The sequence below is a fragment of the Equus quagga genome, chromosome 13 (assembly GCF_021613505.1).
Source record: "Equus quagga isolate Etosha38 chromosome 13, UCLA_HA_Equagga_1.0, whole genome shotgun sequence".
NCBI classification, from domain to species: domain Eukaryota; kingdom Metazoa; phylum Chordata; class Mammalia; order Perissodactyla; family Equidae; genus Equus; species Equus quagga.
In genome coordinates, this window is record NC_060279.1 from 90,634,333 (window position 1) to 90,699,872 (window position 65,540).

The 65,540-nt window shown below is 53.2% G+C and overlaps 3 protein-coding genes and 1 non-coding gene across 4 annotated transcripts; all 4 read right to left on the reverse strand.

The window, feature by feature from the left end:
* Positions 1-21,795: 21,795 nt before the first annotated feature.
* SELENOW (selenoprotein W) lies at positions 21,796-26,859 on the reverse strand. The gene is made up of 6 exons (XM_046684146.1): positions 26,624-26,859; positions 25,108-25,132; positions 24,958-25,011; positions 24,707-24,781; positions 24,501-24,599; positions 21,796-22,205 (listed from the first exon to the last, which is right to left on the reverse strand). The coding sequence occupies exons 1-5, from the start codon at positions 26,842-26,844 to the stop codon at positions 24,519-24,521; spliced, it is 456 nt and encodes a 151-aa protein (XP_046540102.1). The 5' UTR covers positions 26,845-26,859; the 3' UTR covers positions 21,796-22,205; positions 24,501-24,518.
* An 18,432-nt stretch (positions 26,860-45,291) lies between these two features.
* NOP53 (NOP53 ribosome biogenesis factor) lies at positions 45,292-53,447 on the reverse strand. The gene is made up of 12 exons (XM_046682742.1): positions 53,155-53,447; positions 52,664-52,728; positions 51,092-51,200; positions 50,231-50,430; positions 49,751-49,821; positions 48,776-48,871; positions 47,958-48,062; positions 47,680-47,883; positions 47,121-47,296; positions 46,951-47,017; positions 46,246-46,322; positions 45,292-46,149 (listed from the first exon to the last, which is right to left on the reverse strand). The coding sequence occupies exons 1-12, from the start codon at positions 53,442-53,444 to the stop codon at positions 46,089-46,091; spliced, it is 1,521 nt and encodes a 506-aa protein (XP_046538698.1). The 5' UTR covers positions 53,445-53,447; the 3' UTR covers positions 45,292-46,088.
* LOC124251586 (small nucleolar RNA SNORD23) lies at positions 46,797-46,905 on the reverse strand. Its single transcript, XR_006891780.1, has one exon. It is a non-coding gene; the product is annotated as a small nucleolar RNA SNORD23 (small nucleolar RNA).
* Positions 53,448-54,941: 1,494 nt separating the features above from the next.
* On the reverse strand, positions 54,942-59,621 carry EHD2 (EH domain containing 2). The gene is made up of 2 exons (XM_046682156.1): positions 59,418-59,621; positions 54,942-56,741 (listed from the first exon to the last, which is right to left on the reverse strand). Exons 1-2 carry the CDS (start codon positions 59,619-59,621, stop codon positions 56,190-56,192), a joined length of 756 nt encoding a protein of 251 aa, XP_046538112.1. The 3' UTR covers positions 54,942-56,189.
* Between the last annotated feature and the right edge of the window lie 5,919 nt (positions 59,622-65,540).

Here is a 65,540-nt window from a genome sequence, read left to right on the forward strand (position 1 = left end):
TATTAGGGTTTTTTTTTTTTAAACTGTTTAACTCTGTCCGTCTTTAACATTATCTGTTGTCACCTTGGTAAAATGGATAACTAAACATTATTTCCTATTTGACCAAGTGTTTTAAAACCTTTTGATATTTTGAAAAACCTTTCCCAGGGTTCAAATTCTTGGTAAAATCTTTTGACTTAAAAAGAACTTTGGGATTTCCAGTGGGCTCTGGGACTTCTCAAAGAGTTTTTTCTCTTTTTCTATGAAGAGGGAGATAGTAAATGAATTAAACTTACTTGGTATGTTAAATTACATTATGTTATGTCATAAATATATGTTATAAGAGTTCCAGAGGAGCCAGCCCCGTGACCGAGTGGTTAAGTTCACATGCTCCGCTTCAGCAGCCCAGAGTTTCACTGGTTCAGATCCTGGGCGCGGACATGGTACCACTCAATAGGCCATGCTGAGGCAGTGTTCCACATGCCACAACTAGAAGGACCCACAACTAAAAAACATATATAACTATGTACTGGTGGGATTTGGGGAGAAAAAGCAGAAAAAAAAAGAAGATTGGCAACAGTTGCTAGCTCAGGTGCCAACCTAAAAAAAGAAAAGAGTTCCAGAAATTATGTGAAATTCCTGGAACTCTAATATGTCCTTGCATAAAATGTTGTCTGTATCAAAATTGAGGCTCACACTGAATATCAGGAAAGCTCCTTATCTGACTTTCATGCAAAGGCAGCAACAACAAAATCTATAAAGGTTATGAGACATGTGGATGAAATCCATTCTGCTTCTCCTGCAAAAAAAAAAAAAAAAATGACCCCTCATTGCCAGACTTTTGCCATCCTGATGTCCTTGTAACACGGCAACAGTCTGCTCCTGGATCAGAGAAATTAAGATGAGTAAACAGTGGCTGTAAATTAAACAAATAGTCAAGGCTATGGGAAACCCAAGATAGCTGCTTGGTTCTTGCCCGCTCCCTGGCAAACCCCATGTTTTCATTTTTACGTTCTTCACCCACCATAGTGCATTAAGAAAAACTATTTCTGGGGCTGGCCCAGTGGCGCAGCGGTTAAGTTCGCCTTCCACTTCTCAGCGGCCCAGGGTTCACCGGTTCGGATCCCGGGTGCGGACATGGCACCGCTTGGCAAGCCATGCTGTGGTAGGCGTCCCACATATAAAATAGAGGAAGATGGGCACAGATGTTAGCTCAGGGCCAGTCTTCCTCAGCAAACAGAGGAGGACTGGCATTAGTTAGCTCAGGGCTAATCTTCCTCAAAAAAAAAAACTATTTCTGTCCTCAGAGGCCTCAGAACTCCTCCCTCTGGGTCCTTGGGCACCTTCAGCTGTATTTCATTCAAATGCTACTTCGTATGCATTATCATTATGTTCCTCTTATTGTATATATATGTAATATATGTTTTCCCAATGGGTTAAAGTCTTCCCTTGCCACAAAGCTTATAATCTCACAATTGCAGAGAAATTATTAGAAAAATGTGTTTCCCACTTGGAGTATATCTTCCACAGTCTCCAGTGATCAAGGTATCCACTTCACTGGAAAAATCATAAAACCTTAACAAAAACCTTTCAAGCTTCTTGGACTTTTAAACTTTTAAACTCCTTCATTCCAATCATCCTCAATCATCAGGAAAAGTTTAAAAAAAACTAGTGGGAAAACTGGATTCAAGCAAAAGAAATATTAAAGCACATGGGGCTACACGAAATGAGGAAGAGGCTCTACTGTTTTGTTTTTCCAGATTTAAAGAAATCTTTTCTCTCAAGCTAACTAGGACTTATAGCCAATTGTAAGTAAAAATCAAAGCATTCATCTTTTTCTCCTTACCCGATCCCTCCAGAATTGGGAAACTTTTGACAAATGGGTATTCTTATCTTGATAGCAGTATAGTTGTTTGCATAAGTTCAATAAGAATCTGTTTTTATAGTAAGACACAACTGGAAACATTGGTTATATTACCAAGGCTTTGACTGGAATGTCACATTTGAAAGAAACATGCTTAGACTCAAATATGACCAAACATCTTTAAGGAACAAGGATTGACCTTAAGCAACAAAGAAAAGCCACTTGGAAATTGACCTGGTACGCTGCTTACAGGGTTCCCAACAAGCTTACCAGGTGAGTAAATACGGTCACTTCCCTGGCAGGTACAAGAACCTCAGGATATTTTGGGGACCTGAAAAAGAGAGGAATTCACCCAAACCTGTAGGTATTACAGGTGGAGTCTAATGACAAGTCTTTAGCTTGGCTTTCCTTGCCTCAAGAGGCTTTCAAGGTTCAATCTGAGGTTCCCTATAAAAAGCTCCAGCAAAGCATTTTTAAAAGAACCCATATGATCAGTTGCTATTCTGACTCTACTTATGTAAATAATTGGGCCAAGTTTATTAAAAATAAGCTTATTTTGCAAACCAATGAGTCTTAATTATGTTACCTTTGGTAAAAATGAGGGTGATTTTAGACAGAAAAATATGTTTCGGTAAAAACTATAATACACATTTGTGGATAACGGAATTCTAGTCTGTTAATTGTCTTTGAGGTTTTTGTTTTCTATCTGTAAACTGGACTTTACCCTGAATTCTTCTAGTTTGCTCAAATATCTGGTACAGCTCTCCAAACCAACGTTTTCAATTTTTTCCATCCTTTTCATTTAAAATCATTGAGAACTGAAACTACCCTTTTGTCCGAAGGCCCTGAAACCTGAAGCTGGAGAGTTTGGTATAAATTTAAGAGAGATCACCACAATAGCCTATGTTTGGACAATATTCATGCCTGTTGCTGTATAAGCCACTCAAAAGGTTGACCTGAACGTCTGATGACATCATCAGAGACATTTCAAACTGTAAAAGATTATTTGACCCTGACACCTAGAAATCTTATTGATTGGCCATCCCCTGGGCTCTGGAATTAACTTATAGTTTGCTCCAACCATTATCCTTGTTTTTCTTTTTGTTTCATCAGATTCCACTCGAGGTTCCAGGCCCTAACCTTGATTGGTTTACAAGCCTCTTCCCCTGGATTCCTCAAGGACTGAGGTCCATTTTGGAGGGGATTCTAAAATTTTGGCTGTCTACTTTGCTAATATGTGAGGTCAGCTATGTAATTATAAAATGTGGACTTGTGTTGTCCCAAAGCCAATGATCAGAGTGCTAAAATATTAGTCATGCGAAGCTTTCCTCATTCTGTCCACCTGGTACCCAAAAGTGTTTTAAAATAAAAGTAGAACAGGATCATTCCTCTGACCCTGATCTTCACTCTTTCACAGCCAGAAGTAGCTAAAGATGCCTTTGCCCCATTCCCTGAGGTTGAAAAATGATCACAAGACTGTGGGATTGAAACCGAGAATGAAGGAGTTAAAAACTTCCCTGGATTAGGGTGAAATCGTGCCTCATACCCACAAGGTTGACGTGGGAAACAAAGTACCCAAAGTTTCTGAGCGTGTTTTGCAGAATAACAGGAGGACAGCTAATAAGAGAGCAGCTTGCTGGCAGCTCCCCCCTCACCTGACTAAACACTGCACAATGATGTCTGGACGCCACCCCACCACTGGCAACCCACATGATGCTGGTTCGAGCCACCACCTATGTTCAGCCCATGCCATACTCTGGTGCCGCCTATGTGGGACTGGATGGGACCCAAACAGCCAAGGGGGCACTTGGGCATTGAGGGAACTAAATACTCCCCAAATTGATCAAAGGTGTCACCCTGATGAACCTCTAATCAAGAGGGGAAAATGATCAAAGAAAGAGATAAGAACGAGGCCAACATGATGATTACCATGACCACGTCAAGGCTGAAGCTTGGCAGAAACAAAAAATAACATTTTAACCTTGACTGTTGCCAGATGGCCACAGAACCATGCACTGGTTTTCCCCTGGTTAGGACATTTAGGAAGCCCTGGGCACAAGATATAGTGTCACTGGAAAATGCAACCAAGCAGAACTGGACTCAGCTTAGGCATGCAAACTCTGCAATTTTGCCTTTAAAAACCAGCCACCCCAAGACCAACGGGGGGGGGGGGGCACCTATAAACTTACATGTTGAAATGTAATTCCCTGGTTTGCAAACCTTTTAATAAAGCCTCTCTTTTCTTTAAAACTCATCTTTGCCCCTTAAAGCTGCTCATTTCAGTTAACAATTGGGACAAATGGCCACATTCGAATATGCACTGTGGCTTAGATAATAATATGCATCAATGCTAAATTCTCCAATTTCTATAATTTTACTGTGGTTATATAGGAAATATCTTGGTTCTTGGGAACTGTACACTGAATAGTCTCTCTTGTGCTTTAAACTCACAAAGACGTGGGATTGAATGCATATTAAACTATAACGGGACTACAGGATCCAGCTCTCCTTTGCCATTTAATCATTTAACACATGAGAATTTATTAAATAATTTCAGGTTTCAGGGACTGGGCTGGGGGAATTCTTACATCCACCACATGGAGAATCCAGAACAGCAATTGTTCTTTCATTGGCCCCGCCCTTCTCTTTCCCAGTGAAGGACCCTAAGGGCCACGGCTTCACATGTTCATGCAACAAGCAAAAGGGAGGGAGCCCCCCAAATGTATGGAATCTTGACTCGAGGAGAACTTAGAGAAACACCTAGGTTTCTGCCGTGCCCCTTGGGCTTCAGTCAAATCACATTAAGACCGTCTAGTGAAGTATCGAAAACCCAGATTGCAAGGCAACATGTTGAGACTGTACCCTCCTCCTGGTCCCCTCTGTGTCCTCCTCCCTCTGTTGTCCTGGTGACGTGTGGTTGAAGAACCTCGGGAAAGGCTCTAGGCTGCAGCGACTGCCCGACCGAGAGGCATGGGAGCCGATGCTGTGCCCACGGTCTCTGGAGCCCCAGCCCGGCCCCTGCGAGCCCCCCCCCCCCCCGAGGGCCCAGGCTTCTACAGCCCCCCTCCACCCAGCCCCGATCTTCCCGCCAGCAGAGCCCAGCATCTGCAGCCCTGGCCAGGCCTGGTGGGCTTCTGTGCTGGGTACTCAGGACGTGGTCCTTGCTGCTCCAGCCCCAGCCCCAGGCCCAGCCTGGCCTCATGACCCCTACACCTCCGACTTCTCACCAGACCCTGTTGCAATCCCTGATTTCACCGCACTCCTCTCACCCCATCACCCCTGTGAGGGACCCACCCCCTCCTCCATGTCTGGGTACTAAAAGGAGAAAGACTCTGCAGGTGAGACCAACTTGGGCCCTGGAAGGTTACAGGATTTATGGAAGATTCTGTCCCTAAAGTCCTGCAGATCCCACGGGGCCATAGGGGACCAAGGTGTTGTCAGTCTGCACGTGGTGCCCACATGGATGTGGGAATCAGTGGTGGGTTGGTGTTCGCAGCTGGTAATGAAACCAAGAACTAAGGAGTTAAAAATCTTCTCTGGAGCTAAAACTTTGAGATCAGCTTTGCCAACTGCAGCTGTGCACATTCAACACAATCAACTGTTGTTCAAAACTAACCAGGTCTTTCTGTCCCTCCTCAGTATATACATGAGCTGTCTTTCCCAGGAAGTCAAGGTCCAGACGTCAAGATTCAGCCCCACAAGGCCAAATGCAGGCTGAAGATGAAAACTAACCAGAAAAGTCCAGACAATCAAGGAAAAAGAAATTCAGTCTTGGCCAGCACCAAGGCACAGTGAGCTCTTCCCTTAGTCTCTCCTCACTAAGATACAACAAAAAGGACATTCATCAACCAACAGAGGACATTCACACAACACAAAACATGGCTGAGAGACCCATGCAGCCATACATCTGAAGGTGGAGGTGCTGGAGCCCCCAGAGGAAGTGGAAGGAGGTAAGGGAATCTCCTCTCCCTTCCGAACAGCCATGACCCAGGGCGCAGGACTGTGCATGGCTCTGAGAAAAGAGGGGGGAGAGGTGGCACTTCATGGGAACACCTTCACTCTCCAAGTTCCCTCACAGCCTGTGGGAAAGCCCCACACAAAGGAGGCTAAGCCGTTGCGGGGGTGTCTTCATCAAGCCAACACCCCAGGAGAGCAGATAGCAAGGGCAGAGTGAGGACACACCCAGGATCGTGCACATGAAAGAAAGCGCCCCTCCCCCCACCAGGCTCTCCAGTTCAGCTGGTCGGCCAGAGCACCCATGCACATGTTAGAAAAGCACAAGATGTGAACGAGTGAGCTGGCAATCATAGATAGTCCCTGTCAGTATAGATCCCAAAGGACAAGCACAGATGCCAGGGATCTTGGCAGGCTCAGAATACACAGCTCCTGACTCCTATCCCTCCCACCCCAGTGGCAGCGGGTGGAATCTGTGAGCAGATACTATTACTATGTGAAGGCACAAATCCATGCCATCAAAGAGTATGAAGAAATATATTAATACTCCAGACCAGAAGGAAAATGATGAGCATCCAGAAGTAAATCCTGAAGGCACAGAAATTTACAATCTAAATGACAGAGAATTCAACATAGCTATCACAAAAACACTCAACAAATTACAAGAAAATACAGATAGAAAGTTCAACGAAATCAGGAACACAATTAATGAACAGATAGAATTCTTCACAAAAGAGATTGAAACTATAAATAAAAACCAATCAGAAATGTTGGAGATGAAAAACACAATGGTTGAGATTTTTAAAAATCTGGACGCCCTGAATAAAAGAGCTGATGTTATGGAGGAAGGAATTAGCAATCTGGAGCATAGAAATATAGAAACACTTCAATGGAGGTGAGAGAACTAAGACTAAAAGGAAATGAAGAAATTCTCTGAGAAATATCTGACTCAATTAGGACATGCAACATAAGGATTATAGGTATTCCAGAGGGAGAAGAGAAAGAGGATACAGCAGAAAGCTTGTTCAAAGAAATAATAGCTGAGAACTTCCCAAACCTGGGGAAGAGGCTGGAAATACAAGTAAGAAGATAATAGATCTCCTAATTATATCAATGTAAGAAGACCTTCTCCAAGGCATGTAGTAGTAAAACTGGCAAAATTCAGTGACAAATAAAACATATTGAGGCAGGCAAGACAGAAGAAAATAACCTAGAAAGGAACCCCCACCAGGCTTTCAGCAGACTTCTCAGCAGAAACCTTACAGGCTAGGAGAGAGTGGAATAAAATACTCAAAATACTGAAAGACAAAGACTTTCAGCCAAGAATACTCTATCCAGCAAAATTATCCTTCAGATATGATGGAGAAGGAAAAACCTTCCCAGATAAACAAAAGCTAAGGGAGTTCCTAGTCACAAGACCCCTCTACAAGTAATGATGAATGAGGCCCTCATACCTGAAAAAAAGAAAGGGCCTATAAAGCCTTGAGCAAGGAAATAAATAGACAGACAAAATCGGAAAACTGCAGCTCTCTTTCAGAACAGGTTAAGAATTATCATAGTAAAAATAAATGGAAGGAAAACATCACAAATAACCATGATCTTGTCATTTTAACCACAAACTAACAACACAGGATGGAACAAGTTGTGACAACAATAACTTAGAAGGGGAGGAGGAAAAGGATGGACTCAGCTTAGACTAAGGAAATAAAAGGCTATCAGAAAATCTACTATTTCATCTATGAGATTTTTTATACAAACCTCATGGTAACCACTAAACAAATAATCAGAACAGAGACACAAACAATAAATAAAGAGGAAACTGAGAGAGGAATCACAGACAACTACCAAACTGAATTGGTAGTCTGAAATACACAGGATGAGTAACAAGGGAAATACAGAACAACCGTAAAATGAATGATAAAATGGCAGCAGTAAGCCCTCATATATCAATAATCACTGTGAATGTAAATGCATTGAATTACCCAATCAAAAGACACAGAGTGGTGGAATGGGTTACAAAACAAGACCCAAGGGGGCCAGCCCAGTGGTGTGATGGTTGAGTTTGCAAGCTCCGCTTCAGTGGCCTGGGGTTTGCAGGTTCAGATCCTAGGCACAGAACTAGCACCATTTGTCAGACCATGCTGTGGTGGCATCCCACATAAAACAGAGGAAGACTGGCACAGATGTCAGCGCAGTGACAATCTTCCTCAAGCAAAAAGAGGAAGATGACAACAGATGTTAGCTCAGGGCCAATCTTCCTCAAAAAAAAAAATAGATAAATAAAATAAAATTATTTTTAAAAAAACAAGCCTCAACAATAGGCTGCCTCCAGGAAGCACATCTCAGCTCCAAAGACAAACACAGGCTCAGAGTAAAGGGATGGAAGATGATACTCCAAGCTAATGGCAAAGAAAGGAAATCAGATGTTGCCATACTTTTATCAGACGAAGTAGACTTCAAGATAAAACAGGTAATGAAAGACAAAGAGGGGCAGTACATATTGATAAAAGGGACATTCCACCAGGAGGACATATCACTTATAAATATCTATGCACACAACGCAGGAGCACCAAAGTACATAAAGCAACTACTAACAAACTTAAAAGGAGATACTAACAATAACAATAAGAGTAGGGACCCAGCACCCCACTCACATCAATGGATAGATCATCCGGACAGAAAGTCAACAAGAAAATAGTGGAATTAAATGAAAACCTAGACCATATGGACTTCATATATAAGTCCTAATATATGAGAACACTCCAGCTAAAAACAGCAGAATACACGTTCTTCTCAGTGCACGTGGAACATTCTCAAGGATAGACCATATGTTGGGAAAGAAGGTAAGTCTCAATAAATTTAAGAAGATTGAAATCATATCAATCATCTTTTCCAACCATAATGCTATGAAACTAGAAATAAACTACAAGACAACAGCTGGGAAAGTCACAAATATGTGGAGACTAAACAACATGCTACTGAACTACCAATGGATCATTGAAAAAATTAAACAAGAAATGAGAAAATATCTGGAGACAAATGAAAATGAAAATACACCATATCAACTCATATGGAATGCAGCAAAAGCAGTCCTAAGAGGGAAATTCATAGCAATACAGGCCCACCTTAGCAAAGAAGATAAATCTCAAATAAGTAATTTTAAACTACACCTAACAGAATTAGAAAAAGAAGAAGAAACAAAGCCCAAAGTCACCAGAAGGAGGGAAATAACAAAAATTAGAGCAGAAATGAATGAAATTGAAACCAAAACAACAGTAGAAAGGATCACTGAAACTAAGAGCTGGTTCTTGGAGAAGATAAACAAAATTGACAAACCCTTAGCCAGACTCACTAAGAAAAAAGAGAGAATGCTCAAATAAATAAAACTAGAAATGAAAGAGGAGAAATTACAGTGGACACCACAGAAATACAAAAGATTATAAGAAAATACCATGAAAAATATATGCCAACGATGGGATAACCTAGAAGAAATGGATAAATTCTTAGACTCATCCGACCTCCCAAAACTGAATCAGGAAGAAATAGAGAATCTGAATACCAATCACAAGTAAAGAGATTGAAACAGTAATCAAACACCTCCCAAATATTAAAAGCCCAGGACCAGATTGCCTCTCTGGACAATTCAACCAAACATTCAAAGAAGACTTAATACCTACCCTTCTCAAACTATTCCAAAAAGTTGAAGAAGATGGAACACTTCCTAACACATTTTATAAGGCCAACCTTAACCTGATCCCAAAGCCAGACAAGGACAACACAGAGAAGGAAAATTACAGGTCAATATTGCTGATGAACACAGATGCAAAAATCCTCCACAAAATATTGGCAAACTGAATACAGCAATACATTAAAAAGATCGTACACTATGATCAAGTGGGATTTATACCAGAGACACAGGGATGGTTCAATATCCACAAATCAATCAATGTGACACACCACATTACCAAAATGAGGGGGGAAAACCATGTGATCATCTCAATAGATGCAGAGAAAACACTTGACAAGATCCAACAGCCATTTATGATTTTAAAAAACTCTCAATAAAATGGGTATAGAAGGAAAGTACCTCAACTTAATAAAGGCCATATATGACAAACCCACAGCCAACATCATACTCAATGGGGAAAAACTGAGTGCCATCCCTCTGAGAACAGGAATGAGACAAGGGTGTCCACTCTCACCACTCTTACTCAACATAATACTGGAGGTTTTGGCCAGAGCAATTAGGCAAGAGAAAGAAATAACAGGAATCCAAATAGGCAATGAAGAAGTGAAATTCTCGCTGTTTGCAGATGACATGATTTTATGTATAAAAAACCCTAAAGAACCCATCAGAAAACGATTAGAAATAATCAACAACTACAGCAAAGCTGCAGGGTACAAAATCAACTTACAAAAATCAGTTGCATTTCTATACTCTTATAACAAACCATCAGAAAGATAACTCAAGAATATAATCCCATTTACTATTGCAACAAAAAGAATAAAATATCTAGGAATAAATTTAACCAAGGAGGTGAAAGACCTACACAATGAAAACTATAAGACATTGAAAGAAATCTATGATGACATAATGGAACGGAATGATGGTCCATGCTCATGGATTGGAAGAAGAAACATAGTTAAAATGTCCATACTACCCAAAGCAATCTACAGATTCAATGCCATCCCAATCAGAATCCCAATGACATTCTTCACAGAAATAGAACAAAGAATCCTAAAATTCATATGGGACGACAAAAGACCTCGAATAGCTAAAGCAAGCCTGAGAAAAAAGAATAAAGCTGGAGGCATCACAAGCCCTGACTTCAAAATATACTACAAAGCTACAGTAATCAAAACAGCATGGTACTGGCATAAAGACAGACACACAAATCAATGGAACAGAATTGAAAGCCCAGAAATAAAACCACACATCTATGGACAGCTAGTCTTTGAAAATGGAGCCAAGAACATACAGTGGAGAAAGGAACATCTCTTCAACAAATGGTTTGGGAAAACTGGACAGCCACATGCAAAAGAATGAAAGAAGACCATTCTCTTTCACCGTACACAAAAGTTGACTCAAAATGGGTCAAAGATTCGAAGGTAAGACCCAAAACCACAAAATATTCCTAGCAGAAAATATAGGCAAGACACTCTTTGACATCAGTCTTAGAAGGATATTTTTGAACACCATGTCCACTCAGGCAAGGGAAATGAAAGAAAAAATAAACAAGTGGGACTACATCAGACTAAAGAGCTTCTGCAAGGCAAAGGAAACAAGAAACAAAATGAAAAGACAATCCACCAAGTGGGAGAAAATATTTGCAAATCGTATAACCGATAAGGGGTTAATCTCCATAATATATAAGGAACTCACACAACTCAACAACAAAAAACAAACAACCCAATCAAAAAGTGGGCAAAGAATACAAATAGACATTTTTCCAAAGAAGATTTACAGATGGCCAACAGGCACATGAGAAGATGTTCCACATCACTTATTATGAGGGAAACGCAAATCAAAACCACACTAAGATCCCACCTTATACCCGTGAGAATGGCTATAATCACTAAGACAAAACAAGAAACGTTGGAGAAGATGTGGAGAAAAGGAACGCCAATACACTGCCGGTGGGATTGCAAACAGATGCAGCCACTATGGAAAACAGTATGGAGATCTCTCAAAAAACTAAAAATAGAAATACCCTACGACCCAGCTATCTCGCTACTAGGTATTTACCCAAAGACCTTGAAATCAACCATTCAAAGTGACTTGTGCACCCCTATGTTCACTGCAGTACTATTCACAACAGCCAAGATGTGGAAGCAACCCAAGTGCCCATCAACTGATGATTGGATAAAGAAGATGTGGTATATATATACAATGGAATACCACTCAGCCATAAAAAGGGATAAAATCGTCCCATTCACAACAACATGGATGGACCCTGAGGGTATTATGCTAAGCAAAATAAATCAGACAGAAAGATAAACACCACGTGATTTCACTCATATGTGGAAGATAAACACTTGGACAAAGAGAACAGATTAGTGGTTACCAGAAGGGAGGGGAATTGGAGGGTGAGCATAAGGAGTAAAGGGGTGCATATGTATGGTGACTGGCAAATAATAATGTACAAGTGAAATTTCACAATGTTATAAACTATTATGACCTCAATAAAAATTTTTTAAATAAAAAAGAAATTCAGTCTTCAAGGCCAAACACAGGCTAGTGGGAAGGCGCCAAAGAGCGAGGCCACATGTTCTCCCTCCCCCACCTGCGACCCCAGCACACGCTCCCCTCCCCTACCTACACCTCAGCACATGCTCCCCTCCCCCACCTGCAGCCCCAGATAAAAACCCTTACCTTTTTCCCTTTGAGGAGGTAGAGTTCTAACTCTCATCTCCTCATCTGGCTGCCTTTCCATAATAAATCTCTTTCCTTGCCACCAGTCTGGCATTTCAGGGTTTTTTTCCTTTATTGGCCCTACTGTGCGATGGGTAAATGAATGTTTCTGTTGAGTAACAGTTACTCTCTGCAGCACCAATGCACCTCCATTTATCCAACCTGGGGAGCCGTCCATTTGCTGTTCACGTTGCAGCCATCGGGGGTCAGCCGTCAGGGGTCCCGCGGCTCTGAATGTCCCCGCCCCATTACTTAGGGCGCACTCGGGTATCTCTGTGGGATCCAATGTCCAGCAGTGGAATTCTTGCTGGGGGGGGGGGGGGGGGGGGGGGGGGTGGTTGCTTTGGTGGAAGCTGCTGGAGAGCTTTCTAAAGGGCCTCGACCAGCCTTGTTCCCCCAGCGCTCCTGCTGATCTGTGTGCTTGCCAACATTTAGGATTGTGAGAACTTTTTTTTTTTTTTGAGGAAGAGTAGCCCTGAGCTAACTCCTGCCAATCCCCCTCTTTTTGCTGAGGAAGACTGGCCCTGAGCTAACGTCCATGCCCATCTTCCTCTACTTTATATGTGGGACGCCTGCCACAGCATGGCTTGCCAAGCGGTGCCATGTCCACACCCGGGATCCGAACCAGTGAACCCCAGGCCGCCGAAGTGGAATGTGCACACAACCGCTGCGCCACCGGGCCGGCTCTGATAGACATTTTACCATTTGTGGATCTGCTGACTCGTGGCTTCCCTGTGGTTTTAATATTCATTTCCCTAGCAATCAAGAAGTTAAGCCCTTCTCACATGTTAATCGGATATTAGAAAAACTCATAACGTGTGCATTTTCCTTACCCACTTTTCTTAATTTATTTAAATTTATTCTTATATTCCTCTTGGCAATTAGTGTGTTGCAAACATTTTTCCTATGTGTATTTTATTTGTAAGTAGAATTTCTTGATTTTAATGTTATGTATTTCAGTGCTTCTCATTATCTATGGGCCAGTTTTTTTTCCTTTTTCCTTTCCATGAGTGGCCACTGATATGCTGCAAAGCAAAATAAAATTATTAATACAAATTCAGAATGACTTTCACAAGATAAGCCCCATTTTCAAGTTGACATAAAAGTTTATAAAAGCTGACGTTTGGTGTGTCCACTTACCTCGTCACGAACTAGAAACAGTTTACAAATCGCATCATTTTGAGCTTCCCAGTCTACTGCTTTGAATATAACTGAGGCTTTTTGTAGGTTTTTTTGGGTTTTTTTTAATTTTCCTCTCTAGAGTTAATGCTCTTTCGTTTCTCTTTCTTGTTTAAGAAATCTTTCCTTATCACATGGCCATAAAGATACTCTGTTTTGTTCTCTAAGGTCTTTATAGTTTTATCTTTTGTATTTAGGTCTTTCATACCATCTAGACTTGATTGTGGATGGCATGAAGTAGGGATTGGGGTGTTTTTTTCCTCATGGATTTCCAATTGTCAATTTATGGAGAGGCTGGTAATTTGTCATAAATCAAGGTTCTGCTCAAGTACGGCTTAGCATCTACAAAGTCTATATTTTGGGTCCGTGTTCACCATATCCTTGGACCACTTCCATGCTCCCTCCATATCCCGTCTCCAGTTTCTCTACCTCCCCCTTGTGGCCGTCCTGGCCCTGGTGTCCCCACAGCGGGTTTTCTGTCCATGTCCTGGTCCCATTTAGCAACTGCTCCAATCCTCTTAGGCCAGGCCAGTCTCAGCAGAATATAAGGAGAATTAGCAGGGATTTGCAGGGACATGTGACAGGCTGTGGGAGCGGGGGCTGCACAACTGCCAGGATATCATGAGACCCCTCCCACTTATCGGAGAGATGCTGGCAAGAATGTATGCAAAATAACACTCGAGACCCCACAAGGAGACTGAGGGGCAGAAAAGGAGAGAGACCAAGGAGCAGAGAGAGGGGACACAAAGGGACAGAGAGAAGGGGACACATTGGGGCAGAGAGGGAAGAGATGGAGGGGCAGAAAGAAGGGAAAACTGAGGCACCAGAATTTCTTGTTCTCCAAACCAGAACAGGCAGGGTCCCCCCAGCGTGTGTCACTCCTCGTGGGACAGCAGCTGTCCTATATGCTCTAATATCTTTACAAAAGGTCCTTTAAGGCCAACAGCCTAATCCTTTGCCTACAGGAGGTCACATCAAACATCAGAGCGTTCAGGTGCCTTTCTGAGAAGACTGCAAATTTTCTGCTCAGCAAAAGATGCCTTTAATAAAAATGAATAAAGGAGCCACCACCTTGGAAAACACATTCACAGCGCATATATAGGGCAAAGAACTCATAGCCAGGAACTATTTTTAAAATCCTACAAATCGGCAATGAAAAGACAAACAGCCTGACTTTTAAAAATGGGCAAACATCTTCTCCACACGCGTGAGTGTGGATTACATGGACTGTGCTGTTGACACGCTCAGCACGGAGCCTGCTTTACAGGAGACACTGAGGAAATGGGTGGTCTTACTATTCTGCCATCTAGATGACCGTCCACCCCCTTATCTTCTCCCAGCTGTCTGCACTGTGTAGACCCACGCTGCCCCTTCCCTCTGTTGCTCTGGCCTCCCTCCCTCCCCCACCTCAGTCCCTGGGCTTCTCCCCAGCAGACGTCCCTGGCCTTGACACCTTGACCTAGTCTGGCTCACCACCTGCCCCACCCTCTTAGACTGGACCAGCATCTGCAGAACCTCGGCCGGGGCAGAGCAGAACTGAAGGGGACGTGGGACATCTTGGAGAATGATGGCAAAGCCTCTCTCAAGCCCCTGCTCACACCTTCTCACGCCTCCTTGGTGACTGTGAGGCCGGTCACAGCCGTGGGTGCTGCCAGTGTCTCTGGGACCCCGTCCCCCACATGAGCCGCGGGCCGATGTTCTCAGAAAGAGAAGGGGAAGCTGCAGAATCTCTCCCCCTGCCCCCGACTATCCGCAATGACTCGGTCATAGGACAGAACGCAGCGATGTTCACAGACGTGCTTGAATGCATTCGTGTTGTTAACCAAAACTTTAAGTATATTTATTTCCGAACTCATTAAGATGCGAACATTAAATATATACACTCTTCAATGTCCATCATACCTCAATAAAGTGGTTTAAAAAAAAGAAAGTGGGGAGAGCTGACCCAGTGGTGCAGTGGTTAAGTTTGCACATTCTGCTTCTCAGCGGCCCGGGGTTCACCGGTTCGGATCCCAGATGTGGACATGGCACCACTTGTCAGGCCATGCTGTGGCAGGCATCCCACATATAAAGTAGAGGAAGATGGGCACGGATGTTAGCTCAGGGCCAGTCTTCCTCAGCAAAAAAGAGGAGGATTGGCAGCAGTTAGCTCAGGGCTAATCATCCTCAAAAAAAAAAAAAGAAAGAAAGAAAGAAAAAGAAAATGCGTTATGAGCATAAGGATCAACAAACAGATCAATGGAACAAAAAAGAATATCCAGAAATAAGTCCTCGTATGTAATCAACTTGTTTTGAAAAAAACATAAAGTCAACTCAATGGGTGGGGGTAATAACAAAGAGTTCTGAAGCAATTGGACATTTATATGTAGGGGGAAAAATGAATCTTGATGTCCACCTTACTCCAAGGCAAAAACTGGAACCAGGAAACTTCTAGAAGCAGCCATTGAAGAATATTTTCACAACCTGAAGTGAGCAAAGATTTCTCAGACAGGGCACGAAAAGCACTAAACATAAAAAGAAAAAGTGATACACTGGACTTTGTCAAAATTAAAATTTTCCGCTCATCAAAAGACGCCATTAATAAAAATAATTTAAAAAGCCACAAACTTGGAGAACATAGTCACAGTGCATATATATGGCAAAGAACTCACATCCAGGGTATATTTTTTAAATCCTACAAGTCAGCAATAAAAGACAAACAGTCTGAGGGCCGGCCCTGTGGCTCAGTGGTTAAGTTTGCTCGTTCTGCTTCAGCGGCCTGGGGTTCGCCAGTTCAAATCCCGGGTGCGGACATGGCACCGCTTGGCAAGCCATGCTGTGGCAGGCGTCCCACATATAAAGTAGAGGAAGATGGGCACGGATGTTAGCTCAGGGCCACTCTTCCTCAGCAAAAAGGGGAGGATTGGCAGCAGATGTTAGCTCAGGGCTAATCTTCCTCAAAAAAAAAAAAAGACAAACAGTCTGACTTTTACAAATGGTCAAAAAGACTTGAAGAGACCTCACAAAGGAAGATATGCAAAAGGCCAATAGGCACATAACCTCATTAATCATCAGGGAAATGCATATTAAAACCAGAGTGAATACCAATTCAGGAATGGCTAAAATCGGAAAGGCTGCTAACCCCAAGTGTTGGCGAGGATGTGGAGCGACAGAGCTCTCACGAACTGCTGGCGAGTGGAAATGGCATAACTTTCGTTAACTTTGGAAAAACCAGTTTCTTATAAAGTTAAACGTGAACTTACCATTTGACCCAGAAATTCTTCTACTGGTATTTACACCAGGGAAATGAAAAGAACACGTGGCCACAAAAAGACTTAAACAAGAGCGTTCACAGCGGCTTTATTCATAATAGACAAAGATGGAAACAGCCCAGGCGAATGGATAAACGCATGGTGGTGCATCTGCACAGTGGGGTGCACTCAGCACAGAAAGAAACAAATACAGAGAATACACGATAATATGGCAGAATCTCAAAATCCTTACATCGCGTAATAGAAGCCAGACACCAGAGCCTGTAGATGGTGTGATTTCATTTACATGAAATTCTGGAAGAGGTGAAACTAATCTTTTGTTGCAGAAAACAGCTCAGGGGTTGCCAAGCGGGGGGATGGAGAGGAAAAGGCCGCAAAGGTGCCCCAGGGAACTTTTTGGGGTGACGGGTGCTGACATCATGGTTGTACCCATTTATCAAGTCAATTACACTAAGTGCCTAAGAGCTGTCTGTGCATTTTATTTATTGTCAATTAAACATCAATTAAAAAGTTTAAGGGAGGATTTTTTAGAACTGTCTAGATTTTTAATAGGAAGGATTTGTTGGTGAGGAGGAGGAATTTGGGGAGGATTAAGTGAGTCCAATTATGAAAATCTTAGCCAAGCCTCAGCAGAGTAATTGGTCAACAAATGGTACCCGCCATTGCGATGGGTCGTAACAGCATCCGGTAAGGAATTTTCTTGGCCCCTTTCTCTGCCTCCACTTCTCTCGGCCCCTCTACTACCCTGCCCGTCCCTTCCCTGTCTTCTTGTTCGGGTCCCCAGTCCCCAGCTGTCTCTCACCTCCTGCCAGGTTCCCATCTTCTTCTTCATCCGCCTCCTGACCCTCTCCCTTCTCTGCCTCTTCCTACATCGTGGACTCTCATCTCTCGTTCTTTGGATCCCTCTCCCCCTGAGCCTCTGCAGTATAGAGTAATTCAGAGCTGGACCAGATCCCCAGCACCAGGTGTCCGCTGTGTGACCTGGGGCAGGACGCTACACCTCTCTGAGCCTCAGCAGTCTCCGCTGTAAAGTGGGGATGGAAACACAGAACCGGCTGCACATAGTGACTTCCTTCCAAAGAGGACAGCACGGAAAGGAAGAGAAACCAGTAACTCTGTATTAGAGACACTTGACAAACGCTACTTCCTCCAGGTGACCAAGTGCACGTCCTTGATGATGTGATGAAAATGGCACTTTTGACCTCTGTGGTCTTCCTCCCGAAACGCTGTAACCCCAGTTGAGTCATGAGAAAAACAGGAGATAAGTTCCGATGGGGGGGAATCCTACAAAATGGATGAACTAAACATGGACGAAACTTGAAAACATCGGGCCAAGTGAAAGACGCCACATGAGACCACACACTGTGGATTCCGTTTCTGTGAAATACCCCGAAGAGGCAAATCCATAGACAGAAAGTGGATTCGTGGTTACGAGGGGCTGGGGGAGGGGAGATGGGGAGTGACTGCTTCGTGGATTCCGGGTTTCTTTTCAGAGTGAGGAAATGTTCTAGAACTGGACGGTGGTGATAGTTGCATAACAATGAGAATGTATTAAATGTCGCTGAATTGATGGTACACTTTAAGATGGTTCAAATGGTACAAATTTAGGTCAGGTGTATTTTACCTCAATTTTTTAAAATGGCAGGAGGACAAGCACAAAAGGAGGGAGTACTCGCAGGGTGCCTTCCTCCTTCTTCCTGCTTTGAACACAGATGTGATGCCCGGAGCTGCAGTGGCCCTCTTGCCACCACGAGGCAAAAACCAAGCAGACAAAAACCCAACAAGCTGAAGAAAGGAGAGAATGGAAAGATGGAAAAATTCTAAAAGCTTGATTATGTTGTTGAGCTGACCACCACTCTCAAGACTTCTTGGCAATAAATGTCTTTGAAGTTTAAAATTAAAAAAAAAAAATGTGGCAGGAGCTGCCTGTCATGAGACTACAAAGTGGAGTCACTGAGGGGTTGGGCTGAGGGGAGAGGAGGACTCAGTCTTGTCCCTGGATGGAGAGAAGGGAGGAATGGCAGGGAGGTATAAAAAGCAGTTGAGTCTAGAAGGAAAGATGTCAGGATGCTACAGAGGCATCGAGGACAAACCTCTCATTTCGCACATGACCCCGGCCGTGCCCGATCCCGGCCTGGGGTTGCCTTGATCCCCCACCTCCACCTCCCTCGCCTCCTCCCTTCACCAAATCTTCACCCAGAGAGGTGAGGTCACCTGTCTGAGGTCCCACAGCCAGCAGGTAGTGAAGCAGGGGTAGGCTACAGACTAAACGGAAGGGGTCCAAAGAGAGACGGTGTATTTTTTCCCCTCTTCCTTTTTTCTTTGAAAAATGTCATGTCACCAAACCAAAGCCGGTGATTCACCTGATTGTACTAAATCTCCATCACGGATTCCATTGGGATGCGCTGGGATCCCATATTGATCCTGACCTGGGGAGATGCAGTTCTCACAGTCGGCCACGTGGTGTCGCTATTGGAAAAGAATTCACCGCGTCGCCCGGTCCACGCTGCACGTGAAGCTCTTGCTCAAGTCTCTTTCCTTGAAGGTGTGAAGTGTCTTGATTAAGCCCAATCGGGTCACGGCACTTTCTCTTTCTCCTCGGTGCATAAGGTAGAATTAAAATCAAAAGGCCGTGTGGATATTTCCAGCGCTCACCATTTTTTCCAGCTCTCCTCTGCTTCCCAACTGAGGGAAGACTGTGGTCCCCAGCCTGGTCCCTCAAGCCATGCTGAGGCAGCGTCTCACACAGAAGAACTAGAAGGACCTACAACTAGATACACAACCATGCACTGGGGCTTTGGGGAGGGGAAAAAGAAAAAGAGGAAAATTGGCAACAGATGTTGGCTAAGGGCCAATCTTCCTCACCCAAAAAAAAAAAAAAAACCACACACACAAAGTTTTTCTGGTTCTCAGTCACTTTTCCTCTTACCTTCGCCCACTGACCAGCCTCTTCCAGCCGTGGTTTCATAGCTGTCTCAACTAAGAAGCCCGAAGACTGGGACTTTTGCATCCAAATGCTTCCCTGTAGCATCTAGTGGATTTCCTCACACACTCACGCCACCCAATGGTGGGGCCCAGACTATCAGAGTGGGGAACTGGGGCGTCACTAGGGCTGGTCCATTGGCTCCAATCTTTCCCGGAGTTTTTCTAGCAGGATTGGTAGAGGTCCCAGTTTGTCAGCCCACAACGAGGGTAAGAGGTGTCCCAGCAAAGATAATGACATCCTCCTGTTTGGGGGCCTTTTATAAATATTCTGGTGCATTTTGTACAAGTGACATTTTATGTTTTAGTGATTTCAATCAACTTTTTCAGGACAAGTAGATGCATGTAAGTTATAAATGGCCCTCCGTGAAAGCACTTCTGAAAGATCTCTTTCTCATTTATTAATGCCTACCAGGACCGGCCCGTCATAAAACGGGTTAGAAAGGTAGTTTCCTAAACCCCACTGATTCACCCACATCAGCACGGCCCACATCATGCAGAATAAGTCAGGATAGTGAAACGTCAAAGTGCTCTCAAAAAATAAATGGGCTGGTTTTTTGGTACCGAGCGGGACAGATGTGGCCAGCCCCCCGTAGCTCTCGTGGTCTCGTCACAGGAAATATTACTATGTGGGCTCGTGAGGCTTCTAGTCCCTTCCCAGTGTCCCCCAGCGGGCAGAAACATGAGCCTCGAGCGGCGCGGGCTCAGGACCGGCGCTTTGTGACTCCGCCTCATTCGATTGGCCACGCGGTCACACCCGAAGTGAGGAGGTGAGGGGTGCTGCTCACCTCCAGTGGGTGAACTGAAAAGGGGGGACGGCATAGACGGGTGAAGGGGTGAAACACTGGGGCTAAAAACGCAATCCACCACACCACCCTTCCAGCCCCTTCCTCCATCAGCCTCAGGGTTTTTTCGTGAACACAGGAATCAGGGACCACTTCACCCTGCAGGCCCACAGCAGCGACGGGCACGGGAAGCTCCAGGCGCTGTCTGGAGACCACCTGGGCCCCGGCCCGCTGAGCACTAGAAATTCAACCCTGAGTGACAGTTACAGCTCTGTCTACATTAATAATGTTAATATAGGGGCCGGCCCGGGGTTCCCCGGTTTGGATCCCAGGTGCGGACACGGCACCGCTTGGCACGCCATGCTGTGGTAGCGTCTCACATATAAAGTAGAGGAAGATGGGCACGGATGTTAGCTCAGGGCCAATCTTCCTCAGCAAAAAGAGAATTGGCAGCAGTTAACTCAGGGCTAATCTTCCTCATAAAAAATAAATAAAAATTAAAAATGTTTATATCTAACATATAGCCAGTGGAACGACCCTTGTTAAAACTGCCTTCCAGATCTGTTACAAATGAGGAAACCGGAAGAATTCAAGAAAATCTTCAGCAGGACAAGACTTGGGTCAGAGACCCGAGGTCAGAGACCCCCCAGGCCCTGCCGCTGACCCCATTAAAGGTCCTCACGCCTCACCCCTCCCATGAGGCTTTGCAACACCTCCCACCAAAGATGGGGACGACGTTAGCCCAGCCCACGACCCCTCGACTTTGGGTTCACCGTGTGACCAGCTTTTACAGCCGATGGAACGTGAGGGGTGACATGCGCAAAGGCTTGAAAAGCGCTCTATGGTGCTTCAGTCGCCTTGAAAACCATGTGCTTCTCAACCGAGCCTGGTGGTCCTGGGGGGGCTCCTGCGACAAGAGCGCTGGGAAGCCCAGGGAGCTGCGTGGCTCACCCCACCTCCAGCCTGGGACCCATCATGGCACCACATCTGCCCCGTTTCACTGGGGAGATGACAGCTCACCTGCGTGCAGGGGGAGGGGTGTAGAGCCAGCCCTCCATGGGGGTGGTGTCCTTCTGGGCTCAATGAAGTGCCCCCCTCAAGTTCCTATGTGGAACCCCGGGCCCCCAGGAATCAGAATGTGACTGTCCCTGAAGATAAGGCCGCCCAGTGTCGGCGAACGTGGGGCCAGGGCAAGACTCATCTGAACAAAAGAGCTGGAGTCCATCTCCCCTGTGTGTTTGCCCGTCTGCAGAAGCTCAGAGCTGCCGTACACGCTCATTTATTAGCAAGCGCGCAGCATGCGGGGCACCAGACCTTGTGGCTCATTTCCTGGACTGGGGACCCACGAGGTTGTTCCAGGGGAAAGGGACGCACGCAGACACAGGCGCGTTTTGTTCAAGTCACCTGATGTTTACTGAATCACAAACCGTTGCAAACGTTCTGAATTCTGAGACCCACTCATCCGGGTCCCTCTCTCAGCTCCCCCTTGAGAAGGGGGCCTGGAGCGGGACCATCCCACACACCAGACGGAGGACAGGGACACCCAGGGGAGGCAGGGGACGGGGAAGGGTCGGGGAGAGGAAGGAGCAGGACCAGTGTGCAAAGCCAGACTCCCGGGGACAGGCGCGCGCGCGCACACACACACACACACACACACACACAGGCAAAGCCCAGGGGCGTCGATCTCTGCCCCGCTCGGCGTCCGTGAGAACCTCAGGGAAGGACCAGGCGTCCTGGGGACATTTCAGCCCTTCCTGTCATGAAGCAGGTGCCGAGGGGGCCGGGCCAAGGCCGCTGGACTGCAGAGACAAGAGGTGGGAGAGGGGTCAGCTTGGATGGAGAGAGGCTGGGAGGGGGCCTATGATAAAGAAGGGGATCAGAGCGAGCAGGGGAAATGCCGTCCCAGGGAGAAACTGAGGCACAAGGAAAATAGGGCACCTGTGCAGGAGAAGTGTAACCAAGCAAGGTGGGTGGGCTAAGGCTTGGTTCCCTGTCCAGTCTGTCGTGAGAAACTCTGATGAGAAAAACGAGGCAGACCGAGGGCTGATGGGCAGCCACCAGCAGACCTTACAGAGAACCTGACGCATCTGGCCCATGGGGAACTGACCCCCACAGAAGCCGATGACAGGTGAAACTGGTTCCTCTGATGCCCCGGTCGGCCCACTCCAGCTCAGAGCGCCCCACACAGACCTCTCTGCTGGTCACCAAACGGTGAGCACCCACTGTGCATAAGAGGACGGAGCCTGCCCGGACCCAGGGTGCCCTTGCCCAGCTCCTGGAGTAACCCTAAGCCCTGGGCATGGCCTGCCTGCTAAGAGAGTCTCGGTCCACCTGGGGCCACCCCCACACCGGATACTCTGTGCTAACAGTGTGATTGACGGTGGGGCCTTGGGCCACGTGGCCGCCGCTCTTATCTCCAGGGAGGTCAGCCACGCCTCTGTGACGAGCCCCACTGAAAACCCGAGACAGCAGCTTCCCACTCTGTTCACGTGTTCACACATCACTGCTGGGAGAATTAAGCACCTGTCTGCCCAACTCCGCGGGGAGACACAACCGGGAGGGGGCGCCTGGTCTCCAGGCCGCGGCCCCAGCTGCCTCCTCCCTTTGCAGACTCTGACCTCTGCCCTTTCGCTGCGATAAACCGTACCCACGGGGAGAACAGCTTCGCTGAGTCCTGAGGGTCCTCCCAGCAAATCGCTGAGCCAGGGGGCAGGGGAGCTTGGGGGCCTCCTGAAGTTGCACTCACAAAACACGCATGCCCCCTCCTTTCTCTTACATAAATCCCATTTTTGCTTGTGTGATGGATGAAATGGTCCCCTGACGGCTCTCTCTGGAACCCAAGTAAGGCTCATGCTCAATTAAGGAGATGCTTCTGTGCTACCGACAGTTTCAAAGTGGCCAACGGTGGGGCTACAGAGGGCACGTGCTTTGGTTTAGTCTTCAAGAATTCGGAGCCAGGGGCTGGCCCGGTGGCGCAGCGGTTAAGTTCACACGTTCCACTTCGGCGGCCCGGGGTTCGCCAGTTTGGATCTCAGGTGCAGACCTATGTACTGCTTGGCACGCCATGCTGTGGCAGGCATCCCACATATAAAGTAGAGGAAGATGGGCACGGATGTTAGCTCAGGGCCAGTCTTCCTCAGCAAAAAGAAGAGGATTGGCAGCAGTTAGCTCAGGGCCAATCTTCCTCACAAAAAATAAATAAATAAATAAAATTGCGGAGCCAGCCGTGACGGCCTAGCGGTTAAAGTTTCGGGCTCATGGCTTCAGCGGCCCGGTTTGCTTCTCATCTCGGAACCACACCACCCGTCTATCAGTTGCCACGCTGTGGCGGCGGCTCCCACAGAAGAACCAGAACGATTCACAGAGAACATGTACAACTACGTACGGGGGCTTTGCGGAACCAAAAAAATACTAACAATTCAAATCGCACCAGGGTGGCAGCCCATGCCCCTTGCAGCACAGTCCGCCTTTTATTCAGCTCTTCCAGCTCTGAGATTATGAAATTCTTGATTTCTCTTTTTTTTTCAATTCGGGAAGACTCGCTTCATGTCAGATGGGCACGTGAGGCAAGGCATTTGTATTTTTGTCCTGCGTTACTTCAAATTTGCAAGTCCAAATTCACCCTGCAGGTGACCTCGCTCTGCTCCCGTAAAGGACTCGAAGAAATGGAACTTGAGTTTTAAAGCGTCTGAGAACCAGCTTTTGGGTGCAAAGCACGCTGGGGACAGGTACCCGGGTCCACGGTTCACTGGGATGGGGTGCTCAGTTCTGGACCCCGTGGGGGCTGGGAACAGACACTCACGATCAGAGGGCAGAAAGCGCTTCTGGGTTCCCAAGGTCGGGATCTAGCACTTGGTCTGCACCAGGCTGGTGACCGGTGCCCATTTCTAGAAGAGGGTGGGTTTGGCTCATTGGCTTGAAAATTGGAAATCAGGCCAAGAAGGGGCTGACGAGTCTCAGAGTCATAGGGAAACTGCTACTTGTTCTGGAATGTGATGAGCTGGAAACTACTTAGGTTCTCGGTACATTGGGAACCAGGAGTCACCTGCAGGAACCAGGGTGGGTCCCGTGTTTAAGAGTGGGGGCCCCCTCACCTCTGCCTTCCGGGCACGTCAGCCCTGAGCCAAGGCAGCCTTGATGGCGGCCACCAGCTTCAGGAACTTGACCTCCGTGTCCACGTAGCCATCGCCTCCCTGGGGACAGGAGGAAGAGGGAAGTGGTGAGCCGGCACCAAGACACCAGTGCCAGCCCCAAGCCCTCTCCAGCTCCAGGACGAGGCGGGATGGACAGACAGACATACCTTCTTGGAGTGAACCAACTTCCCTGCCACCATCACTTCAAAGAAGCCGGTGACTTGGGGGGTCCCCTCGCCGCACTGTGGGGAGAGAGAGATCCTGGAGGGGCTCAGATGCCCTCTTGGGGACACCACCCCCACCCAGGGAATGGAGAACATGAGGGAAGGGTGGGGCTGACCCAAACCACCACCCCCTGCCATTCGGGGCTGAGGGACGCACGAGGCGACCCATTCCTTCCCCCGTCCCCAAGACTCACGATGTCCAGGCGTCCGGGGAACTCATCTTCCAGCTTCTTCTTAAGGGCAAGATACTGAAAGGGGTGGAGATCACCACAGGGGTCAATAGGGGCCTCCCGGGCTAGCCCTCCTCCTCCGACACCCCCCCGGGGGGCAGCCTCTGCGCTTACCTTGGGCTTGTAGCCTCAAGCGCCACTGGTGGGAGAGAGTCCAAGAGAGTGGAGACAGGTGGCATCCGGGAAGAGGAGGGGAGAGACCAGGCGGGGGGTGTAGGGGGGCCCGGAAGAGATCAAGAGGGGCACACACGACAAAACCGAGGGGAGAAATACGCCCAAGAGAGAGAGGAGAGAACCGACACACAGATGGTTGGGGAGCCGCACAGAGATGGGGAGACAGGAACCCAGGAAGGAGGCGGACACCGGCACAGAGCAAGGGAGACGAGATGGTGAGGGGGCGCACGCAGACAACGGGGGGCGACAAGGAGAGCCCACGAGCATGAGACAGATGGGGGAAGGAGAGACAAAGGGAAACAGACACTGGGTTAGGACAAGAACTGCAGGAATGGCAGCCTCACCCACTCCCCGGGGCCCACCCACCCGCACCCGCACCCGCACCCGCAGGGGCAGACTCGCAGGGGCAGACTCCGAGGGAAACCATTGCTCCTGGACTCCCAAGGCCTCTTGGTCCAGAGGATGGAGTCCAAACGCCTCCCCAACCCCCACGCGGGGCTATTTCGGGATGGAGTCTGGCGCCCGGGCCTAGGGGGGCCGCCCAATGTCACTCCACCTTCTGCTTTCGCCCCGCGGGCACTGCCCGACACCACAGACAGTAGACCCGGGGTCGAGTCACCCCTGCCACCTGCAGTGTGGACCTCAAGCTCCTGACGCGCCCCCGCCCCACCCTGGGCCTCAGATTCCTCATCCCGTGGGTGGAGCAAAAATTACCCTCCCTGGAAGGGTTTCTGGGAGGGGAAATTCCCCGAATGTGTATTTATCAGGCGCCAACATGCCAGCAGAGTCGCGGGTGCCAGAGGAACCGAGCAGTCAGCAAAACAGAAAAAAAAAAAAAAAATTCCCTGCTTTGTTGCAGCTTTGACCCCAGCCGGGGAATTAATTCGGTCAAACACGTTTAGTAGCGACACACAGCACTCCATTCGCGGTAACTATTAAGAACTCTCTCTCTCCCTCTACAGATGGGGAAACTGAGGCCAAAAAGGAAGGAGGGCTAGTCGCTAGGGGCACCCATTGTATTCGCCCAAGTCCTTTCCAAAACACACGCCGGAACGTTCTCGAACGTCCTCGCCTCGCTGTCCCCACCCCGTGACTGTTCACGATCCTGGGGGAGGGGAAACCTAAGGGCCCACAGAGGCCCCCTCTCATCACCAAACCGACCCCATCCGCCCCCCAAACGGAGCCCCGGAGTCGGGGGTCCCAAATGGACACCCATGTGTCTCAGATCTCCTTTTTCCAGTAATCGGAGACTTCTGGGGTGTCACAAACTGGGGAGGGGGGTCCCCGGCCTCTACTCTTCGCCCCTCCTCACGCCACCCCAGCCACAGGGGATCGCCTTCCCCGTGGAGGGACGCCCACGGGTCCTGCCCCGGACACCCCGGCGCCCAGCTCCGTGGGGACGGAGGGTGGGGTCCGGGCGCGGGGCGAGGGGGGGTCCGCCGGCCGCGGTGCTCACCAATAAACGACTCGGACGGCGAGCGCCATGGTTCGGGATCGCGACGACGCCCACAGCGCAGACGACGACCGACCTCCGGCGGGGACGCGCGAGGTCTGCGCCCGGGGCGAACGTCCGCGCAAAGTCCGTTCCTGGGCATCCGGGGCGCGAACCAACGTCGGGGGTGGGATGGAGGAGAGAAAGGCCCACAGCCGGGGAAGAGGGGCCCTGCGGCCCGCCATCTGAGCCCATCATGCAAACCGCCGTCCTCTGCCCCAGTGGGTCCGGGGAGCCCCCCGGCGGAGGGAGTCCCCGGGGGAAGCCCCTGCGCGCCCCCGCCCGGATCCCCCTCCGGGCACGAATGGTATGGCCTCGTGGGGCGGGGCTCAGGGCCCGTGGTTCCAGGGTGGAAACGGAATTGCAGGCGTCGGGGGTGGGTTTACAGCGGGGCCGGGAGGGGGCGACCCTGAGCCCCTCTCCTCCCCGGAGAGAGCGGGAGGGGCGCGTTGGAAAGGATGCGGAGTGCGCACGGGCTGGGGCATGGAGCTGAGGTCGCCCGTAGCGCTCCAGGGACCCCAGCTGCCTTCTTAAGGCCTGGCAGCTGGATCCGGGCGCCGCCTGATCGCCTTTGCGGTCCCTCCTTTGCGCCTCCCAGGGAAGCGGTTCTTGGAAAGTGCTGGAAGCTGGCTGCTGAGTCAGGGGCTTAGGGCCGCATGGCCTTCAGGGAATACACTGCGCCCCCCCCCCCCCCCCCCCCCCGCTGCGGTAGTTCCCCGCATTTATTGATGAAAAAATAAACAAAGCCCCTTCTCTCGTGGGAGTGATTGGGTCGGTGGTGGCAACGATATGAAGCGACGTGAAAATAGTGCTTCCCTGGGAGGCTGATGTGAGCGCGAAATGAGCTCCTACACGTGGAAAGAACGAGAACAGCGTCTGGCACAGCAGTCAGCTCAGTGAAGATGAACTCTGCCCGCAAGTTTCCCTTCCCCGACCTCTGTCTTCACCTGCTTGGTCCTCACCTGCGGGATCCCTCAGCGCAGGTGGCGGACGAGGTTCAAGGCCCGCTCCACCTCTGTGGCTGGCTGTGTGGCTTCTGACCCCCAGGAGTCTCGGGAGGGTGTAATGAGCCTGTATGTAGAGCACTGAGGGGCTGGGGGCAGTCAATGCCCCATAAATAGAGGTCCCTTTCAGGGGTTTACAGAGCTCCCCCGAGCAAAAATCCAAACCTTAGCATCCTCTGCCCCAGCCTGGTCCCTCCCTGCTTGCCCGTTCTCTCGGTGCCCTCGCTGCACAATCTCATCACCGACCCCACCCACTTTCTACCTCTGGACCTTTGCACATGCTGTCTCGACGCTCTCCTGCTGCCTGATTCCTGCTCTTCCTCCAAGAATCAGCTCCAACGTATTGTAGGGAAAATTTTGTGCTTCGGTGGGAAACTCTGCCTTCTCCGTGTTATATCTGTATTAGTTGGCTAGGGCCGTTGTCACAAAGCACCGTAAACTGAGTGGCTTAAACCGCAGAAATTTCTCTCACGGTTCTAGGGGCCAGAAATCCGAGATCAAGGGGTCAGCAGAGCTGGTTCCTTCCCGGGCTGCGGGAAAGAGTCCGTTCTGGGCGTCTCTCTCAGCTGTTGGTGGTTTGCTGGCCATCTTTGGCGTTCCTTGGCTCCTATATGCATCACCTCGATCTCTGCCTTCATCTTCACACAGCACTCTCCCAGCGTGAGTGTCTGTGTGCAAATTTCCCCATTTTATGAGGACACTAATCATGTTGGAACACGGCCCACCCTATTCCAGTAGGGTCCCCTCTCAGCTGATTTCATCTGCAACGACCCTATTTCCTAATAAGGCTTTCTTCTCAGATACTGGGGGTCAGGACTTGAACATATTAATTTGGGGTGGGACACAATTCGACCCAGAACACCATCATTCAGAATTATCCGATTCTATAGGATCCATCTTGCAACTCTGTACATTGTAGGTAGGTGATGGCAACGCGAAATAATTCTTTTCTACAGACACGCGAATGAATGCTGTCTGGAAGGGGGACCACTCTCTTCCCCCATCTGCGTCTGTTCCAGCTGCTGAAACAAAACCCCACAGATTGGGTGCCTGTAAACAACAGAAATTCATGGCTCACAGTCCGAGAGGCTGGGAGTCCAAGATGGAGGTGCCAGCGTGGTCGGGTGAGGACCTCTCCTGGGTTCATAGCTGGCCCCTTCTCGCTGTGTCCTCGTGATGGAAGGGGCTGGAGTCTCTCTGAACCTTCCTTTATAAGGCACTAATCCCCTTCTCGAAGACTCCATCCTCTAAACTTAAGCACCTCCCAGGGCCCCCCCTGCTAATACCATCTCCTTTGGGGGCTAAGATTTCAACATCTAGATTTGAGGGGGCCGCAACCATTCAGACGAGAGGAACCCTCCCAAATGTTTTGCCTCCGTTTGCCTGTTCGTTCCAATATTCCTGACCCACGACTCTGTCTGTTCTTCGATTCTCCTGTGAGCTGACTGTAACCTTTCACCCAGGTTAAGTCAAATAACATGCAGTCACTTTTAGATCCGGATAAGTCACGATTTCCCCAAAATTATCTTGTAAGAATACCATCCTCAAGGAAGGCCTCTCGAGCCACTCGGGTTGGGCCAGAGTCCCCTTGGGGCTCGCCCATCGCTGTCCCGACCACTCAGGTTGTCAGAGGTCTGGTGCCCCGGGCGACGCCCCCAGCACCACGACCCCCAGCAGGTGGCCGGGCACAGGGCAGAAGCTCAGAGGATGTTGTGTTGATGAGGCTCAGAGCTGAGACCTTGCCAGGGCCTCGAGAGGGAGGACAACACCCTTCTGCCACTGGGAACAAAGGGGTCTCTTGTCCAGAAGTGGGGGAGGCCGGAGGGCTGAGTAATGACTCTTGGGCTGGGAATCCATCCCTTGCTCTCCCTCTCTCACACACACACACGCACACACACAGACCCATGGAAACACACAGCGCTCACCGTTATCTGGCTACGCAATTGCACGTCCACACAAACCACAACCCAGCCAGAGACGCAACACGACAGCGCACACCTCCAGTCTGCCATCAACGACACGAAAGCGCACCAGGCTCTCCACGTACGACAACCCAGCTCACACCCAACCAGTGTCACGACGACACAGCTGCAAACGCACAACACAGCACGGCAGCCACCTCTAGCCGGCCACATGGTGGGACACCCAGCTGCCCTCCCAGCCACACAACAACACAACACACGTGTATCCAGCCGGAGGCACGGCAGCGCACCCTGAGATCCAGCTCACGGGGACGCGCAAGGACATGCCAAGCACGCACTTGGATACGGTCATGGGCGGGAACACACAGCAGCACAGCTGCGCGCACAGACACGAGCAGTCATGCCCACTGTGGCACACATACACACCCGGCAGCGCACAACTCCACCCGCCCCCAAGAGACAAAGCCGCACAATAAGACGGTAACACAACAGCACACCCCGTCATGCCAGGGACGAGACACACAGCGAGACCATACGACCCCATTGCTACAGTGGGAGGCAGACGTTGGCACACAACGGCGCAGCCACACACACACACACACACACAACAACAACATTAACTACCAGCCTAACCCGGCCACACTCCCACACACACTCTGGCTTGGATGTGTCTGGACATCACAGCACACGACACGCACAGAGCCGCACCACGCCACAGAGACACACCCCGACAGACACGCTGCAGCCCAGCTATACACACACCGACTCTCCCACTCCCAGCCTCACAGTGGCCCACGGCCAGGCCCGGGGGACCTGCGGCGAACAGGAAGGGGTGCCCACCTCCCAGGGCCCACATTATAGCCGGGAAGTGGACACAGGCAACGGAAGTCAACAGGCATCCCGTGAGGGCCTAGCGAGTGCTGGGACGAAAATGAGGCCAGGAGGGAGGCGGGAGTGTGGAAATAGGGCAGGGAAGGCAGCTGTGTTATTAATAAAAGCAGCCAGCACCTACGTCGCACCTACTTTGGGCCCCAAGAGGCAGGAGCTGTGCTTGTCCCATTTTCCAGAGGGGTAAACTGAGGCACTCGCTTGAGGTCATGCAACTTAGCACAGAGCACAAGCAACTTCTGAGAGGCCAGGAGGCCCAGCCTCTGCCTGGTCCCTGCCCCGGGGAAGATGCTGCCCGGGGCTCGGTGTCCAAGCTGGGGCCCCTGGGAGCAGCCAGGGCGACCCCTCCAGGCTCTTCAATGTCTTCAACACCTGGGTGCAGGTGAGGCTGGGGGGCTGCCCCAGCTGGCTGTCATTCTGCTGGAGTCAGGGCCTCCCTGAGGCTGTGGCTCCTCCTTGCGCCCCCACCCCCCCCCAGGGAGGACCCCGAGCCCTCCGCAGACAGCCCAGGCCTGACTGGGGAGCACCCCGTCTCCACATTCACGGGCCCAGTGTGTTCAGAGGCCCCAGCTTGAGGGGGCACCTGGAGCGCGTCCGGACCTGACCTTGTCACTCCCCCCATGGTCCCCCAGTGCCCTCTAGACAGTGCCTTAGTGTAGCATCTATTCCTGCCTGCCTTCCTTCATTCATTCAACAAACATACCCTGAGGCCCTGATCTGTGCCATCACCAAATAAAGAAGACAGAGAGTAGAGGAGCCTGAGGGGTGGAAGGAGCTCAGACAGGGCTCCTGACCAGCCTGGGAGGGGGGCACGGAGGGCTTCCTGGAGGAGGGGATTTCTGAGTTGAGACATACCGGGGGACCCTGGCCCAGAGAGTGGAGGAGAAGCGTTGCGGGCAGCGGGAAGAGCAGTCCGAGGGGCTCTGTGACCTGCACCTGCCTCTGGTCTCTGCAGATTTTCCACAGGCAGGCCAAGCAGGGCTCCGTGCTGCACCCCACCTGCGTCTTCGCCAGCAGCCCCGAGGTGCTGCACACTAGGGAGCCAGAGGCCAGGGGCGGCGAAGGGAGCCGAGGTGCGTGAGCCCAGGCAGGGGAGAGACCCCCACTGTGGATGTGATCTCGGGGCCCGTGCCGGCTGGGGTCACCCCCTTGTCCTCCCCACACTCTGCCTTTGTTGCGGCTGCTGACTCAGGGCCTGCGGGAGGGGAGGTCCCGGGAGCCAGACCTCCCTGGGCGGCCGTGCAGAGCCTCACCCTCCCCCAGCGGGCTGGCCACTGGGCCCTGCGGACATCACAGGGCCCGAGCTTATGGCAGGTGGAGCAGCGCCCGTCAGGACCCTGCCCCTGAGCTCCAGGAGCTCTTTTCACAACCTTTCACAGCCAAAGCTGCAACGTACCTTCCTGCACAGATCTTTGCATGGCCATAAGCTTCCCTTCCTCCTGGGTAAACACCTGGGTGTGGAACGACTGGATCATAGGGTAAGTGTACAGTTAACTTTTTAAGAAAACACCAAACTGTTGTCCAGAGGGGTTGTACCACTTTACATTCCCACCAGGAGGGTAGGAGACTTCCAGTTGCCCCGTATCCTCGCCAGCACTTGGTGTGGTCAGTCTTTCTAATTTTGCCATTCTGATGGGCCTGGGGCAGTATCTCATTTTGATTTGGATTTCCCTAAAGATGAAGGAGGTTAGGCATCTTTTCATGCCCTTATTTGTCATCATATATCTTCTCTGATGACATGTCTATTTATTCAAATCTTTCACCCGTTTTTTATTGGGTTGTTTGCCTTATTATTAAGCTGTGATAAATAAGTGAACGGCAATAGGATATATTGGAGTATATGAGGAAGGCCTTTGATTTAAAAGTAATTCAGCCTCACCTTGTTTTCCCAAAAGGGCCTGAGGTGGCCTGTTGAGCATGCCTCGTACATCTGCTTTAAACATTTACAGTGTCCCAAAGACAAGAACGATGCCCGTAAAGATGGGGATGTGACTTCCCCCCATATCGGCGTTTCTTTAATCACAAGCGTCTCTTCCTGGAAACTAAGGATTAATTACTGACCTGCTGTGCTCGCCAGGTGACCACCGACCTGCTGTGCCAGCAAAGCATCTCACGACAGTAGCAAAAGAGATATTCCTGTCATATGTGACATGTGCTCTTTGTTCCAAAACGGTATATACGTACTCTGAACACCCCGCCTCTTTGGCACCCTTCCTTCTTTGGACCTGGCTCAGAATAAACTCACCCCCATTTTGATTTATAGATTGACTATGGGTGATTTGCATCGACAGTTATAAGAGTTCCTTATATTTCTAGAGACAAGTCCTTTGTCAGATAAACGTTTTGCAAATATTTTCCCCGTCTGTGGCTTGCCTTTTCATTTTTGCAACAGTGTCTTACGGAGGTTTTATGGTTTTACCTGTTCCTTTGGATCTTACATTTGCTTTTCATTATGTTGCTTCTTATCTTCAAACCAATCACTGCCATATGGCCTCATTTTTTTTTTTAAGGTATGCTTTTTGGTGAGGAAGATGGGCCCTGAGCTAACATCTGTTGCCAATCTTCCTCTTTTTTTTTTCTCCCCAAAGCCCCATACATAGTTTTAGATCCTAGTTGTGGGTCCTTCTGGTTGTGGCATGTGGGGTGCTGCCTCAGCGTGGCCTGATGAGCGATGCCGTGTCCACGCCCAGGATCCAAACCAGTGAAACCCTGGGCCACCAAAGCAGAGGGCAAGAACTTAACCACTCGGACACGGGCCAGCATGGCCTCTTTGAGACGTAGAGATTCAGCCTGCAGGTGTGGGAGAGGAGCAAGGTCTGTTGTGCAGAAAATAGCTAACGGAGGGGGTCTGGGGCCTGGTCTCCCTAGAAAGGCCTGCTTGCAAGGTTGGCCCTCACTTTGCATCTGGGAAACGGGCTGGTAAACACTTCTCTCCACTGATAGAAAACTTTCCCAAAATGATGAGAGTGGCATTGTGCCTGGGCTGTTTGTGCAAAATGATATGGTTTAGGCTGCTGACACTGTTTTCTTGCGGAAGTCTGGCATTTGGGTACCTGCTAGGCAGAGGGGGCCTATGTGACCAGCCCCCCAAAACACCTAGGGTCCTGACTCTCTAATGGGCTTCCCTGGGCAGAAATATTGCACACACATTGCCGCGCTTTCACTGCTGGTGTTAAAAAGGAGACAGCAGGCCCCAAAGGAGTCACTGTGCCAAGCCCCACATTGGCAAACCAAGACTTAATATTTAAAAGTCAAAGAAGGGGGCCGGCCCGGTGGCGCAGCGGTTAAGTGCACACGTTCCACTTTGGCGGCCTGGGGTTCGCCGGTTCGGATCCCGGGTGCGGACATGGCACCGCTCGTCAAGCCATGCTGTGGTAGGCGTCCCACATATAAAGTAGAGGAAGATGGGCACGGATGTTAGCTCAGGGCCAGTCTTCCTCAGCAAAAGGGGAGGATTGGCAGCAGTTAGCTCAGGGCTAATCTTCAAAAAAAAAAAAAAATCAAAGAAGAGGGGCCAGCCAGGTGGTATAGTGGTTAACTTTGCACGCTCTGCTTCACTGTCCCAGGGTTCGTGAGTTCAGATCCCGGGCGCGGACCTGCACACCGTTCATCAAGCCATGCTGTGGCAGCATCCCACATACAAAATAGAGGAAGATTGGCATGGATGTTAGATCAGGACCAATCTTCCTCTCAAAAAAAAAAAAATCAAAGAAGACAAAGAAATGGAAAGATATTCCATGCACATGGATTGGAAGAATAAACATAGTTAAAGATGTCCAATTACCTAAAGCAATCTACAGACTCAGTGCAATCCCAATGACATTCTTTACAGAAATAGAGCAGAGAATTCTAAAATTTATATGGAAGAACAAAAGAGCCTGAATAGCCAAAAGAATCCTGAGAAGAAAGAACAAAGTGGGAGGTAACACACTCCTTGAATTCAAACCATACTACAAAGCCATAGTAACCAAAACAGCACGGTGCTGGCACAAAAACAGACACACAGAACAGTGCAACAGAACTGAGAGCCTAGAAATAAAACTACACATTTATGGACAGCTAATATTTGACAAAGGAGCCAAGAACATACAATGGAGAAAGGAAAGTCTCTTCAATAAATGGTGTTGGGAAAACTGGACAGCCACATGCAAAAGAATTAAATTAGACCATTCTCTTACACCAGACACAAAAATTAACTCAAAATGGATTAAAGACTTGAATGTAAGACCTGAAACCACAAAACTCCTAGAAGAAAATATAGGCGGTACACTCTTTGACATGAGTCTCAGCAGCATCTTTTCGAATACCAGGTCTACTCAGGCAAGGGAAACAAAAGAAAAAATAAACAGATGGGACTACATCAGACTAAAGAGCTTCTGCAAGGCCAAGGAAACCAGGAACAAAAGGAAAAGACAACCCACCAATTGGGAGGAAATATTTGCAAATTATATATCTGATAAGGGGTGAATTTCCATAACATATAAAGAACTCATACAACTCAACAACAAAAAAACAAACAACCCGATCAACAAATGGGCAGAGGAGATGAACAGACATTTTTCCAGGGAAGATATACAGATGGCCAACAGGCATTTGAAAAGATGCTCAACATCACTAATCATCGGGGAAATGCAAATCAAAACTACAAGGAGATATCACCTCACACCTGTCAGAACGGCTATAATCACCAAGACTAAAAATAACAAACGTTGGAGAGGGTGTGGAGAAAAGGGAGCCCTCATCCACTGCTGGTGGGAAGGCAAACTGGTGCAGCCACTGTGGAAAACAGGATGGAGATTCCTCAAAATATTAAAAATAGAAATAGCATACAATCTAATATCCACTACTGGATATTTATCCAAACAACATGAAAGCAACAATTCAAAGAGACTTATGCTCCCCTATGTTCATTGCAGCGTTATTCACAATAGCCAAGACGTGGAAGCAACCCAATGCCCTTCTACAGATGCTTGGATAAAGAAGATGTGATATATATATACAATGGAATACTACTCAGCCATGAAAAAGACAAAATTTTGTCAAAATTTGTCATTTGCGGCAACATGGATGGACCTTGCGGGTATGATGGTAAGCGAAATAAGCCAGACAGAGAAAGACAAACATCGTATGACTGCAGTCACACATGGAAGAGAAACAAACACATGGACAAAGAGAGCAGATCAGTGGGGAAGATCAGAGGGGCAGGGGGAGGGGGTGGGCGAATGGGGTAAAGGGCACATATATACGGTGACAGATAAAAACTAGACTATTGGCGGTGAGCACCATGCAGTCTATACCAAAGCTGATATATAATAACGTACACTTGAAATTACACAATGTTATAAACCAATATGACCTCGATAAAATAATTTAAGTAAATAAATACAAATAAAGCCAATTATCTTTAAAATTTACTCGGGTGAATTTTGTTTTTGTTTTTTTTCCGACTGGGGACGTGTGTTCTGCGTGACCCCTCCTGACACTGCCTGTCTTTTCTCCTAGGATCCGCTCTTTGTCCCTACTGTGTCAACTATATCCTGACTCCTGTGGGACCTTCTAGCAAATCTCCAGACACGGGGGTGGCTTGGGGACCCCGGCACAACTGGTAACCCTGGCAGACCCAGATGGAGAGGGAAGAGTGTGGAAGACGTCTACACTGGGGCGTCCAACGGACACTCCAAACCGGGTTCCTGATTCACCCACTCCACCATCTTCACTCAGTCTTCCCCATCGCGGAAAACGGCAACTCCAGACCAGGCCAGAAGCCTTGGGGTCGCCCGTGGACTTTTCTCGTGTCCCGGTACATCAGCCAATCACGGCGGGTCTACTTTCAAAATGCGCCCTGGGTGCGCGCGCCCCTCCCCACCTCCACCTGCCCGAGCTCTCGGGGACCACCAGCACCTCCTCCTCCAGGACGCAGCGCGCCGCCCTGGTTGCCCGAGGCTGTTCCCCACGCGGCCGCCAGGGGGCGCCGGTCCCCACCCACGCCCCTCCTCTGCGCAGAACCCTCCGTGGCTCCCAGCTCTGAGTCCAAGCAGAAGCATCGCCGGGGCACTCAAGGTCCCGGTTATTCTGCCCCCCTACCCATGTCAGCCCCTCCCCGCTAGGCTCCCGCTGCACTGTCCTCCTTGCCCTTCCCCAATATAGCTGACACACTGCCTCCTTAAAGGCTCAGAGGTTGGGTGGTTTTTTTTCTTTTTTTCATTTTTTTTTTCCGAGGAAGATTAGCCCTAAGCTAACATCTGCTACCAATCTTCCTCTTTTTTTTTGCTGAGGAAGACTGGCCCTGAGATCACACCCGTGCCCATCTTCGTCTACTTTATATGTGGGACACCTACCACAGCATGTCGTGCCAAGTGGTGCCATGTCCGCACCCGGGATCAGAACCCGTGAACACCCGGCAGCAGAAGCCGAATGTGCGCACTTAACCACTGCGCCACTCGGCCGGCCCCTTTTTTTTTCTTAAATTGAGGTAAAAGTTACATAACATAAAATTAATCATTTTAGAGATAAGATTCAATGGTGTTTATTACATTCACAAAATGCATGCTTCCTATTTTTAAAAAATGGTCCTAAGTCATCATTTCTCCTTCTGTTTTTTTTTGGGGGGGGGGAGGTGTTGGCTCTGAGCTAACATCTGTTGCCAATCTTCCTCTTTTCTTTTCTTTTCTTTTTTTCCCCCAGGAAAAAGCCCCAGGACATAGTTGTATATTCTAGTTCTAGGTCCTTCTGGTTGTGCCATGTGGGACACGGCCTCAGCAGGGCCTGATGAGCAGTGCTGGGTCTCCGCAGGATCCGAACCCGCGAACCCTGGGTCGTGGAAGGCGAACCCGCGAAATTAACCACTATGCCACCCGGCTGGCCTCAGTCATCATTTCTTATAGGAAATGATGGCGATGGGAGATGAGAGTTGTGTGGGTTTTTTAAATTGTGGTAAAATCCACGCCACTTAACGTTGACCATTACAAGCACTTAGCACGGTCACAGAGTCGTGCCACCAGCACCTCTATCTCTTTCCAAGACGTTTTCATCACCCCCAAAAGAGGCCGCAACCATCAAGCAGTTATTTCCCACTTCCCCCCTTCCCCCCGGGCAACCACCAATCCGCTTGCTGTCCCTGGGGACCCGCCTCTTCCGGACATTTCGTGTAAATGGAATCCTACGATAGGTGCACCCCCGGATCCACCTCAGAGAGTTTGCATTTGCTGTTCCCTCTGCCTGGAACACTCTTCCTTTAGACGGTCGCCGGGCTCTCTCCTCACTTCCTTCAGATCGTTGCTCAAATGTCCCTTCTTCCCTGACACCCTATTTAAAATCACAACCCCTCCCCCAGCCCTCTGCCCCCCTTTTCCCCAGGGCACTTACACCCTTGACAGTCTGTGATTTATTTATGACTTTTTGACGCTGTTGGCCGTCTCCACCCGCTAGGATGTGCGCTCGGTGTTTTTCTGTTCTGACCCCTTCCTGCTATATGCGCCCGGCCTCTCAAGCAGGGAGCGGCCCGCGGCGGGCACGCGGGAAATACTTGTCAGATCGACGCATCTTTAAGAAAATACTCAGTTAGCTTATTGCTGAGTCGCCTCCATCAACGGCTACAATTGTGGACTTCGTCCAGTTTCACAAAAACCGTCTTTAAAACGACGTCATTTATTGGAAGGTTCACAAACCCTCGAAACAATTGAGTGGTGTAAACACCGTCTGTGAAACAGGAAGGCGAGCTGAGTCGTTAGTTGGCACCAGAATTCTTTCTTTCCGCTCCCCGCCGTACTTCTTCTCTCTTCCTAGGCAAGTACCGGCGCTCAGAATTAGGGAGCGTTGATGGGGTGGGGGTGGGGGTTAGGGTGGGGGTGGGGGGTCATTTCCCGGCGGATGGGCCCTTGGCTGATAAGAAGCCGCTTTGCATCCTTAAAGGGGAAAGGCATGTTTCAGATTTTAAACGTTTTGAAGAAGGACTTATCGGTTCTTTTTTTCACTGGGGTTAGATTTGTCGCAAGTGCCACTGAGTTCCCATCAGGCCTCTTCCGTTTACACCGGGCACACTGTGCCACCCACACAGGAGCGGACGGTAGACCCGGGAAGTAGTGGGACCTATTCTGGTGAATGTGGTACTCAAAGGAGCTGGAGCGCGTATTTGGGTGCGGTCTACACTGAGGAATACGGTACCTGCCTTAGCGCTTTCAGTGGTGCCTATGACATGGATATTTATCCAAAGGTCACCTCCTAGGGTGAGGCCATCCCTGACTGTCCTTTTTTTAAAAAAATTACTTTTTGTTAACACAGTAAAGTGCACAAATCTTAATGCACAGCTCAGTGAATTCTTCGAAATACGTATAGCATCGTTTAACCACCTCCCATATCAAGCGATAGATCATTTCCGGTTCTCCAGGAAGTTTTCCTATGCATCTTCCCTGTCAGTTTGCCAAGGGTCACCGCTCTCCTCTTCTAGAACTTCATTTCAAACATCACCCACTCTATATGCTTGGATGGATGGATGGATGGGTGGGTGGATGCATGGATGGATCAATAGATCAATGCATGGATAAGTGGATAGATGGATGGATCAATGGATGGATAAGCAGACAGATGGATGGACCAATGGATGGATGGATGGATCGATGGATGCATGGATAGATGGATGGATGGATCAGTGAATGGATAGATGGATGGACGGATGGATGAATGGATCAATGGATGGATAAGTGGATGGATGGATGGATCAATGGATGGATGGATGGATGGATGGATGGATGGATCAATGGATGGATAAGTGGATGGATGAATGGATCAATGGATGGATGGATGGATGGATGGATCAATGGATGGATGGATGGATGGGTGGATGGATGAATGGATCTATGGATGGATGGATGGATGGATGGATCAATGGATGGACAGATGGATGGATGGATGGGTGGGTGGATGGACCGATGGATGGATGGATCCATTGATGGATGAATGGAGTGGCATGAGGCCTACCAGCCTCTAGGGGTCCTGGATAAGGTCTCAGCCTGGCAAGTGGGGAAGGCACAGGGCAGGGGAGGGGGCCAGGGGGTGGTCAGGGGTGAGGCCTGATGCCCACTGGCCACAGCAAAGTGACAAGAGCCCGTAGAGCAGCTGTCTCTGCACTTCTTGGCCTCGCCCCCACCATGACCTACACACGCCCCTCACAGGCAAGGACCCTGTCGTCCTGCCCTCCCGCTGGTCCTCACCTTTCACTGCCCGCCCCGCAACCTCTCCAGGTCCCGGACCCCCGCCCACCCCCAGTCCCCCACTCCCCCACTCCCCCACTCCCCCAGGCCGAGGTCTTGGTCCATGCCCGAGTGGAGGGGGTTTGTAACCAGTGTGGATACATCCATCAAATCTCCTCGACCGACGCGGACCGCAGCCCCCAGACCCGCAGAAGCCCCTTGGGGCGGGCCTGGAGAGGCGTCTCCTCAGATCTGCCCCCGCCCATTCAGAAAGCAGCAGCTACTGCTTTGGCGCCCCCGGGGTCTAGCCTTTGTCCCGCCTGCTGCAGCGTGGCCCTTCGAGGGGTCCTGAGCAGGGGTGACGGGGAGCTAGGGTCGCGCGGGGACCGCCCCCAACCAGGAAAGCTTGTCCCGGGTGCGGGCTCTCGGCGCCCCCTGGCGGCCACCGTCTCTCCTGCATCTCTGCTCGCTCCCCCTGAACTCGGGACGCCCCGCATTTGACTGTCCAAACGGGATACGCAGAGAGGAACGTTGATGTGCACGCAGGACCACGGGCAGCACCACGAGGCCGCTCCGGGCACGGTCACCGGGGGCGTCCCCGCCCCGCCTCCCCCCAACTCTCTGAGTCCCCCTCCCCGCCCGCCCTCCCCCCCCCCCCCCCCCCTCTCCTCCCTCCCCCCTCCTCTCTCCTCCATCCCCCCTCCTCTCTCCTCCTTCCCCACTTTGTCTACACTCGGCCCCTAGTAACCACTGCCTCAAATGCCACCCACGTCCACACGCTGACCACCCCAGGCTCACCCCACCCTGTCCCCTGAGCTCCGACCCGTGTCCAGTCACTCCCACCACATCACCATTTACAAGCCTAATAGGCAGCTCAGGTTTAATCCGCCAGAGTCCAATCTGGATTTCTCTGCCCAAACGCACTCTCACTTGAGTCGTCCCGGACTCTGTTGACCCGCTCCATTCATTCATCCCATTTTCATTCATTCCGTCTCCCTCTGCATCTCTCCACCAGCCAGGAAGGTGTTAAGAGTTTCCTTTCTGGAATGTGTGTCCCCCCACCATGCATGCACCATCGCAGGATGGGGCACCTCCATCCATCCCAATGTTCTGCCCAGAATTTCCTTGGTGTCACCCTTGATCTCCCTCCAGCCCTCTCACACCCGCTTGCAGCCTCTTAGTCAATCTGGGCATTTCACCTTCAAAATGTATCCAGAATCCGCCCACTTCTCGCCTCCCCTGAGACCACTTGGTCCAGCACTGTCATCTCTTGCTTGGACTGCTACAGTAGCTTTCTTGCTGGGTTTCTGTTTCATTGCACACCCCCTACAATCTGTTGACTCTCTCCTCCTGTGGTCCGCACGGCCCTGCACTACCTGGTCCCAGGTTGTATCACCTCCCACGCTCTCTCCTTGGTTCTCTTGGCTGCAGGCATCCAGGTCTCCCTTCCCCTTCCTGAGGTTCCCAACCCCCAGGGCCTTTGCACTGGCTGTTCTCGCTACCTGGAAAGCTTTACCCTGTGATAGCCACATGGCTGTCTCCCTCGTTTTACCCTAGTCTCTGTTCAAACGTCAGGTACTAGGAGAGGACTCAGTATTTATCCTTAGTGCCTGGGGGGGTGAGAGGGGGTGAGGACAAATGGAAGGGCCGTTATTTCAAAGGGTGAATGGCCATGACTCGGGCTGGAATCTCAGATCCGGGCAAGACACTTCCCTTGTCTGTGCTTCAGATTCCTCAGCTGTAAAACGGGAGTCATAGTCGCCCGTCTCACTGGGACCAGAACAAGGACCTGGGACATACAGACCAAGCATTAATTTTTTTAATGACATCATCATCACTAAAGCAAAGGGAAGAACACACGATGTCGCCAGGTTTCTGATCTGGGGACTCAAGCGAGTGTTGTTCCAGGGTTGGGGTCCCAGGATGGTTTGAGGCCATCAGTCCGCACCCCTCCCTGGACAGGTGGGGCAGGTAAGGCACAAAGGGGTGAGCCGTCTGTCCCGGCTCCCGCCTCATTCACAGAGGACGGGGCTGAGTGGAATGAGAAAGTCTTGGCTGGACTCTGACTGTCAGCAGGCCTGTGTGGCCTTGGGTAAGCCCCTTGCCCTCTCTGGGCCACCGTCTCTTTTGCTGGCAAATGAACACAGCGAAACTGTCAACTTTTGAGTGGTTTAGTTTCATGCAGGCCTTGAAAAGCTCTCAGAATTTTTAAAATGATTTTCCTGCATATAAAAGCAACGCGTCGCGGCCTCAGGTGGGATTGGAGCCTAAACAGAAGCCACTGCAGGTGCTTCAAACAGGAAGGGATTTAACACGGGGAAATCGGGTGCTCACAAGACAGCGGGAGGCTGGGGCAGCGGCTCTGGGCCGGGCCCTCGGGAAGGACCCAGGACGACAGCACAGAGCCACGCGCCGGGGCCCTGCTGCCTCTGAACCACGGGGCTCAGGAGCACCCAGTCCTGGCCGTGACCCGGGGTCCCAGCTCTGGAGGGACCCTAACCACCGAAGCCTGTGCCATGTCTGAGTCCAGCTCGAGGGCGTCTGGGTGACACGGCTGCCACTCTGGCCTCTGCTACGAGGACAGTTGGGGAAGCTGCCCGGCCCAGCCGTGTCCCCAGTGAGGGACGGGGAGAAATGAGAAGACACAGCAGCCAAGGGAGGAGACGCCTGCCCACCGCTCACCCTCGGGGCTCAGGTGTCACCCAGGCCTCTGCCCGCGTGTCTGCACCCCTTTTAACGCATCCAGGTCATACTGGGTCTTGTTGCCCATTTCAAAGTTCTCTGAGACACACTGTATTTCCCCAGATCATTAAAGTCTTCCAAAAGCTGATTTCTCCTTCAACGGTGGTGGGACAGCCCACTATGTACACAGCCAGCCTGCAAGCACCCCCCGCCTCGTTCTGAGCTGGGACCGTTTCTGGTTCTAATCCTCCGAAGGGTTCCCGGCAGACCCCGCTGCCTACACTGAGGAGCCTTTGTCCGCATTTTGAATTCCCATTTTCTAAAGTTTTCTCCGTTATAGGAAACTCGGAAAAGCTGGAGAAAGTCGTAAGGAAAAGGAGTGCCCTGGAGTCCCCCCGAGGGGCTCTGTACGGGGGACGTGGGCTGAGCGCAGTGCGGACGGGGAGACCCTGCGGCTTTCCCCAGGGCGGCACCCTCCTCCCCAGCGCTCTGCCAGCTGGCCTGCCTCTGCCATATGCTTGTCCCCAGACTTCCGGCCGCTTCCTTAGGACACGTTCCCAACAGCACAATGGGGTCAAAAGGTGAGAGTATTTGTGAGCAGTCTTTGGCACAGACTGCAAGTTTCCATGTTTTTTCTACCTTTTTTTCCCCAACGTTACAATAGCCAACACTCACCTAGGGCGTGTTCCGTGCTAGGCCCTGTTCCAAGAGCTTTCCTGTGAGACTCATTTAATCCTTGTAACAACCCACAGCGAGGTCAGCACCATCACTACGTCCCTTTTGCAGATGGGGAATCTGAGGCACAGAGAGGTTGAGTAACCTTCACAAGGTCACACAGCTAGCAAGTAACAGAAGTGGGATTTGAAATCGGGTTGCTGCTCTTAGCAATTCTAGGCTGCTGCCTACACATGGCCCCTGACCTTTTCAACAGGCCTGTCAGGCTCATTCTGCAGTCAGATGTACCGTCATTTCCTCAGCCTTTACCCAAGTGGTGGGTGGTTCTTCCGACTTTTTTTTTACATCGCCATCGGAGGCAGATCCAGAAAGGCCTGAAGCCTTGACAACTGGGGGAACCTGCTTTAGGAAAAACAGGAAGTTACAAATTCGAAAGGAGGCCTAGGGCCTTGGAAGGGACCAGAGCAAATATGTGGCGGTGAAACTTAAGCCCCAGTAGCACCACACTGGATCCCAAGGCACCGTTTTCCCCATAATAATTAGGAAAATTTTCCAACAGGAAAGTCGAGGGTTTTCTTGTGAACACCTTACACCCGCCCCCAGAGATTCCACCCTTCGCAGGTCACTGGGCTCGTCCCATGACGCATCCGGGACCCGGGCCATCTCCCCTCCGTCCAGGAACCCGCCTCAGGGTGGCGCCTCCCCGGGAAGCTGCCGCCAGCAGGGCGCCACTTCAGCTTGCAAACCGTTTAACTAGACTTCGGCGGTTTTTTAATTCCACTGTAAAATCTAAACATGAAATGTAATTTATGTGCAATAAACGCACAAATGTGTCTGCTCCCACCCCGTTTTTTACACACGTGGGAACGGGCACACGTCCCCAGGCAACGAAGCGGCGAGAACTTGCTGAGGACTCTGCCTCCCGCCCAGGTGCGGGACGTGCCCTTGAGCAGCTGTGACGCTCCCGCCCCAGGTACCGACACATTGGATGCCATCTCCGGGCATGAAGAGTCTTCTCCCCTCTCCCAGAAGGTTCCTTCAGACTCTCCCCCCAGAGTGGACCTACCGGGGCCGAGGCCGGGTCTCAAGGCTCCTTGGCAGACACTGAGTGGCTCCGATTTTCCCCTCACCCTGCTGGCTCCTGTCCTCTGTTCCCTCCATCCCACACACACACACAAAGCTGTTTTCTCGTCTGCACAACGTTCCTTTTTATTTCTAAGATGAGAGAGGGGAAGGAGCAGTTCCTTAAAGTCATGATGTTTCACGGGATGTGGTGGGGGAAAGGGCTGACGTTAGTCTCTCCCTTCATCCATTTCTTCTATAAACTGCTTGCTCTCCTTTGATAAAGTCTTGTCCTGAAGAAACCTTCCCCAAGGCCATAATGAGAAAATGGACAAAGACTAACAGAAAACTAAAAACGCTGAACATTTCTGTCTGAGAAAAGATACCACAAACAAGGTCTAAAGGAATGTTTCCAACATGTACGGCAGACTCTAGAGCCATAATAAATAAAGAGCTCCTGCAAGTAAACAAGAAAATGACAGCCCAGGAGGAAAATGGTGAAAAGGTTTGAAACAGCACCAAAGAGGAAACAGGCAGTGATATGAAGAGACGCTCAACCTCAGCAGTAACCAGGCACAATAAAATAAAGACAGCGAGATCACGCAGGAGCAAAGCTACGAGCAAACTAGTGGGCTCCTAGGCTGCAGAAGGCAGAAATCAGCACAACCTACGAGAACAATTTCGCTGAATTCATCCAATAACCTTGTAGACATACTTCCCCTTTAGCCCAGAGGATTCACTTGCAGGTATTTGTCCCACAGACACATGTGACCCAGCACGTGGACAGATACCCCTCCTTTCCCACCTCACTGGGAGGAGCTGCAGGGCCCAGGGGAGTGGATTATGGCCTGCTCACGTGGAAGTCTATGCAGCTGGGAAAAAGAGGGAGGGGGAACTCTGCACCTCCACAGAAAGTTCTCCAAAATGCCCTGAGAAACAGGTTAGAGAACCACGAACGGAATGATTCTATCCAGAAAAGAGAAAAATCACAACAATTCCACTTTCACATGTATGTGTTTGTAACTTAACAGAATCACGTGTGGAACAGAGCAGACTTGCTCACACCAACACGCACGGCCCCCGCTCCGCCCAGGAGGAGTGTGTCTGAATGTAGGGCAAAGGTCACGGGTGACACGCACCCCTTTTTTGCTATCTTTACGCACCATATCAGTGGCTTACGGTGACAACAGACTTCTATATAACTTGTAGAACAAGGTTTAAACGTTTTTAATGGAGTCACAGGAGCGGAGGAGAGGAAAGTCAGCCCTCTGTGTCGCCTTCGGTCTCCTGCCTCGCGATGGGGTACGCCCACCCCCTCGCCCAGCTGTCGTGAGGGCTCATGAGGGCCTCCATCGGCCTAAAGGCCCAGCAGGCACTCGGCCAACCTGAGCTGCGGCCACACCCATGTGACACAGCTGGACCCAAGATGTGCCTCCCGCTCCCTGGGGCCAGGAGCAGGCTCCTCCCCCTGCCGGACACGCAGGCGAGGACCCTGGCCTCGCTCCCCCGACCCTGGTCAGCCCGCAGGCCATCGCTCCACACTCTTCCAGACGCTGCTCACTCCTGGGATGCTGGACGGCCCCGCAACCCCCCGGTTCTCACAGGCCTTGTTGGAATGTCCTGGTACCCATGTCCTCCTGCGCTAGAGGGGGACAGACAGACAGAAGCTGCCCGCAGAGGCAGACGAGGCACACGCAGGCTCGAGGTGGGGGTCAGGGGGGCTTTATTGAGGGGTGGGGGCTCCAGCATGGCGCAGCGGCTATAACCTGGGGACAGAGAAGGGGCTGAGGACGCACGAGGGTGGAGGGGGCCCCGCGTCCTTGCTCGCTGGACCCCGCCCTCTGGTTCCGGCCCTTCCGTTTCCACTCTGGGCGCAGGTGCTGCTGGTGAGCTGACTGTCTCCCGGGCCTGGCCGGGGGCGCATCACTCAACCACTGGCCAGTTACCAGGTTGGGGATGGACCCCAGGCCCCGGCGGCCACCACCACGGAGGAGAAGGGTAGCGCCACTCACTGGATCTCGCGGAAGGCCCGCTTCTCCACGAGCTTCACCTTGTACTTGCGCTTGAACCTGGAGCAGGAAGAGAGCGCGGCCGGTGAGCAGGACGCCAGGCGCAGGGAGGGCGCTGGCTCCCCCAACCCCCACCCCCGGCAGCCCGGCCCTCACTTGGCTCGCTCCCGAGGCTCGATCATGTTCCTCTTCTGGAAGCTCTTGAACCGGTCACGGAGAATGTTGCCCTCGGGCTGTGGGACAGAGAGACGGGGAGGCCTCAGCGGGGGCCGTGCAGAAACCCGGGGGGGCAGCCAAGGCTCGGCCTGGCCCTGAGCTCATGGGGTGATGGGCACTGACCCACAAGCTGCCCCTGACCCTGGATGTGGAACAATCAAGAGGAAGGCTGGCGAACAAGTGGAAAAGACCAGCCAGGCAGTGGGAGTGGCGAGGGCAAAGACCAGGGGTCAGAGGAGGAAGGGCCATCGGTCGGCCCACTGATGACGCACAGGAAACCAGAGCACACAGGGCCCGGGCTGGGTCAGAAGCAGGGCTTCCTCCTAGGGCACTGGGGAGCCATGGCAGGTCTGACTGAGCAAGAGAGGGAGAGTGTCCACTCTGAGCTTCAGGGAGACCCCAGGGACTACAACGGGACCTAACTGGGAGGACAGGCCTTCTGAGAGCCACAGGCTCAAACTGTCACCCGGCCCCACCTCTGGGGACCCCCGTGCCCTCAGTCCCCGGGCATCAGCCCAACTGGCCCAGCCCGGGGCAGCCACGATGTCGCCCACAGCCCCTGGGGGCACGGGGAGCAAGGATGAGTGTCATCCTCAGGCACGGGGGTCTCCCCGACAGCACCCAGCGCCCCAAGTGGAAAAGTACCTTCAGGGTCCTGAGCGACCCTGATAGCTCCGAGCTGAGCTGCACGTCGATGTCGGGGGCCTGGTACCTGGAGACACGGGGACAGGCGGGCCGGGGTCAGCAAAGGTGGGGAGCACCGGGACGGGGAGTGGGCCCACCCAGCCTGCCCGGAGCCCCGGCCCGCGCCTCACTTGAGCCGCCCCAGCCTGCGGGGCCGGTCCGCCTCAGCCAGCCGCCGGGCCCTCCGCTGCTCCCGCCGCCGTGCCAGCTCGGCCAGCCGCCGCGCCACCTGCACCTTGATCCCACGCAACCTGAAGAGCTCCTGGTGTCGCAGCCGGGCAGTCCGCACCGCAGCTTGCTGCACCCGCTGGGAGACAGGTGGGGTCAGGGGCCAGCCCCAGGGGCCCCTCCACAGCCACCTCCACCTGGAGACCCTTCCCGGCCACCAGATCCCAGGTCACAACCCGCCGACTGCTGGAGCATCTGCACAGCTGTTCTCGGAAATGACCTTCCCCACCCACACCTCCGGGGGCTGAGGTCCATCCACCCCCCACCCCCACCCATCCCCCCCACCCACCCCCCCAAATACGGGGCAGCGGAGACTTGATTTAGCAGGTTCCCTGACACGTCCTCGGAGCCCAGAGCTCAGGGAACAGGTGTCGGCTGACGAGGCAGCTGCGAGAACCCCAAACGGCACGAGAAATCAGGCTGCGGGGGCCGGCAGAGCACACCAGACCCCACGGTGCTCACCAGGGTCCGTGCAGCCTTCTCCCGCCGCCGCTGCTGCTCCGTCTTCTTCTCCGAGGCAGCCGGGCGGCTGGGGACAGGCGAGGCCTCGGCTCCTCCGGGCTCGGCTCCTCCGGCCCCCGCTCCCTCCTCCCGGCCTTCGCCCGGCTCCTCCTCCCCATCCGACTCCTCCAGCAGCCCCTGGCACAGCTCCTGGAAGGCCGACTCCTGTGGGCCAGAGGGAGTCAGGGCCGGGGGGCAGGGCAGGGCAGGGGGGAGCGGGAGGGTGGGCAGGGGCTCACCGGGGTGGCGGCCTGCTCGGCGGGGGGCAGGGCCAGCTGCCGCTCCAGCTTCTCCGCCTCCTTCTGCCGCTGCAGCTCCACCTCGTGGGCCGCCCAGAGCAGGGTCTGGAGGAGGCAGGGGTGCGGTGAGGCCCGGGCACCCCTCCCCCACACCTCCTGGCAGCAGCCACAGGGAGCTTTCTCATCCTTAACCTCACGTCTGCTCCACCTCTCTGGGAACCTGTGCCCCCAAACAGCAGGGGCTTTGTCCCTTCTGTTCACAACACCTGTACTCAAAAGATGTCTGTGAAACGAACAGTGATTCTCACAGCTAGCTTTTCCTGTTGCTAAACTATCTTAGCTCTCGGATAAATCCCACGGAGTCCCAGGGTTTACCTGCTAACAGTCCGTTAAGGCCTTTTGCGTTTTTGTCCTGTGGACTTCCCAAAGGTGACACAGTCTTGCCTACCCCTGGGCCTTTGCACATCCTCTAGCTCTGCCTAGAACACTGGTTCCCCTCTTCCCACAGTAACCTCCTCCCCAGCCTTCAGTCTCGGCTCTGATGTCCCCTCCTACAGGAAGTCATCCCTGATCCTCAAGCCTGGGTTTGATGATCCCCTCGAGGTCCCCCATCCCTGTCCTGCTCTCTCTGGGTCATCACTGTCTAAAAACAAGTGTGTCTCCCCGCCAAACCACGGGCACCAAGAGGGCAGGCCCAGGGCTGTCTTGGTCACTGCCAAGTCCCCAGCACCAGGCAGGCATGGAGGAAGGCCTGGTGAGGACGTGCCAACCAAGCAGTCAGGGGACAACCGAGGAGAAGCCTGTGCAGGGCTGCGCACCTGGTGGTCCTCGAAGGATGGGTTGTAGGAGGCTCCGGCCGGGGTCACCTCAACAGCAGGCACCTGGGAGGGCTTGGCATGGAGATGCGGCGGCCGCTGGGGGAGGACAGGACAGGGCAGCGTGAGGCCCAGGAGGTGAGAGAGGCCTCCACACGGCCCACAGCCTTTGAGCTGGGAGGCGCCTGGGGATCCGGCGCCTGGGGCCACAGACATGTGGAACCCCGGGAGCCGCACCCCAGGATGAGCAAGCCCCCCCGATGTAGGGGCTCTGCCCGCCTTTCTTGAGAGGAGGCCCTGGGACCCCACAGCTGGAAGGGGCGACATTTACAAAAACAAATGGGACAGCAGGCCTTAAACTTAGCCACGTCCGTCTGTCACTGAAACCTACGGTGCTGGGCAGAGGAACGAGGTTCCCTCGGTCTGTCAGTGCAGCGCACGGCCGAGAGACCCTGAAGGCGCAGCCCCCGATCCCCGGGGGTGTCTGTGAGCAACACAGCGCCCCAGGCCCACCTGCATCTGAACAGACCCCAGGGACGCGAGGGCACGCGGGCCGACAGCACCACCTGGTCGGCCTCCAGCCCAGCAGAGGCCCCCAGACTCCAGCAGAAGCCTGGGGGCCAGAGGACGCCCCCCCGCCCCCATCCCCTCCCTGCCCCCAAGCGCCCCCCAGCCCTGGAGCTCCTGCCCGAGGCTTGTGTCTTGGGCTATCCCCCCCCACGCCGGTGCGCCCACCCCGTCAACCCCAGCTCCTCAGAACTGCCTCCACCTCCCTCCGCTCTCCTGGGCAAAACCGCTCGCTCAGGACAGGACGGCGGAACGAGCACTCACTGCCCGGCTCCCACTCGCATCCTTGGTCCCGGGATAGCCGGGCTCTGCGACCAAGGCCCTGCGGCCTGAAGGCAGAGGCGTCCCCGCTGCCCCCAGCCCCTCCTCCTCTGACCACCACCCCAGGACACTCTCCTGCCGCGCTCTCACCTTCACGCCTTTCTTCTTGGTCTGCTCCAGGAAAAAGGGGTCCTGGCCAGCCAAGGGGCGCTCCAGAGGGTCTGTGGGGGCAGCAAGGGGCGGCTGCTGGGGGCTTTCCAGCGTGGGAAAACGCTGGGGCCCTGAGGGCTCCCTCGACCCCTCCTCCCTTCATAAACACGGCACTGAAGCATAGGCGAGAGGAGGACTGAGTCTCAGACCCCGAGGGACTTTAAATGGCAGGCACAAGAGCACCTGGACGGGTCCAGAAAGCAGAAGAGACCCAAGCCTGGGGGCAGGAGTCAGCCCTCAGGAAAGGGAGGACGAATAAGAAGAGGACACGACCTCGAGACGCCCAAGGTGCTGAAGACGGTCAAAGCAACACCCACAGGGCTCCTCACTTAGACACGATGCTGTGGTGCAATGCACAACCTGCACAACAGTGCATGGCAGCCAAGTCCCCACTCAAGAAGCGATAACATGGGTACTCACTGTCTTTGGCCCAGAGATCGTAGAAGGGCCGCTCAATGGTGTCCTGAGGCCCTGGCTTGACCCTGGCCGCTGGAGGGTTGCGGAGCCGCGCCTGGGCCCTGCGCACCTCCCGGGGCAGCTCGCCCTGCTTCGCCAGCTTCTCCCATAGCTGCTCCTTCCGCTTGAGCTTCTTGGCGTTGGGGACCTGGTGGGCGAGGATGCTGGGTCGGGGAGAAGGGGCACAGGTGACGCGGGTGAGGCAGAGGCCCGAGAAGGGGCCCGGCTCCTCCCACAGCATCTCCTCGCCCAGGCGCCCTCCACAAGACAAACTTTCTAGGGCTTCTCCTCCTCTCTCTGTCCAGTGCTCGAGACCAGCTCCCCAGGTCTGTCTCCAGCCTGGACCCCTCCTGAGCCCCAGACTCAACAACACGACGGCCTCTGGGGCCCTCGCCCTGGACGTCTCCCAGGCACTGCACAGACCCCCTCAAAGCCGACCTGAGCATCGCTCCCAAAGCCACGCCTCCTCCTCATCCCCATCTCGGGGTGACCCTGCTGTGCACCCCGTCACGCACCCTCCTCCTTCAGGACTCAGTCACCGAGCCAGCTGGATCCACCTCCCGCCTGTGGCTCCCATCATCGCTCCTCTCCACCCCCATCGGATCCAGGCCCCACCCTCGCCGGCTCAGCACTGGCCCCCGCCCCACTCCCTGCAACCCGCTCTCCAAAGCCCAAATCTTACCCATCCCTGGCCTCCGGGCACCCTCACCTATCTCCCTCCATCCCCAGGAACTACCTTAGGGCCAGGAAGAGGGTGGAAGCTGCTGCAGAGAAAGGCAGAGGCCAGACCCAGCAGGAAAGCGGCGGCCGGGGCGGGACACTCACTCTTTGGGGGCAGGGACCTTGGAGGTGTTCTCCAGGAGGAGGTCCACGCGAAGGGGCTTCTTGAGAAGCAGTGACCTCCTCTGGCCTTTGGTCCTCTTCTCGTTCAGCTCTGGAGCGGAAGAGAGGAGGAGAGAAATCAAGGTCTCAGGCCGCCTCACTTCCCACTCTCCTCATTTCCGCTCCACTGGAGCCCTCAGACTCGCATCCCAGCGGCCGACCTGGAGGTCCTGAAAGAGGCCCCCAAGCTCTGACCACCCACCACCACAGCCATTTCCTGGGCCAGCCGGGGACACAGAGGGCGTCAGGCCCACAGCCCTGCACCCAGGGGCCTTCCAGATGAGGCAGGGCGACGGCCACAGCACCAGTAACGCCAACAAGCAGGCGGGAGGCCAGGGAGCCGGACTCGGGGCCCAGGACGACCGAGTCTCAGCACAAGGGGGTTTGCTGCCTGTTACTCCTAAAGCAAAACAGCAAAAGGCGCTCTAGGACAAGACGCACCGGGACAGAAGCGACATCCCTGCGTTTACTGCGGGGCCTCGAGAAAGTGACTTTGCCCCTCCGTGCTTCCAAGATAAAAAGGTTAATGCCTCTCTCGTGAGGTTGTGCAGACAGACGTATGTCTTCCAAGAACACAAAGCACAGTGATGAGCCGTAAAACGGCACAACCACGACGATTTTTCTACTCTGCTTTCCTTACCTAAGTAGGACCTATAAACTGCCTCTCCTGCCCCAAAGAGACTTCCTCCCAGCCAGAGCCGGCCTCCACTGCGTCCTCACCTGTTCAGGGCGGGTCCCCGACTCACCCTTCTGTTCCCACCCCAGATCCACTCGCTTCTGTGAAAACCACCTTCCTCAAGAACCCTGTCTTACCCGCTCCCTCAGTCTCCTGCACCTCAGAGCGGGTCCTTTCTACTTCTTCTGCTCACTGAAACGGGTCCTCCTGTTTTGATTACAACAGACCCCTTGAAAGACGACACACTTGCTCAGGAAGGGTGTCCTGCCGTCTTGAGATCAAAGCGGACCCCTCAGCTTGCCTTCCTGTCCCAGCAGATCGCCTCCTCTTAGTCTGTTTTTCCTACGTTGACGGAAGCCCTATTACTCACTAAAGCCCTCCCTCACTCACTCCTCCTCTGTTCGTTTCAGGTGCCAACCCTGCATCTCGGCAAATTAAGGCAAAGAGACAAAGACGAGTTTTTCACCTACTGGTGAAACTGGAATCTATTGTTCTTATTAACCAAAGCACACCTGACTCCTTACCAGCGGGTCCTTGACTTGCTTTTCTGCAAATTACCGGGAAACTCTCTAACTTATGTCTAACCTACTCATCAAGGTAGACTACTGCTGGCTTTTCTGTGCATCCAGATCTCTGACACCTCAAAAGGAAATGTGACGTCTTTCAGTTAGTCTCCAGCTTGCTTTCTGTTCCTTCCCGATCCTCCTGTTCAAAGACCCTTTTTAGCAAATGTTCGCTACTCAAGCCGTGCCATTAACACAGATCCCCTCAAAGACTGAGAGGAGCTAGATAAGGACCGATCACCGCCAGGCACCCTCCCGCCAAAGGCCCTGCCTCACCTTTTCTCTTGGGACCGGTGTCCACGAAGAAGAGTTCTTCATCCGGGGCCTCTGATACCAAGCCACTGGGATACGGAGATGAAGAACGTCAGCCAGGGATGTTGGGAAGGGCGGGTTAAGCTTTCAGAGCCGGCTTTCATCTGATGCTCATTCGAGCACCCTCTTCCCGCCATGGCCTCCTGCAGGCTAAGGCCCCTCCCTCCAGTCTACAGGACTGAAAACGCACTAAGCTAGAGGGCGTGCATGGAACGGACTGATGCTGAACACATTCGTTGTTTAATTGAATTCTAACTTATCCAGACATCTTGGATCTGGAGACCCCACCAAGCCCCCAGCCTCCCACCCAGATCCCCCAACGCATCTTCCCGGCTGATCCCGCGTGCCCGGTAAGAGATGCTCCCAGCCTCCCGGAAGTCCTCCCTCAGCACGCTCGGCCCCGCCCCTGGCCGCACAGAAGGCGGCCCAGCCGCCGGAAGTCCCGCCCCACGCACCCGCTCGTGCGCTCCTGCAGCCGCACGTCCTCCAGGAACTGGTCCACCTCTAGCCCCAGCGGCTCCTGAGCGAGCCTCCGCCAGCCCCGCTTCTTATTTTGGGGGCCTCGCCGCCGCCGCCTCAGCGCCGGGTCCACCGACGTGGGCCGCAGCCCCAAGAAGCCCGAATCGGCCTCGCTTTTTGAGGCGCGCCTCCCGCTACCGCCGCTGCTTCCTGCCGCCATCTTGTTAGAGGAAGAAGTCCGACCGCAGGCGTCCCGGAAGCCGTTTCGGGGCATGCGCGCGCACATCTCCCGCCCCTTCCCGTGACGTATTTCCGGTGACCGCCATCTTGGTATAGGGCGGGGAGGCGGCTATCCTGATAGAGGGTAAATGGCGCCTCCCTCCGTTGCAGATTCGTGGCGGCCGCGGGTTGCAGGTTTTCGGCAAAACAATTCCCGGCCGCCCAGGAATATTTGTTTAATGTGAACATTATTATTTATTTATTATTTGCCTATTTTTTTATCGCAGTCCATTGGCTTATAACGTTACATAAATTCCACGTGTACAGCATCCTATTTTGACCTCGGTCTGGGCTGCATCGCGTTCACCACCGAAGTCAGGCTGACCTCCGTCACCATGCACACGCGCCCCCTGCTCATGATTATTTTTGAATCCAGGTTTCCTAAAAAAAAGGCAGCCTGAGCCGTCAGTGGCAGATTCGGCACGAAGCGCGTTCCCATCTCAGGACGTTGGGAGCCCCCCCCGTGTCCCCGATCCCAGGATCTGGGAAATCCGAGCTCTTTGGGGACGTCGAGGGTGGAAGCACAGAACGTGACGTGCGAGGGTGTTAGGAACCCGCACTGGTTAGGACCCTGGAAGCGCAGGCGCGGGAGGGCGCGTCTCGGGCAAGCTCCTTGGCTGTGCCTCAGTTTCCTCCTCTGTCAGTGGGGATAGGGGTACCCCCGCCTCGTAGATGATTGAGAAGGTTCAACGAGGGGATGGACGTAAAGCGCTTCAGACGGCGCTTGGCATCCAACGCTTCGCTGTTGTCCTCGCCCCCCATCGACTCGGTGGTCCCCGTTACAAATAAGGATGGAAACTCCGAGCCAGCAGCCCGGGGGACCCATCCGCGGGGACCCAGGGCCTCATAAATGACGTGCTCCGCTCAGAAAGCGGAAAGGCACAGAGAGGGAAGGCGCTCCGCGGGGGGGTCCCACAGCGCACCTCGCGCAGAGCATCGGAAACTGACGCCCTGGAGACCCGGGCACCGAACACCTGGGACCAGGGACTCGGCGACCAGCAGCCGTGGTCCTCGAGTGGCCGCCAGGAGGCGCCGGGAGCCGCGGGCCGGGAGGCGCCGGGGGTGTGGGGCTGGGCGCGGGGCGGCGGGCGCGCGCGTGCGCACACGAGCTGGTCCTCGGCGCCCGTCCCCGCCTCCCCGGGAGTCGGCCCCGGGGGAGCGTGTCCGCTTGGGGTGCCCGGCTGGGTGGGCGCAGGAGGGCGCGCGCGCACGACCCCGCGCGCCCCCAGGGCTTGGTTCCCAGGACCCCGCGGCGGGCGGCGCGAGGGAGGGATGTCCCGGAGGGGGGGCCCCGGAGTCACTCTTCTTCGGAAAATATGTCGGTCTGGCCCCCAGCCCAGGCTTGAGTCATCGGGCCCCGCTGCACTGAGTCACGGCCTCCACCCCCGCCCCTGGGAGCTGGGAGGGGACCCCCCCCACCCCGACACTGAAGTCCTGGCCAGGATTCTCCGGCCCCAGGGGGGCAGCGATCCCGTCCCCCACAGCCCAGCCCGAGACAGCCGACTCCCACCAAGAAAGCAGCCTTGGCCTTTATTCGCTCCTTGGGGACGCTCTGCTTTTCACGGGGTCCCCCACCCTGGCATGGGGGGCGGGGGGGGGACGGCGAGCGTGGGAATCCCGGTGAGCACCCTGGAGGGGGAGTCGTTCCGCACCTCCTGCCCTCCTCCCCATCTTTCCCATCGGGTGCTCCACCAGGGTCAAGCACTCACGTGTGGGGAAGGCAGGAGAGAGTGGGGGGCGGGGCGGGGGTGAGAGGTCCCTGGCGGGTGGGGGTGGGGCTGTAGCACCAAGAGCCCCTCCTCCCCCCCCCCCCACGACAGCCCTGAAAAGGACACTGAAATGAAGCCCCGGGGGCCTCTGAATCCGGGACGGGCTCCGCTGCGATGGGGCCGGACGGCGGGCAGAGGCCGTGCGCAGCCGTGTAAAACTCGGACCACCAGCTGGGGGGCGGGGGGCAGGCCGGGCTCGCAATCCCGGGCAGTGGGGCGAGGACAGAAAGACCTCCGCGTGGGCACCGTGCGGGAGGAGCCAGGAGCGAAGGGGCTGTTCCGTCTGCGAAGGATCCTTTTTAAAGAAAGGGGTGTGGCCAGAGCTAGGGGGAGGGTCCCATGGGGGGGGGGGTCCCTGTGCGGAAGTAGCAAGTTGTGTCTCCCCTCTGAGCCCCTGGTGGTCCCGAGACCTGAGGATGTGATGGGGGTGGGGTGATGGGGTGGGACAAGGGGCCTGGCTGTCAGTCACCTCAGCCCAGTGGCCGCTCACTTATGGGGAACAGGCGAGGGGTCCTGCCCAGAATCGGGGAGCAGACTGGTTAGGGCCCAGTGTGTGTGTGTCTGTGTGGTTGTGTGGCTGTTATGTCCTGAGGATGTCAGCTCGTGAGGGCAGACGTCGGTGTCTCTCTTGCTCTCTGCTGTAATCCCAGTGCCCAGAATGAACCCCCGGACATCGGAACACAGTCAGTGCTCAATAAATACTTGAATGGCTGCCTCGGTGTGTGTATGTGTGTGTGTTAGTGTCGGTGTGACGTGCCTAAGCGTCGGTGCGGGTAGAGGTGTGACAGGCGGGCAGAGAAGCCTGGCCCCTCCCCTGGTCCCCACTGTCAGGCAGTGGGGGGCGGAGAGACCCCGGTCCCCACAGCTGGGAAGGAGGGCAGGGAGGGTGCATGTGGGCCGGGGTGGGGTGTGCGTGCAGCAGACTGGCGCTGGGGAGCCACAGCAGGGCGAGGAGGAGAGAGGGCCGGCGGGCAGGGGCCGGCTCACTCGGCCGAGCCCTTGTGGCGGCGTTTGGAGGGGGGCACGAGGCGGCGGGGCAGGTTGGTGGGCAGCCCGTGGCCCTCCAGCTTGGCCTCGATGAGGTGGCTGGCCAGGGCGAACTCCTCGTCGTCCAGCATGCCGTCCCGGTCGACGTCGCTCAGCTTCCAGATGCGCCCGAGCACCGAGTTGGGGAGCTTGGTCCCCACCATCCAGGTCTTGGCCTTGGTGCCGCTCAGCTTGCCGTCGGCCGGCGCCAGGTTGTAGAAGATCTCGTCGTATTTGGACTTGTCCTTGGTCACCACCCACTCGGCCTCGTCGTCCGAGCCCTCCTCGCCATCCTCCAGGGCCTCGTCGGGCCCCCGCTCCACGAACGGGCCCATGTGGGTGCCCTCGAACGCGCCACCCTGCACGCCCGCCTCGGTGCTCTCCAGCTCCTCCTGCCGCAGCAGGGGCATCAGCTTGGCAATGTCGTGCGTCAGCATCTCGTCCAGCGCCTCCAGCAGCTTCGGCTTCAGCGAGTGGAACTTGGTGAAGTCGTGAGCCATCAGCAGCTCCTACGGGGGCAGGCAGGAGACGGGGGCACCCAGAGGTCAGGGGGCACCGTCCCTGAGGCCCTCCGGCCCCCTGGCACCCCCGGGGACACTTGGCCAGCTCTGGTGGCAGCTCTTTCCCGAGGGGGTGGAAGTATTTGAATATATGCACGACCCATTCTGCTTGGGCACCCACCACTCAGAACGGACTTGGGCAATAGGGTCCTGAGGCCCTCCCACCTGGCTGGGCGTGCCCCCAGAATCACACGACAGTGGTGAGGTCAGGGGCCCTCTGATGACTCAGAGCCACAGTTGTTTCCCAGCTGAAAGGATTTCAGTGATTTTTTTTTTTTTTTTTTTTTGCTGAGGAAGATTGGCCCTGAGCTAACTAACAGCTGTGCCCATCTTCCTCTATTTTGTATGTAGGACGCCACCACAGCATGGCTGATGAGTGCAGTAGGTCCACACCCAGGATCCAAACCTGTGAACCCTGGGCCACCAAAGTGGAGTGCACAAACTTAACCACTAGGCAACCCGGCCAGCCCCATGGATTTCAGTATTTTGACATCAGCCACAGCTTTACCAGAGCACACCCGGCGGCCCTCAGCCCTGCCCATCCTCTAAGGCACCCCAGCCGCCCAGCCAGCACCCCGACTATTATGCAACTTAGAGAAATTTTAGTTCCTGCTGTGGCGTTAGCTCTGTCACCCCACCACACAGAAACAGCTAAGGGGCTGGCTACCAAATGTGCAGCTTAGGTTTGGGATGGCCAGACCGTTAGGAGACCCTGGGATCCACCCCACCCCAAGAAGTCGTCTTGTGCTAGAGCAGCTGTGGGGCCAGGTTTGTGGTCTCACTGCATCTCGCACGGGCACCTCCGAGTCACCTGCACCGGGAGAGTTGCAGCAAAGACCGACCCATTTCGTGGCACCACATTAAATTCCAGAGCCGAGGCGGAGGGGTCCGCTGATGGGGACAGATAGGGGCGGGGGTGTGATGGTGAAGAGCCGGAGGACTCCAGGGCCAGGCTGCTGGGGTTCTGACCCAGTTCTGCCACGTAGGAGCTGTGTGTCCTCGGGGAAGTGACTTCACCTCTCTGGGCCTGTTTCCACATTTGCTTATGAAATGGGTCGATAGCATGAGCACTCCCCCGACTTGAGGGGGTGGGAAGGGCTAAATGAATTCATCCGGATCAAGTGCTCAAGGAGCGTCCACGTGATGTCAACAGCTGCCATTTATCCAGCCCAGCGGTTCTCCACCAGGCGTGATGCTGCACCCCCGGCAGACGGGTGGCAAGCTCTAGAGACATTTCTGAATTGTCGAAACTGGGGGGTGCTACTGGCATGGAGAGGGTAGAGGCCAGGGATGCCGCCAAACATCCCGCGGGACATAGGATAGCCCCCCACGATGAAGGATCTGGCCCCAAATGTCAGTCGTGCTGAGACCTTGATCTAGAGCAGACTCGGTGCCAGGCCCCAGGCTTGCAAATGCTGGCAGCAGGGACTCTCAAGATGCCCATTTCCAGCTGAAGAAACTGAGGCTCAGAAAAGTCAGGGGACCGGCCCAGGATCATGGGGCTCGTAGACGCCAAGGGGAAATTCACCCTATAATTCCTGGGCTGGAGACATCTCAGACCCAAAGGCCACCGGCTTTGAGTGCCAGCCTAATGCAATCTCAGAGCAGAGGCTCCGCGGGGGCCGGGGGCCCGTCCCACCTCCACACCTGAGCCTGGACCTGTCCCCACGGTCATTCGGTCACTCCTGCCCTGCCCTCCTCCAGCAGCTCTTCATTTGTCCTTTGCCACCACCCCCAGACCCAGTGCGTTCCCCGCCACTGGTTAATCCGAGGCCTGGACCTGCGAGGAGCCCCCCAGGGGTCCCCCGATATCCGTCTGTTCCTTCTTCAGCTCTGCAAACCCTGACCATTACCTGAGCATCTGGCCGCCTAGAGGGAAGACTACATTTCCCAGCTTCCCTTGCAGCCAGCCATACCATGTGACTAAGTTCTGGCCAATCAGATGTCAGCACAAGTTGCAGGTGCAACTCCCGTGGCCATGTGACTAAGTTCTGGCCAATCGGATGTCAGCACAAGTTGCTGGTGCAACTCCAGAACCACCCCGTTCAAGACGGTTGCCACAGGTGGTTATTTAAACGTCAATTCGTTTTAAAATTTCAGTTTTAATGTGGCTAGAGGGCTTCCATATTGGACAGCACAACGCAGGGCATTTTCATCATTGTAGAAAGGACTATCGGAAAGCACTGTTCTAGAAAGTGCCTTTAGAGAGACCGTCCCATCAGCTTCCCTGCCCCTCTCCCCTGCCCTTCTTCCTAGCTGGAATGCAGACACAATGGCTGGAGCTCCCACAGCCATTCTGTACCATGAGGGGGGTCTTGGGACTGGAGGCGAAATAAGACAGAAGGGTCCCTGGCTCTGCAGAGCATCAAACCAGCCCTGGGCCCCTTCCGGGACTTCACAAAGGAGAGAAATGAATCTCTATGTTAACTAAGCCACAGTTATTTGGGGCTTTCTCTTCACTCCCTCATCCTAACTCACAAAACCAAACTTCCACGGAACTATTCGCAGGAGGTGCTTTCCGGAACCTGCCATCCATCTCTGCAGTTTTGGAGGCCCCATCCCAAGCCCACAGAAGCCGACTTTCCCGTCCCCCACCTCCCCCCTCTCCTCTGGGAGGCCTCCCACCTGCATCTTCTGGCAGTCAGGAAAGTCGCCGGGGGATATGTGATGTTCCAGCTGAATCTTGGCAAAGATGACGGGCAGCTTGAGGATCAGCTGCTTCTTCTTGTTCTCCTTACCAAACACGGAGGGCATCTCCTTCTTCAGGTAGCTGATGATATAGGTGTGCACCTGCGGGAGGGGAGTCCTGGCCTGAGCCCGTGTCACCATCCCCCAGAGTGGGGGGGAGCTCACTGAAAACACAGGGTGCCGGTGGTTCCCCATCCAGAGGTCCAGGCTGGGGCCTGAGAGTCTGCATTTCTAAGAGTCACAGGTGAGCTGCTCCTGCCGCTGCTGCCGTGGGTGGAAGGGCAACCTCGGCCCCTCCTGGGGCTCGAACACCCCTGCACGCCGGCCGCTTCCACATCTACAGACCAGCCCAGGCGGCTCCCGGAGCTCAAGCTGCTGAGCCGCCCGCCCCATCAGCACCCCTAGACAGCTCTTCTGACGCCCTCGGTGGATTCTGGGCCTGGCCCCCCACCGTGTCCCCCAGCTGTGCCCATCGCCGCAAGCAAACGGCATCCCCTGCCCCCCAGGAGAGGCCGGAAGGCCAGAAGTCATTCCTGGACGGATCCCCCTCTCTCCTCGGCAGCCACATCCCGTCCATCCGAGACTCCTTTGCTTTCTGCCTCCCAGGTCTCTCCCCGACGTTTTTCCTTTCGCTCCATCTCCGTGGCCATCCCTGTCCCAGCCCTCACCCTCTCTTGCCTCGGGGCCGGGGGGCGGGGGACACACCCGTCACTCCACTGGCCTCCTGGCTTCCCCTCTTGCCCTTTTCTTTGTTTCTAGGAACAAACACCAGACACCACGAGACGCTGGTCCAAAGTCTCAAATTGCCTCTTTTCAAGTTCAAAACTCCCGCCACAGCCCGCGAGGCCCCCCAGCAATTCTCAAAGTGTGGTCCGGGGAACCCCGGAGGGGTTCAGACACGCGCACAGTCAGAACCATTTTAATCATAATGCTGAGGCGCCGTCTGGCTTTTTTACTCTCATTTTCTCCAGAGCGGACGGTGGAGTTTTCAAAGGCCACAAGACACGTGATACAGCAACCCACTGAATGAAGGAGCAGATATGAGGATCCTCGGAAGCCAGACATCGAAGAGATTTGCAAAAATGGAAAACGGGGGGGGCCAGCCCCAGTGGCCTAGTGGTTAAGTTCAGCACGCTCTGCTTTGGCGGCCTGGTTCAGTTCTGGGGCGTGGACCTATACTGCTCTGTTAGCGGCCATGCTGTGCTGGTGGCCCACATACTAAAAAAAAAAAAATAGAGGAAGATTGGAACAGGTATTAGCTCACGGTGAATCTTCCTTAGCAAAAAAAAAAAAAAAAAAAAGTAAAACAGGGCCACTGTCCTCCCTAATTTTTTTTTTTTTTTTTTTTTGCTGACGAAGATTTGCCCTGAGCTGCCATTTGTGCCAGTCTTCCTCTATTTTGTATGTGGGTCACTGCCACAGTATGGCTGCCAACGAGTGGTGTAGGTCCATGCCCAGGATCCAAATCCAGGCCGCCAAAGCGGAGCACACTGAACTTAACCCCTAGGCCACGGGGCTGGCCCCCCTAATTTGTTCATTGTTTGGAAAATAGTTAATTTTGATAAAACATCTGTGACTTAGGTTAACATGTAATAGGTTTATTATTTTAAATGATCTTTTTAATATTCATTATTATCAATATTTGTTAATTAATAGAAGTTATCAATAACTCATTGATAACATTTATCACAAACAGCTACTAAATAATTCTATATTTGTTGTGGGCTAATTAATATTATGAGATAAATATTAAACATTTTCTCAGTTATAAGTCCTAACATGGTCACCATCGGCAGATGTCATCCGTGTACACACAAACCCTTTGGGGTCCTCCATAATTTGGAAGAGTGTGACGAGGTCCCAAGACTGAACGGTTTGAGAAGCACCTGACTCGGCTCCTACTGCTTCGTTTGACCTTATCTCCCCTCCAGCCTCTTCACCTCCCTTCCTTGTTTTACCAGCACGCCAACCTCCTTCTCACCGCAGGGCCTTTGCACGACCCCTCGCTGCCTGGAGCCCTGCCCTGGGCTCCCCACCCCTGGCTCCCTCAGCTTCCTCCTGATGCCGCCTCCTCACAGAGGCCAGCCCATGGGAAGCAGGTACCCCCTGCCCCCACCATCCACTTACTTTCTATCTTTACTTTTATTGTTTCGTTCACAACATTTATCGCCATCCATCGTTATCTCCTCTATCTCTTGCCTTCCCCATTCTGTCTCCTTCCACCGGAATGTGAGCTGCACGAGAGCTGGGGCTGGATCTCTCCCCTCTGTCCCCAGCGCCCGCACGATGTGCCCAGACAGCACTCAAGAAGTATTTGCAGAACAAACCAATGAGCTTGGGAGCCTTTGAGCCACAATCTCACAAGTCATCAAAAAACAAACAAACAGGGCAGAATAACGAGCATTTGTACATCCTATTTTTAAACAAGAAACTCAATACTGAAATGTATATGCTTTAATAAAAATAGAATAAATCTGGGAAAAAAAACACAAGAAACCACTCCTGGGGGCGGCCTCGAGGGAAGAGAACCTGAGAGCCGGTCGGGTCACAGGAGGGCCGGAGCACGTGTGATAGAGCATGAATGCTTTGCCATGAGACAGTCTTAAACGTTCAGTGAAAAACACTTGTTTAGTGAATCATAAGTTTAGAATGCTAAAAATTTTGGCGGTCCCCTGCCAGTTCTGAATCCTCCCACCCTCCACCACCCTGCGTCCTACAGCCACCCTGGGCTCCTTGTTCAAACACATCAGGCCTCTTCCTGCCTCAGGGCCTTTGCACGTGCTGTTCCCTCTGCTTGGTATGGTCTTCCCCCAGATCTCCACAGCTCACACCTTCCTCTCCTTCAGGTCTCTGCTCAAATATTGCCTCCTCTGGGAGGCCCTCCCTGATGTCCCTAACATAGTCCCTCCCCAGTCTCTCTTCTGCTTCATTTTTCTTCATAATGCTGATCACATACAATATACTATTATAGATTAATTTGTTTAACATCTCCTTTTCCATTAACAAGTAATTCCACAAGAAAAAAACGTTATCTGATTTGTCCCTTGCTGTATCCCCAGGGCCTAGAACAGGGCGGGAGCACGCTGTAGGCGCTCAGGAGCTGTTGGCTGACTGTCACCGAGCCACGTCAGAGAAGCTCGGTATGAAGGTTCAGGGCATCCTGGCCACTTTAGAATCAGACCCCGGCGAGACCTTGGCCTCAAGCATCCGAGCACAGCAAAATCGCCCCTTCTAGTAGCTATCATTTCAACCAAAGGGCAAAGCCAGAGGCCTCTTCCACACCCTACGTCGCACAGATGGGGAAACTGAGGCACAGAGGGGCGGTCACCAAGAGTCCAGAAAGGCCTTGTATGGTGATGGGAGAGCACGGGGCAGGGGGGAGCGGGGGACGGAAAGGGTGTGGCTGTTGTTTGATGGTTGGACCAAGTGTGGCGGATGAGGGAGGGACGCGGGGTAGGGTGGGGGCGGTGTGGCCTGGTCACAGCGCACCCCGTGTCCTGAGGGCACCAGGGGGGCAACCAGGGGGCGGGGCCCAAGGGGGCGAGGGGGCGGGGCCGGGCGGCTCCCCGGGTACCAGAAGGTGGGAGGCGGGAGGGCGCTGATGGCTTTTCCAGAGAGGAAGCGGGGGAAGGTGCCAGGAAGAGATAAGGTGGGAGGGCGGGCCGGCCGGGGCGCGGGGGCCGGGGCTCCGGGGTTTGTCCGCGTTTCCGGAGCCGCCCCCCACCCGGCGGGGGCACCAGGTGTCCGGGCCGACCCCGCCCCTCGCGCCCGCGGCCTGGGCTCCAGCCCCCGCCGCCGCCTTCGGGGTAGACAGCTGGGGAGGACCTGGGGGACAGGGGTCCGTGGGGGACGAGGGCGAGCCGGGGGGGAGACTGAGAGAGACGGGAAGACAGAGGGAGAGACAGAGAAAGGGAGAGACAGGGAGAGATGGAGAGAGACAGAGGGAGAGACAGGGAGAGATGGAGAGAGGGAGAGGGAGAGACAGAGGGAGAGATGGAAAGAGACAGGGAGAGAGGGAGACAGAGAGATGCAGAGAGACAGGGAGAGAGAGAGAGAGAGATGGGGAGAGACAGAGAGAGACAGACACAGAGAGAGATGAAAAGAGACACAGAGAGAGAGTGAGAGAGAGAATGAGGAAAGGAGAGACGGAAAGAGAAATAAATAGACAGAGAACAAGAAAAAGGTGGAAATGAGGAGACAGACAGACAGACAGTGCCGAGCCGGGCAGAGCGGGAGAGTGGCCGATGCCCAGCCTTCAGGAGCAGGCCGCCCTGGGCCGCTCCCTCCCAGGGAGGATTCCTGGGGTGGGAGTGGGGGCTCTGACTCACCCCCTCTCGCTGCTCCTTAAACCAACACCTCAGGCTCCCCCACCCCCCGTGGCCCTCTGCGCCTCGCCGCCTGCCGGGCTTCCTGCCCCACCTCCACCCTGGCAGCCTCCCCCACCAATGTTCCATTTGGCCTCCAAAATGGCTCTTAACCCAGTGCTCTCCTCCCGCTCCCCAAGGCCCCGTCCTGATCCAGGCTCCTCCTTGTTCCTCGGTCCCCAGCGTCCTCCCTGGTCTCCGGCCCCAGTCACTCACCGCCCTTGAATCCACCCTCCAGAAGCAGCCAGAGTCTGACCCTGTCCCTCCCCTGCTCTGAACCCTGGCATGGCTCCCCAGTGCCCTAAGGATGAAGCACAGGTTCCTGGCTACAGCCCCGGGGAGTCTGACTCCCACCCACCTCCCCAGCCTCAGAGTCAGTTACTTGCACTGTCTACACTGGGTTCGACACTGACGTCTGTCCTCTTCCTTGAACTGGCCAGGTTCTCATCTCCAGTCCACAAACTTGCTGGTCCCGCTGTCTAGAATCCATTCCCTTCCTCTCCGGCGCATCCTCCAGTTGGCAGCCCAGATGCCTTCTCCTCCAGGAAGCCCTCCCTGATTCCCCCTGGGCTCCCAGTCCCAGCCCTGCCCGTGCTGGGTTGTCACTGTGTGGGGATGCGTCTCTCCCCTCCCCTGGGCTGCCCTGGTCACTGCTGTGTCCCCAGGACACGCGGCACAGAGCCAGGCACAGAGATTTTGTTGAATGCGAGTGTTTGTTCCATGTCATTCATTCGATAAATATTTACTGAGCACCGAGTCTGTGCCAGGTGCTGGGGACACAGTGGTGAACAAATTCAAGGATCCCTGATTCTGCAGAGCTTAAACTCCAGGGAGACAGGCCGTGAACACAGAAACCCAATGAACGGGTGACATAAGGCCAGGCGGTAATGACCGCCATGGAGAAAACTACACAGGATAAAGGAGGACTCTCATGGGGAGTTATATTTAGACAAAGGGAGGGCAAGGAAGCTTTTCTGAAAGGTGACATTGGAGTAAAGACCTGAAGGAGGCGACAAGCAAGCCATGTGGATAGCCAGGTGGGAAGGGGGCGAGGAGGGGGAGGTTTCCAGGAAAATGAAACAGCAAGTGCAAAGGCCCTGAGGTAGGAAGGAGGAGGCAAGTGTGACGTGCAATGCATGATGGGAAGGGAGTGACAGATGGGGACCGTTTGAGGGTGAGGGTGGAAGGGGCCGACTGTGGACCTCCAGAAGGACTTGGTTTTCGTTGAGTGAGGTGGAGTCCCGGGGCAGGTTGTGAGCAGAGGCGGGACCTGACACAATGTGGTGAGTGGTAGGAGATGAAGGAAGGAAGAACAGGACAGAGAAGAGACAGGGAGATGTGGAAACAGAGGCAGGGAGAGAGACAGAAAGCCACGGTGGGGGCCCCCTCTCCACGCGGCTCCAGAACGACCCAGCCTGGAGAGGCTCTTAGCTTGGAGAGCGAACTCTCGGAGAGCTGATAAGGCGTGGCGGCTGGCGGCCAGGAGAGCAGGGGTGGAGGAGAGGCGGGAGGTGCGGCCCGCTTACTGCTCGCCTGATCCCCCCACTGCTCGCCCATGCCCGCACTGCTCACACTCATCCCCCCCACAGCTCGCCCATCCCCCATCACTGCTCACCCATCCCCCCCACTGCTCGCCCATCCCCAGCCGTTGCTCACCCATCCCCCCCACTGCTCACCATCCCCCATCACTGCTCAC

Coding starts and splice junctions, on each gene's coding strand:
- NOP53 (XM_046682742.1), bottom strand. CDS start 53,444: ATGTGCGCGCGCATGCCCCGAAACGGCTTCCGGGACGCCTGCGGTCGG. Junction 52,729..53,154: donor CTGCAGGAGCGCACGAGCGG/GTGCGTGGGGCG, acceptor TCCGTATCCCAG/TGGCTTGGTATCAGAGGCCC. Junction 50,431..51,091: donor AAGGTCCCTGCCCCCAAAGA/GTGAGTGTCCCG, acceptor TCCCCGACCCAG/CATCCTCGCCCACCAGGTCC.
- EHD2 (XM_046682156.1), bottom strand. CDS start 59,621: ATGGTGACACGGGCTCAGGCCAGGACTCCCCTCCCGCAGGTGCACACC. Junction 56,742..59,417: donor CTGACTGCCAGAAGATGCAG/GTGGGAGGCCTC, acceptor CTGCCCCCGTAG/GAGCTGCTGATGGCTCACGA.